This window comes from Schistocerca nitens, chromosome 8 (assembly GCF_023898315.1).
Source record: "Schistocerca nitens isolate TAMUIC-IGC-003100 chromosome 8, iqSchNite1.1, whole genome shotgun sequence".
Taxonomy (NCBI): Eukaryota; Metazoa; Arthropoda; class Insecta; order Orthoptera; family Acrididae; genus Schistocerca; species Schistocerca nitens.
In genome coordinates, this window is record NC_064621.1 from 360,583,810 (window position 1) to 360,655,898 (window position 72,089).

Genomic DNA, 72,089 nt, shown 5'->3' on the forward strand with positions numbered 1-72,089 from the left:
TCATTATTACCCTTGTTTGTCACATCACTTACCTTTATCTCATCATCACTTTTCAATTCTACAAATACTTTTATTTCCTCCTCCACACTCATCAATAACATCACTTGATTTAGGATCATTATTTAAATGTCCCTCTATTACTTCTTCCTCCTCCTCAACAACAACAACCCCATCTTCAGTTTCCCCCCTATGTATCTGAATCTCCGCAATTGAGTCTTTGGCTCCATTAAACACTTCGTCATCCCCCTTCTTATCAAATAAACCCCCCAAAATAGATTCTATTTGTGGTGTGTCTGACTTGTTATTAACACCAGTATCTTTTTCAGCCCAACTATGGAACTCTGCAATACCTTCAACTTCTGCACTTTCACTAACTACCTGTGCTTGAATACTGTTTTTATTAACTTGTAAGTAGGCTGTTTAGGTTTTTTTTATTGGTAACGCCACCTCTGTATGAAAATCACTGGCTGTGCTGTGTGCAGTCTGTGGCTGCTTTGCATTGTTGTAATACTCGCCATTGTAGTGTTAGGCAGCTGGCTGTGAACAGCACGTAGCGTTGCGCAGTTGGAGGTGAGCCGCCAGCAGTGGTGGATGTGGGGAGAGAGATGGTGGAGTTTTGAAATTTGTCATGAACTGCTATATATATTATGACTATTAAGGTAAATACATTGTTTGTTCTCTATTAAAATCTTTCATTTGCTAACTAAGCCTATCAGTAGTTAGTACCTTCAGTAGTTTGAATCTTTTATTTAGCTGGCAGTAGTGGCGCTCGCTGTATTGCAGTAGCTTGAGTAACGAAGATTTTTGTGAAGTAAGTGATTTGTGAAAGGTATAGGTTAATGTTAGTCAGGGACATTCTTTTGTAGGGATTATTGAAAGTCAGATTGCGTTGCGCTAAAAATATTGTGTGTCAGGTTAAGCACAGTCCTGTATAATTGTTCAAAGGGGACGCTTCATATGGCGACCCTGTCAGGATACCTCACTGGAATCTTCTGATTTTTTCTTGTAGTCTGTGTAATTAGTGTAGCTTTTGTTTATTGCTAGCATGTAATTGTAGAGAAAATCTCCTTTGTAGTTGCAGTCTTCCATTGTTGTACAGTAAAACAGTTGTGGCATGCATGTAGATTTGCACCAAGTATTTCGCAGCTGCAATTAACTAGATATTATTTTCAGTGTTATGTTAATGTGTTCTCTTATTTTTGCTCTTCAAATTGTGCTTTTCTGTGTTGTCGTGTGAAATATTGTGACAATAATGGCGTGTGAAAACGTAACACTAGGCTCCAAAGTAAACTGAGAAATAATAGTGACGACGAGCGTAGCTTGCCAGCACCACTGTGTAATGAATTAACAGACGTTCAAAGTATTAATTTGGTAACTGTGCATAGGGAAATGGAGCGGGCTGCAAACAATGGCGTGGACAGTGAAACAATTAGCGAAGAGGGAAGCATTATCGATCGATCGGTCGGCAACAGCTCGCCTCAGGAATCCGAAATGACAGGACACAATTTTGCAAATACTGTAGATTCAGGTTTTGCGTCCTCACCGTTTTCTAAAATGAGTCAAGACACATTTTCCGCTTGTCAAAATGTGAATGTTGCCGGTGCAAATTCACTGTCGAAAAGCACTGAGGAACATGTTTCAGACACCAGTGCATTGTTATTACAATTAATGCAACAAATGGGACAAAAGCTTGAAAAGTTAGACACAATGGAACAAAATCAGAGACAAACACAGCAACAGTTAGACACAATGGAACAAAATCAGAGACAAACACAGCAAAAGCTTCAAAAGTTAGACACAGTGGAACAAAATCTTAAAAAGTTAGACACAATGGAACAAAATCTTCAAAAGTTAGACACGACGCTTGAACAAACACGTGAAGATTTAACTACTGAGTTACATAACATCGAATCGAAATGTCAAAAAGTCTGTAATGACGTAAAAACACAAATTTGTAAGCATTTCCAACCTATTTTTTCGCGTCATGAAAATGCATTACAGAATCACGAAGCAGCCATAAAAGAACTGCAGACTATTGTTCATGAAAATCACGACACCTTGCAAGCTAAAATTGACTCAGTTGCATCTACCGATTCGGTTACGCAACTTGCAAAAACTCAGGAAAACTTAAAGGACACAGTAGATACGATTTCAACACAAATGGACACTCTGAAACTTGGTTCAGAAAAACACACTGAGGAAATAAGTACACTATCGGAGAAAGTAGCCGAACTTTCGGATCAGTTCACTAACTTATCTGCAAAGGTAGATGATGATCTGAATGACACAAGACCTGTAGCCATCACTGACACAGAAGAGTATGAACAAATTAAGAAATTCAAACAAAATCAGAATAAAATTAATACGCAATACAAAAGAGAAATCCGGGAAGTACAAGATCAGTTGGCACAAGGAATACAAAAATTTCGTATTTCAGAGGACACTCGCGCTCCAACACGGGAAGAGGGACTTAGAAATATGGAACACCCACAAGATAATAACACAGGACACTTCGGAAATTATGAAAGAAATTGGCAAAGTGCACCGAATTTTGAGATGGAACCGCCGACACGACGTAACAATGACCGATATGCTACTCGCCGACACGATGATTTTGACTATAAGCTGTTCATTACTACACGTAAATTCAAAACATTTAAGAATTCCGGCAACGACATTCATCCACAAGCGTGGCTCCATCAATTCTCTCATTGTTTTCCTCCCAACTGGTCATTGGAGCACAGGTTAGAATTTATGTGTGGCTACTTGGAGAATGAACCAGCTGTAAGAATGCGATCGGTCATTCACGATTGCCACAATGAAGGAGATTTTTATCATGCCTTCCTCTCAGCATATTGGTCTCAAGCCACACAAGACCGAGTAAAACATAGCATCATAATGATGAAACATTTCGAACAATCTGAATTTTCCAGTCTTGTGAAATATTTTGAAGACATGTTGCACAAGAATCAGTACCTGTCAAACCCATACAGCCCCTCAGAACTCATCCGCATTTGCTTAATCAAACTGCCTGAACATTTACGATACATTATTTTGGCAGGACGTTGCAAAGACGACATTGAAGCTTTTCAGGGACTCCAACAAGAATTAGAAATTGACACAGACAGTCGCTGGATGCGAAAACAGGAAAACAATCACTACAGGTCACATCCATCACAATTCCGCGATGAAAGAAATAATAACTGGACGCGACAAGGCTATTCTCACAACACAAATCGTGACCGAAATAGACACCACCTGTATGACAACCGTTGGCAGAGTAGTAATAATTACAGGGAAAGATCACCTCTCCACGGTAATGACTATCACAGAGACAATCAGAGAAACAGACAATATGGGAACCAAAACAATTATTATTACGGGAGACAGAATAACTTTAGATGCAACGGTCCACCGTGCAGTGATAATTCAGGGAGAAATTCTCCACCACTTAACCGACAAGAAAGAAACTATGTTCTACCGACATGACGACAGACGGTATGATCGTAACGACAGACCTGATCTGCATCAGAACTGGCGGGATTTAAACAGGGCAGGGCCCTCTCGGCAAGGCGAATTTGTAGAAGTTAGGTCTCCTAATCCCAATAACGATGCGCGCCAACAAAGAGGCAGACAATGACTCGCACTGCAGGCAGCCACCTGCGCTGGCTGGCTCAGGGAAAAATAACATAGACGCTAACCTTGAGAAAAATTCCAGTATTCTTTACCGACGCATACTGCATGATAATTGCATTCAAGTTCAAACTCTGAGTACTATGAAGAGTAAAGGATTGCACCACATGTCACATGTAAAACCGCTTACTGAGAGATAATCTGTTTTTTAACTTAGTCTTTGCCATAAAATTTTTCACTTCATGTTACTAGTACACTTTTTCAATCTTAGAAACTGTTAACATGCAACTATGTTTTAGAGTTAACTATCCAGTCAAGAACCAAGAGAACTTATTTCAACAGAAATTATGAATGCATTGTTATAGTGAACAGACGACACAATGTTGTTATTTGTACATTCTTGCTTGTTAGTTGCACGATTACGTAACGACTATAAGGCTCACATACTTAGAACATTTACCAGTACTGCTAATGAGATTTAGTTTATGTGACAGCTACACGATTTTATCATGACGCTACTAATGAGTGACAATTTACAATGTTGTTTTTGCGGTGTATCTGTTTTATATCTGCACAGTTTTTCTGAATTCTTCTGTAAAGTAAAACATGTTTTAGTAGTAACTTTTGTGGTATAGCAACAATGAGACAGCCTTTTTCGTGGCACAACAATACGTTACTGTACAGTACTTTCTTCATGACGCCAATAAGCATAATAACTACGATATCTATACGCAAAGCATTTCACTTTTGTTTATCATGAGGTAAGTACATTGACTTCTGCAGAACTTAGTTTTCGGAGGACGATAACTACGACACTTCCACAGAGATTATGTTGCAACAAGACGCACATTTAGCGCTACAGGACACGTATTTGAGTGATTAATTTTGTACTTAAAACATTTATTTTTTTAAGATACTTCAAGTACAATGATACAAGGGTTTTCCGTGATATATTTCATTCCATTGCTGTAATCTGTACAACCTGAGGGTATAATTAGATTAATCCTCAGGGGGATACACGCTTACTTTGTGTACCATGTGTTTGGCAAGCACAAGGAGCCCTAGCTAATATGGTATTTGCTTATACAACTTAACACATCGGTACCATATTTCTCTAACACACAAATTACACAGCTATCTGATCATGTAACTGAGAGATAAACATTTTTTTTACTACATCAGTGACAGATGTTTACGTAATTACACAGTTGGATAACTTCACACTTATGAAATTGTATTTTGTCTGTACTTTGTGAAATGCTCATATTTTTTTGGAACCATTGTGATACTATGAGAGCTTTGAATGATGTATTTGGTAAGGGAGCATGATCTTTAAAGTACGTTTCAGGTAGATGACACTTTTGAAATGAGCAGAGAATTTTTTTTAGGTTTTGAAATTATTGGAGGAAGCTACGACGATTTTGAGATTTGACTGAGGTGTTATGATGTTATTTTTACGACGACGATGTTTATTATGCTGTTGAGGTATGTTTATGATCAATAAGCTGATGCTATATGAGGAATGTTTATTATGATATCCATTTATTATGATGAAATACTGAAGAAGTGTCGACGAATATGTATATGTGTAATAAGGTAAGAAATAATGAGTAGTGGTTAGGGACGCTGATTTGTGAAAAAGGTTGTTGGAACCCAAGAATCGTACTTTAAGAGTTATGAAATGTGTGGAAATGCATGAATGTATCACAATGCCGACGAAAACGTTTTGAACACTGTTATATTCATAGGATTTTGTTTCTACAGATTTGTAACCCAAATTCTTGACCTGTGAAATATTTTTATATGAGACTGTCACTGTAGCGGAAACTGGTGTCGTAAATATTTTGGTAAGAAAGTTAAGTGACCACCTGCACGTAATGCGTCGTGGGCACCCAGCTGGGCGACAGTCCCCCGAGAAAAAAAAAGCCATTAGCGTGTGCCTTTCAGCGGCACAGCTAGAAAAAAAAAGGGAGGCCATTATCCTCGCTATTGACGTTCCTTTGTAGAAAGCATCGCAAAAACGACACGGTCGAACTTGAAAACATATGATTATACTGTGGAGATCTTAATTTATGATATTTACTAAAATGCCTAATGAAACGATGAGAAACATTTCACAGCTATTGTCGTGCTAGTTGAGAGAAATGCCATATGGCTTGCTTTATGTATTTATTAACTCATTTTGGTTAATATCTAGTTTCTAGCTGCACTGCAGCATTGGTAAAAATAAAATTTTATAGAAGTATTAATATAAATATTTTCTGTCTACAGATCAAGTAAATAATAATTTTTTTCAAAAAAATGAGGGAGCACAAAAAGACATTTACCTTCACAGGAACTGCATTCATAATTTTCTTTTCAAGTACTTGGTAATTTCTTTTCTAGAATAAATTGTGATGCATCACTCTAGTGTTAAGATGTGACATAGGTATTAGACATGGCCATTTTTAGTGTAATATTTTTTTCTGCTTGAGGTCTAGGTTTACATTTTATTTGCTGCTGCTGTTTGCCAGGCATAGTGTTACTGAATTTAACTTTGTATTACTCTGTTAAGCTAGTTTTACTACTGATTTATTTTTCTTGTTGCTGCACATTGGCTCATATTAGTTGTAACGTTGCATTGCTTGGTAATTTAGATTTCCTGTAGCTTGCTTTGCAATTTTCCATTTTTTTTTGTCATTGCTGTTTATATTAATAGTTTTGTTCTGCTGCATTGCCTCGTCCCTTAGTTTAGCATCTGAGCTCAGTAGATTTAAGTTAGCTTAAGAGGGGGTAGACTATATAAGAGAATGAGTTGCGATGAATTGGAAGAAATGCATTGAGAAGTCATACGAAAAAAGTACAGATAGCAGGTATAGATAGGACTTTTTGGAAATAATGAAGAATGAAGGGAGATCTCCAAGAAGTAAAAAAAGTTTTGTTTGCAAAATACTGCAGTAAAACAAACCCTGTCCTTTTCCCCTGTGTTATTCTGGTATGTGTTTGTGTACTCTTGTATATTTGTGTTTTTCCAGTCTTTATGTGTTTAGCTAATCAGATTTATGTTGTAGAATTTTTCAAATACTATGTTATTTTCTTTGTAAATATGTTTAGACATTATTTATTCTGTTTTTTTAATGCTCATGTGTGAAGTTGATGTTTCGAAAGTTATTCTGATCTTTTATGTATGTACTCATGTCATAATTCCTGTAACACTGACGTATATGTTATTTCGATTCTTTTGTAAAGCCTGTATTACAAATGTTCTCTGTATTATTATGTTCTTTAATGATGTATTTTGTACCTTTGTAATTGTATTCTTATGTTATAAAATTGTAATTGACACCAGGTCATCAAATTAAGTAACTTGTAAGTTCCATTTCACTGCACACATTTCTGTTGGTCATAGTATATGGACAATATGTGAGCAGTAGGGACTGTTAGTGTTTGCATGTGTGTTAATAATTCAGCAAGGGACTGGATAACAGCATTGCTGGTTCTAAGGACAATTAAAAAAACTTTGTGAGTGCACAAGTGGTGGTTTATGGACTTGCTATATTGTCCGCAAGACTCTTCGATGGTGATTGTGCACCTGCACATTTGCAACAGATGGCTGCTGGCCATCTCTACAAGGACTACAGTGGGTCTGCGTCTTTGCTGACTCACTAGTACCATTATTTCTGCAAGGACTGCAGTGGGTCTGCGCCTCTGGTGGCCCACCAATACCGTAATCTCTACCAGGACTGCAGTGGGTCTGCTCTGTGATGACCTACCAAACGATATTCTTCGAAACTTCGATTGACTCCGCTGTGGGTTTGCTCTGTTGTGGCCCATTACCTGTCAGCATGTCAAGAGTCAGCACTGTATTTCCGTTGGAAGGACAACACTACTTCTTCAAGACTGCATGGAAATCCACTACTTCTGTGTGCAATTTCTTTTACTAATGAGACTTTGTGAAAAAAAACTATAATTACTATTATGATGAATGATCAGGACTATCTTTATGGACTGTGAGAAAATTTTAGCTTTTGACCAACATTGTACCAATAAGTGTGTGCATTTGATTTCTTTGTTATTGTAATTACGATTATGAAAAATTTTAACAAATGTGTATTGCCCAGTGCCCAAAACAATTTGTAAAATTTTTTGTGGGGAACATGGGGGCTATGTAAGTAGGCTGTTTAGGTTTTTTATTGGTAACGCTACCTCTGTATGAAAATCACTGGCTGTGCTGTGTGCAGTCTGTGGCTGCTTTGCATTGTTGTAATACTCGCCATTGTAGTGTTAGGCAGCTGGCTGTGAACAGCGCGTAGCATTGCGCAGTTGGAGGTGAGCCGCCAGCAGTGGTGGATGTGGGGAGAGAGATGGCGGAGTTTTGAAATTTGTCATGAACTGCTATATATATTATGACTATTAAGGTAAATACATTGTTTGTTCTCTATTAAAATCTTTCATTTGCTAACTAAGCCTATCAGTAGTTAGTACCTTCAGTAGTTTGAATCTTTTATTTAGCTGGCAGTAGTGGCGCTCGCTGTATTGCAGTAGCTTGAGTAACGAAGATTTTTGTGAGGTAAGTGATTTGTGAAAGGTATAGGTTAATGTTAGTCAGGGCCATTCTTTTGTAGGAATTATTGAAAGTCAGATTGCGTTGCGCTAAAAATATTGTGTGTCAGGTTAAGCACAGTCCTGTATAATTGTTCAAAGGGGACGCTTCAAACTGTATCACTTTTACTCATAGTATCCCAAAACCTTTTATTAAATTCTAATTTATTCATTCTAACAACATCAGTATTTTCATGGTATTTACTCTTTACATTGTATCCTCTCCTTTTCCAGTTTCGGTTATGTGTTGTCCTGTCATAATATTGTCTAGCCCCAAAACTACGGACATCTAGTGGGACTGCCCACCGTTTCCCGGCTGGTTCCCTCGGTCTGTCCGTTTGTAGTTGTCATTTTGTTCACTAGTTTCGACAAACCCTCTGCTATCTTGTTCTCTTCTCCAATACCTATTTCTATCATTCCTGTTATCTCTCCTCCATCCTCCCTCCTGTGTATTGTTTCTGAAATCATTTTCATATCTCCTATCTCCCCTATTTGGAGCATTATTTCCAGAATTTTCAAAGTCTCTCCTCCCATAATAATCTCTATTTCATTCCTGTTCCACCCCCCCCCATACTGGTTATTGCCAGAGCCAAAACTTTGGTTATTTTCTCTTTCCAAGACCCTATCTAATCTATCTACAAATTTCAGGAACTCTTCCATTGAATTGTCTGGTCCATGGACCAATTCCCACTGCAGTTTCTCTGGTAACCTTCTTTTTAAAACATCAATTTGTGTCATAATATCAAAAGAGTTATTCAAATGAGCCAGTTTTTTCAATTGATCTCTGCAAAATTTTTGAATTCCCCCTACTTTCCCTCTGTACACTGGTCCATTTAGAAATTCTGACTTTAATCTGGCTTGTATGGATTGTGACCAAAATTAACAAATAAATTTAGCTTCAAACTCTCCAAAAGTATTCCAAGAATCATTATTCTCATTTGCCCAGGATAGGGCCTCCCCTTCTAGAAACCGTTTTACCAACTTAATTTTTATGTTATCTTACATTCCTACAACAAACATATCCTTACATTGGTGAATAAAGTCAATAGGGTGCAGATTTTCACCAGGAAAGCATTTCACTTGGATGTGCCCATACATTGTATTTTGATTGTAAAACATTTGTTTTGACAACAATGCATCTTCCAATTGTGTATATTTAGTGTGTATATTTTCTACTTTTGTGTCTACATTAGTGGTATACAGGTTGTATTCTTGTTTAAGGTTTTCTGATGTTTTGTCTATTCTCTGATCTAATCTTTCAACTTCAGTATCTACTCTGTTGTAGATGACAGCAATGCTGTCTGTGTTAGCTTGTATGTTTTCATTTAAACTTTCAACTTTAACTTGAAATTCTTTTCTGAAGTGTATCAACTGTTCTCTAGTGTCCTTACTGAGGGTAGTTTTAATTTCCTCACATTTCTCATTGAGATGAGTACTTAATAGATCAAAATTCAAACTTAACTTATCCAGTCTGTCTGTGTTTTCTTTAAGTTTCAAACTTACTTGTTCACTCGATTGTTTAAGTTGCGAGCTTATTTGAGTTGCAAACTCTGCTAGCCACTCTGTTAAGTTTAATTGTTCACCACCCCCTGGTTGAATTTTTACATTTCCTACGATCTCATCACTCTCAGGTAGAGACATGTTCACTATTAATTTTGTAAATGACAACATAGCTTTATGTAGCTATGCTATGATGTCGTGGTCGGTGTTCTTGTTGGCTTTCTTCACTTTTATTCGGTTTTATCGAAGCTGAAGTCTTGATTGATGAACTCCATTGACATAATCCAGACGTTAATCTTCCGAGCGGTGTGATGATAGTTTTTCGTAGTCGCACATACACACGTTTTTTTGTTTTCACTTTGACATATTTTCACTGTTGCCACACTGCATAAATAAACTTTTTTGGAGTGCTAAGCACTTACGAAATTTATCGCTGCACTATTATCATCGATGCACTTTAAGATCCTGGACGAGCCCCCACTTTTGTAATGGTCGCCTAGTCGTAGATATTGCTAATTGCTATAATCGCGCTATTTCACTCCAATTTACGGAGCTTGTTAGCACTTGATGTTAGGTTGGCGCCATTAAAATGCATTCTAGTAATCGCTGCTGCTTGCTGGATCGCTGCTGTGTCTCGATGCTGATGCTGGCTCTAAATCTGGTTGTCTAGGGTAAAAACATGAGGTACCGTGTTTTTTATGTGCTTCTGATGATAAAGAACGAGCGAAACCAACACATATGTAATCATCAAATATTTATTACTCTGGTGGCCATCTTAATTCCACTGTCCACCAAACACCATAACACAACACAAAGTTGTGTTTACATGTTCTTTGCATTGTTTATCCATCTCAAACAATAACACAGAAACACACTTTACCAAAGTGACATTCCGACTGCCTCCCCGACCCTTCTTGCTGCTTGTATTTATAACATTGTCAAAGAACTACTAAAAAGAGATATAGTTTATAAGTCACATGTACATCTGTTATCATAATTTGTGCAGAAAAGTTATTAATTTGCATCGAGTGACATAATTTAACATGTTATTAAAATGACAGACAGATTTGTTGACTTGACAGAATAATTCTTTGTTACAAAAAGGCCGTTTTTTAGAAGTTTGTCAATTGACTTCTCTAATTTGCATAAATAAGTAAGTAACATGAATTATTACGAATTACATTGGTTTTCGTCTAAAATAGGATTGATTACGTGAATACTGAGTGAAAACGCTCCTAGTGAACAAATAGATTTCACTGGGTGATTTTTGTTTAAGGAGATCCAAAATACCTAAGTTGGCCACTATTTTTCGTACTTCATATTAATTATTTAAGATGAACTTAGCGTTTTTACATGATGACATTTGCTGTATCAGTGATCAAGTGATATTAACTTTTGTGTGGGTCAGTTATTCAGTGTAATTTAATGGGTTGACTGTTTATGGAGACATGTTATGCAATCATTGTTAACATACACAATAACTTTTCTATAATCATAAATACTCGTTAAACTGGTTGAATTTGGAGGGTATCGTATACTTCGGTAAAGTAAAGCCTTTAATATGTTCCGTTACAACCTGGACACTCAAGACGGAGAAAAACTTAAAAATTATTCTCTGGCTGCATTCAGTTTTAACCCTACCCCTCCTTCTGTAAACTACATAGGTTTTCGTAACATACTTCAGCAAAGGCGACATGAGTATTACACAGAGGTGCTATATTAAAGTAGGCAAAACATATATATCCCAATCCATAACTGTGTTCTCACACGTGCAGTCGAATATAGATATTACCGAATTACAGTTGTTTCTTACAAACAATGTTATACCTTAAGTATTAAAGAAAAGAATCAATGCTTTTATCGGACTTAAGCCATTTCCTAGAGTTCTCCGTGGGTGAGTGGTAGGTGAATGGACTGATGCCGTACATATCACCTTTAATAGTTTGAGAGGGTGGGGGGGATGTAATCGAGAGTCATGGTGTTAGGACGAAATTGATGTATTATCCTACACATGAGCATAATTACCTAACATCAGGCCAGGACTCCTTTGTGCAAGGGGAATGCTGCGAGAGCTGTGGTGATGCAATAAGACTGTTGCATCTACTTAGGCAATTTATCACTGTGCTTACTCCTTTGTAAGAGGTTGCTGCTTCTTCGCGTGCATTTTCGAGCAGCAGGGTGTGGTGGTACCTCAGTGTATTAGCTACAGAAAATATTCTTGTCGGTTTTTCCTTGCTCTATTTCCTAGTGAGACATACACTATGTGATCTAAAGTATCCGGACGCCCCCCCCCCCCCAAAACAGACGTTTTTCATATCACGTGCATTGTGCTGCCACCTATTGCCAGCTACTCCATATCAGCGACCTCAGTACTCATTAGACATCGTGAGAGAGCAGAATGGGTCGCTCCGGGGAACTCACGGACTTCGATCGTGGTCAGGTGATTGGGTGTCACTTGTGTTATACGTCTGTACGCCAGATGTCCACGCTCCTAAACATCCCTAGGTCCACTGTTTCCGACTTACCTCGTCTGTTGACTGACAGAGACCGCCGACAGTTGGAGAGGGTCGTAATGTGTAATAGGCAAACATCTATCCAGACCGTCACACAGGAATTCCAGACTGCATCAGGATCCACTGCAAGTATTATGACAGTTAGGTGGGAGGTGAGAAACCTTAAATCTCATGGTCGAGCGGCTGCTCATAAGCCACACATCACGCCGGTAAATGCCAAACGACGCCTCAAATGGTGTAAGGAGCGTAAACATTGGACGATTGAACAGTGTAAAAACGTTGTGTGGTGTGACGAATCACGGCACACATTGTGGCGATCCGATGGCGGGATCTGGGTATGGCAAATGCCCGGTGAACGCCATCTGCCAGCGTGTGTAGTGGCAACAGTAAAATTCGGAGGTGGTGGTGTTATGGTGTGGTCGTGTTTTTCATGGAGGGGGCTTGCACCCCTTGTTGTTTTGCGTGGCACTATAACAGCAGAGGCCTACATTGATGTTTTAAGCACCTTCTTGCTTCCCTCTGTTGAAGAGCAATTCGGAGATGTCGATTACATCTTTCAACACGATCGAGCACCTGTTCATAATGCACGGCCTGTGGCGCAGTAGTTGCACGACAATAACATCCCTGTAATGGACTGGCCTGCACAGAGTCCTGAACTGACTCCTGTAGAACACCTCTGGGATGTTTTGCAACGCCGTCTTCGTGCCAGGCCTCACTGACCGACATCGATACCTCTCCTCAGTGCAGCACTCCGTGAAGAATGGGCTGCAATTCCGCAAGAAACCTTCCAGCACCAGATTGAATGTATGCCTGCGAGAGTGGAAGCTGTCATCAAGGCTAAGGCAGGGCCAACACCATACTGAATTCCAGCTATAGCGATGGAGGACGCCACGAACTTGTAAGTCATTTTCAGCCAGGTGTCCGGATACTTTTGATCATATAGTGTAGCTGCATCTGTCAAATCCGATACTGCTACTACTAATGATAAGCACGACCCATGCGCGAAGTGTGATTTCCGACGTAAAAAGACAGATAAAATCCATTAATTTCCTAAGAGACAGAACAGTAGTCTCCTGACTTCGTTCTAGTTGCTTTATAAGGAGCTCGGGCGGCGGATATACACTGACGATGACTCCCTAGGATGCCATAATAGGTTAGAAGCAAGTAGCTTTATCACTTAAAGTTTTTCACCATAGTGATTGGAGTATGAAACTTGCGAGGTGGACAAATATATCTTGCATTAGAGTATTAAGAGCGTTGCAATCTGCATGACTAATACTTCGAAAACCACATGGCTTTAACAATAAGCATTTTAGGTGCAGAACTGTTTAACCATAGGAGTTTGTATTTATGCTCCACGATAAAAAAATGGTTCAAATGGCTCTGAGCACTATGCGACTTAACTTCTGAGGTTATCAGTCGCCTAGAACTTAGAACTAATTAAACCTAACCAACCTAAGGACATCACACACATCCATGCCCGAGGCAGGATTCGAACCTGAGACCGTAGCGGTCGCTCGGTTCCAGACTTAAGCGCCTAGAACCGCACGGCCACACCTGCCGGAAACTCCACGATCATTTCTCTCATGCCGGTACCTTCCTGGTACTGACTATAGACGGTGGAATAATGTTTCAGAATTGATAGCACTTTTGAATTTCGTGAAATGTTTCAAACACCATCCATCTGGAGCTCCATAATGCATAAACAGCTAGTTTCTTGTTATCCATGTGTTATATTACCGTGCAACATTCTCATGTCTACTATACAGAGATAAGAGGTGCCACCCTCCTCGACATGCAAGCATCTGAATAGATCTTGTGCATTTCGGAGGGCGCCATGGGTAAGATTGTTGTTGCAGCGAGGATTGGTCAAGGTCTCTGACTCTATCCTACGAAAGTGGGAATACTCTGTGGTGCTCATCCACAAAGGTAAATATGGCCAGTCATAATCAGAAATTCTGAACTATGGAAATATGTAGACAACTTAATTGCGTCGGCATAGGACGCTCTCTGGTATACTTTGGTGTATACGGCCAAACTGACGTACTACACAGTCATCTATCTGCATTTGCAATCTAGTACATGATACTTGCAAAGCGGTGGAGGGTTGATTTAGCTATGAGCGGAAATTGGGAATAATCATCTGTGTCACTGGCTGTCATTGAAATTACGGAACAACTGGTAAAACTATTAAAATTGATCGCTTTATCAGCTGCGGTGCATATTAGAGTACATTGTCCAACATCGTTGGTATCTTTCTCCCCACCCGTCCACTGGTTTTCTGTTGATTACCACATAATGATTGACTGATGTTGAGATGGAGAGAGCCTTGGCGGAACACTGGATGTCTGCTACTTGTCACTGTGGAGCGTGGGATTAAATGTAGACAGTTGTCTGGAAGCATTCCTTAATGCTGCAAACTCGTCCTATTTCCATATGCTGCATGTTCTCCACATGCTTTTTTCACCAACAAGATAACAGTACCTTTTTTTCATATTTCTGCTACCACATGCATGTTGTGAACACCTAGTTCCATCGATAGTCAACACCGAAACAGTAATCATGTACATGACTGCAAAATTAGGAAACAGTGCTCTTCAAAATAGAACACTGAGACATCCCGTTCCCTGTCACTGTGGAAGATGAGATTATGTATAGATCATCACCTTTAGATAGTCGTTGGAAACGCTCTACAATGCTGAAAACTCTTCCAATTTCCATATATTGCGATATCTTCCACATTTTTGTCAATGAGAAACATTACCTCTGTGTGTCAGTTCTACCATCCTGAGTGTCGTGGGAGCTGCATAGCTTACACTATGCGATGTTGAGCTTTTAGTGACAGGCAATGGATCACAAAGTGTTAATGTCAGTTTAGCACCTGACACCGACCTCTAAGTCATGGTAGAAAAACAAAGTGTATGGCGGTGTACAAAGCAGTGTATTAAACTGCTTATGAAGGAACAGTAGAGGAACCCTCTCTTGTGATTAATAGTCTGCTGGATATGGTCTTCTTTCAGTACAGTCAACAATACTTTACGCAGGTCTGTGCAATCAATGTTGAGAGCTGGTCATCTGCTCCAATGGAGTGATACATATATGTGTAACATGCTCGATGTCAACATGCAGTCGGTGTGTGTTTTCGGTATATAAGAAGAGAGGGAGATGTGGTAAAATCTTATAGGAATGTCTATTACAAGGAGAGGTATAACTGGTTAAGATTTGGATGTAGATAGTTCTCCTAAAACTACTTCGATTTTCCCATACAGCAAACAGTAATCGGCTGTATCTATTTTCATGGAATCATGCCTTTTCATTATTATCGTCACGTTTGTGTGTTCAGAAACAGCTGTTACCGCGAGTCCTGATTTATATCATACTTCATAACCTCTAATTAGACAGTAGACACCACTTGAAGTATAGCTCATTGTGGAACCTAGAAATAATAGTGATTTTTCCCAACATGTGATAAACTGTGTAAACGTGCTGTGATAATCAAATAGCTTACAAAACTAGAACACAGGACTCTACTGCTATTGCGAATAATCGTCTGTTGAATGATATAAATTTTACACGCAGGTCAGTGGAGGGGAATTATGGAGCAAAAATGTCAAATGTAAGCACACTGACTGTATTTGGTTTCGGTGTAACAGAAGTGAGAGAGATGTGGTGAAATCTTCTAGGGGGTTCTATTACAAGTCAGGCTCTCACGATTTGTTTAGTAAACGCAGGTATTATAGAGCTTTGCATTGGTAAAATTGGATCTGTCATAGTCTACAAAAGAGCAACATCCTCCTGAATTATAGCTTGTTACTGTGGAACACTACGGAATTGTGTTTTTTTCCGACATGTAACCAAATGCTGTGAAAGATTGTATTCTCTAATATTATTTCACGAGTCTGAAATGTCTGTAATACATACATGTATGACAGTTTATTTACAGACACTGATTTGAATGTGAGAGACACTCGTGGGTCGTGTAATTTGTCCGTCAAGCTGAAAGAAATTGCTTAAAATAGATGTTTGTTCTTTGGAGTTTAAATTCTGGCTTGTTCTTTACACTGATGATGGTTGCTATATAGCAAGGACATTCTGTGGTGATTCGTAGCTTTTTCAGAAAAATAGGTGAAGTTTATTTGCCCGACCTCTGAATTTTGGTCATCTGTAATTGGCGGCAGTGCACTTCATTGGATGTCGCAAAATAATGAGATGCGAATTATGTCCTGCAGTCGGACGCAAAAACTATACCGATTTTGCTCATAAAACTAAAAGAAAATGGACTGCGCCTATTTTCATGGCAAGTCAACATTTATTATTGTCATGACTGTATTTTCCATTTTTAAAAGATGCACGATTGTAGGAACTGCATTGACATTAAACTCAATTGTTACAGTGCAGTGTTTTCACATTCAGAACAGCGGGCAATAGCGGGGGTGGTGTGGTGACGGTCGTGTGTGTGTGTGTGTGTGTGTGTGTGTGTGTGTGTGTGTACGGGTATGTGTGATCGCCCTAGGAAGCTGTGCCTTGACCAGGACGCTGTGTGTGGGATGGAGCAGCCTTCATTTACCTCATATTGTTTAGTGGGCTTTACATCCTTTTGTGTTGGCGAAGCACTGTCGCCTCGAGGTGGATTGGGTGCAGTCAGCGACCACAGCTAGTCTGCCGGTGGGATGGCGGTATGCCGCAGATAAATGTTCTACACGCGGTAGCCGTTGACCATCTGAAAAAGCCTTTGTTCCCCGTTGCTGGAGTGAAGGGGAGGGAGGGGAAAGGACGAGAGGAGGTAAGAGGGCCTCTAATTTCGACACTTAATGACCGTACATCGAGGACAACGCATATCAACTACTGCCTCCTCATCAGTCTTTTGGGATGACGATTTTTCCCAGTGTATGTGTGTTGCATTAGACCCTTTCATTATGAGGTCTGGTTTTTTATCAACAATTTCGATGTGTAATTAGAGCAGTGAAGCTTTTTCCATCAGTTGCGGTAGCGTGTGTTGCCTTAGATTACCTGGTCTGCAGGGTGATTGCCGAGCAGGCATCTGTAGTGAACTCTGACATCAAAGAGCGATCGATACAGTCCTCAGCTGTGTGTTTACAGGACCAGCACCAGCATCTCGTCAGTTGAATATATTTTCCACCAAAAAAAAAAAAAAAGAAATGGTAGTACCTCACTCTCCAGCTTCTTTTCCCTCTAGCTTGTAGGCGAAGGGTAGAGTTTGAGTGCGTCTGCCACTAGTTTCGAGTAGTAATGTGAATATTTTTTCCAGCAAGATAACACTAGTTGCATGACATCATCAATTTTTGGGCTGTATTGTGATTTTAGGCAGTAGCGCTATGCATATAGTTGTGTAATTAGGACTAACCTTTACAGTTAATTACGTAATTAGCACCGATCTTTACTTCAACTTCCCAACCAAAATAAATAAAGTACACTAACATTACCTTCCTCTCCTGCATCTGGACAGTTTCTATTTACTGGGGCTGTGCTTAGGCTTTCCCTCCATAAGGACCTTGATTCGAGTCCAACAAAAAGAAGGGCACCTCCATTTTTACTTTCCTGTCAATTCCCGGGTGTGTGTGTGTGGGGGGGGGGGGGGGACGTCAGCACAGCCCTAATTCGAAATTCTCGGAAAAATTCGATACTACCGCCAGTGGGGTATAGGGGACGGGAAGGGAAGGGGTGGTGAAAGGGTGATGGACGGAGGACTCATGTGCTGGCTGAGGAAAACACATGATGTCATCTGGGGAGGGGGGGGCCGTTAGTGCAGGTGGTAATTAATTGATCAGTTTAATTAATTTGTGTGGTGTCACCGCTAGACACCACACTTACTAGGTGGTAACTTAAATCGGCCGCGGTCCTGTAGTACATGTCGGACCCGCGTGTCGCCACTGTGTGATCGCAAACCTAGCGCCACCACATGGCAGGTCTCGAGAGACTGAGGAGACCTCGTCCCAGTTGTACGGACAACATAGCTAGCGATTGGACGTGCTAAGCCTTGCTCTCATGTGCCGAGAGATAGACAGTAGAATAGCCCTCTGCTAAGTTAACTGGCGACCACCTAGCAAGGCGCCATTTGTATCAGTGCCTATAGCTTACTAATATTCAAGAGAGATGTATTCCAAGGACTAATTAAAAGTTAAGTAACAAGCATCTACGTACTTTTCTTCTTATTCATTTATAAGTCTCATGTTCCAGACTTCACGCCCGTCTGCGTTAGCATTGCGTGCCCTATCGGCTACAGCATTGTGTCTAGGCTGTATGGTCTAGACACAACATTATTGGCGACGAGAAAAAGAGTTTATATTAATTCGTTTGTGTCATGGCTTCGCCACATTCTCCGGATGTACTGTCCGAATTTTATCGCTTGCAGAATCAGCAGACGCAGGCGTTATTGGATGCACTTGGACAGCTCGTCCAGGGTCAACGTGCGCTGCAACCCGATGCGGCAGCCGCCGCTTCATCGCTACCGCTGCCACAAAACGCTGTTGCACCGCAATTTAGACCATTCGTGGCGGCCGAAGAAACATGGCAAGAATGGTCCCGCCAGTTCCAGTTTCATCTAACAGCCTACAGAATTCAAGGTAATGAGCGGCAGCCGTTTTTGCTTTCTTGTGTTGGTGTATCTACCTACCGTGTGATAGTGAAATTGTTTCCCCGACGCGACGTAGCAACTCTGACCTACGAAGAAATTTTGTCTGCTTTAGATGCCTATTTCAAGGAAACAGTTAATGTAGTTGCAAAAAGGTATACGTTCTTTCGTACAAAACGTACGGCCGGTCAGACTTATAGGGAGTGGGTTGCGACATTGCAAGGACTTACTAGGGAGTGTGCGTTTGAATGTGAATGTGGCCTCCCTTATTCAGATACTATGGTGCGTGATGCAATTGCACAGAACGTTTCTGATGTTCGCATACGGGAACAGATTTTGAAACTAGTAAATCCCTCCCTTCAACAAGTGATAGACATATTGGATAGGCAAGACACACTTGACTTTGCTCAGGCATCGTTTGAAACTTCGCCAGCAGTGTGTCACATTAACGGGCCCGCCGGGCCCGCTGCACGGGACGTTAGGCGGCGCTCGCGCCCGTCGCAGCAGCGGCAGCCTACCTTGCAAACACGTGCGCCGCGTAAGCAAGCAAATGCAGTGAAATCATGCCCGCGGTGTGCAACTAGACATTCGCGTGCAAATTGCCCGTCACGCCAAGCTATTTGCTTTTACTGTCACAAGAAGGGACATGTTCAAAGTGTTTGCCAGAAAAAGCTTAGATCAGACAATCACACAAATTCCAGGCCTTTTGCTTCGCGCCGGAATCGAACCCAGGACAATCGGGCTCGTGGACCTTCGCCCATGGACATTCATGTAGTTCATTCCCACCCGTCCAGTGACACTTTAGCTAACAGTGACTGTGTTCGTCCCACCAAAAGTGTGCGTCGACGTCGCCGGAATTCCCGTAAAGTCGCAAGTGCTTCTGTACCTGTATCAGTTCAAATTGCACGTGACGGTCGCTCTTGTCGTCAGCAGGACAATAAACTTTTTGTGGACTTAGACTTTGAAGGCAAAGTGATACCATTCCAGCTCGATACCGGAGCTGCAGTTTCATTGCTCAATCACGACACGTACAAACAACTGGGCAAACCGCCATTGCGTGCCGCAAATGTTAAGTTACATAGTTACTCAGGACAGCATATCCCTGTGTTAGGACAGTGCAGCCTTCTTGCAACATACAAGGGACAAACGAAACTTGTTTCATTTTACGTTCTTCGTTCTTCTACAGCAGTGAACTTGTTTGGTTTAGATTTATTTCAATTGTTTAATATGTCTATAGTAAATCAGGTCCTATCAGTGAATCAGACTGTGCCTTCCGCCAGTGTTTCTAGTATTTGTGAAGAATTTGCAGACATTTTTGCACCGGGCCTTGGTTGCGCTAAGAACTATGAAGCGCGTTTGGAACTGCAAGAAAACGCGCGACCGAAATTTTTCAGAGCGCGCAATGTTCCCCACGCATTGCGTGATGAGGTCGCCAGAACATTAGCCGATTTAGAATCTCAAGGTGTAATTGAACGTGTGCAGGCTTCTCTCTGGGCCTCACCCTTAGTCATTTTGCCAAAACCTTCCGGTAAACTGAGACTTTGTGTGGACTTCAAGGCAACAGTGAATCCACAACTTGTGACTGCCACTTTTCCTTTGCCCCGCCCGGAAGATCTTTTTGACAAACTGTGCCCGGGAAAATATTTTTCAAAATTGGACCTAGCAGATGCGTACTTGCAAATACCTGTGGACGAAGAATCCCAGCGCGTCTTAGTGGTTAACACGCATCTTGGCTTGTATCGCTTCAAAAGACTGCCATTCGGGTGTGCATCCGCCCCTGCTTTGTTTCAGCAATATTTACAAACTGTTTGTGCGTCGGTCCCTACTGCTGCGAACTATCTGGACGATATTGTGATCTCAGGAAAGACAGAAGCCGAACATTTGCAAAATCTCCGAACATTATTTCAGGTCTTGCGTCAGAATGGTCTTCGCTTGAGGAAGGACAAATGTGTGTTTTTTGCTCGGGACTTACCCTACCTGGGGCATGTCATAAATGCCCAAGGTATACATCCGAGTCGAGAGCACCTCCGTGCCATACAGGAGTTGCCTTCGCCACGGGATGTTAAACGACTACAGAGTGTGCTGGGTAAAATTAATTATTATGCAAAGTTTGTGCGCAATGCTTCTTCCATTTCAGCTCCGCTTCATCGCTTACGCCGTAAAGGTGTTCCGTTCGTCTGAACGACGGAATGCGAACGCGCCTTTCGCCAGTTGAAATCGGCGTTACTTTCAAATACGTGCCTTACGCCATTCGATCCCCAGAAACCCCTTTTGTTGATGGTAGATGCATCGGATTTCGGGATCGGTGCTGTGCTTGCGCACAAGGATGGCTCGCATGATCGCCCTATTGCCTTTGCGTCCAAATTGCTCTCATCTGCGCAAAGAAATTATTCACAGATAGAGAAAGAAGCTTTAGCTCTCGTGTTTGGTGTTACAAAGTTTCATGATTTCTTGTATGGTCGTCACTTTACCATCATCACGGACCACAAACCTTTGACATCGCTTTTTCATCCGAACAAGCCTGTACCTCCACGTACAGCGCAGAAATTCATTCGCTGGTCTCTTTTTCTCTCGCAGTACCGCTACGATATCTTGTATCGGTCCACTGCTAAGCACGGAAACGCTGATGCGTTGTCCCGTTTGCCTGTTGCTGAGGATAAAGCATTCGATTCTTCCGAACTTGCTTGCATGTTCATTGATTCGGAAACCGATGACGTGGTCGAATCGTTTCCGATTGATTTTCGTCGTGTAGCTACAGCCACAGCTGCTGACCCTGTCCTTGCTACTGTTTTGCGTTTTGTTGCTACGCAATGGCCCTTGTCCAAGTCACGGATCGAGGATCCTTTGGTTCGTCGTTTTTTTGCTCACAAGGAGAGACTTTTTGTCCGACGTGGTGTTTTGTTGTTGCGTTCCGATAATGATCAGTCCAGAGTCGTGGTCCCACGTTCGTTACAGTCCTCTGTCTTAAAGCTTCTTCACCAAGGACATTGGGGTATAGTGCGTACGAAACAACTTGCTCGTCAGCACTGTACTTGGTTCGGAATCGATGCGGCGATTACGAATATGTGCTCTTCTTGCGTGGCGTGTGCCGAACAACAATCCGCACCGCCGCGGAAATTCTTTGCATGGCCGAAAGCCACTTCCCCTTGGCAACGCTTGCACATCGATTTTGCTGGTCCATTCTGGAATGCTCGATGGTTGGTTGTGGTCGATGCTTTCAGTAATTTTCCTTTTGTTGTCCGGATGTCTTCCACGACGTCTTCTGCCACAATCCAAGCCTTGTCTGCTATCTTTTGCATTGAAGGTCTTCCGCAGACTATTGTTTCCGACAATGGCCCACAATTCATGTCCGCTGAATTTCAGTCATTCTGCAAGGCCAATGGTATCCAACATCTGACATCCGCGCCGTTTTCGCCTCAGTCAAACGGTGCCGCGGAACGATTGGTCCGGACTTTCAAGTCACAGATGTTGAAGTTGAAAGAGTCGCATTCTCGGGAGGACGCTTTGTTGCTCTTTTTGTCTTCGTATCGCTCTCAGCCCCGCGATGGTCGCTCGCCGGCTGAATTGCTCCATGGTCGTTCTCATCGCACCTTGATGTCTTTGCTGCATCCGCCACATTAGGTTCCTGTGCAGCGGCAGACTCCTGCTTTTGCTCCTGGCGACGTTGTCTATTATCGCACCTATCGCGGTTCACAGCGTTGGCTCGCAGGGCGCATTCTTCGCTGCCTCGGCCGCGCGATGTATTTGGTTTTGGGGGCCTCTGGTGAGGTGCGACGGCATCTCAATCAGCTGCGCCTCTGTCGTCGCCTGGGTTCTGCCGCTCCCCGTCTGCTTTCAGCGACGGAGCCGTCCGGTCAGCGCCTTGGGGACCCATCTACTGGCTCATCTCATCCCCAGGTGTTACCGACGCTGCCTTCCCTTTTGCCTCATGGCGTCGCGCCACCGCCGCAGCCGCCGCCGGCGCCGCCCGCAGTGGACGCTTCGCTGCAACCGCCCGGCGCCTCCCAGGGTCACGCGCCGCCGCTCGCTTCCCGTGACCAGCCGTCCTCCGCCATGGACCTCTTGCCCGCTCCGGACCAGATGTCGTCATCGCGCGTCGGATTCCCCGACGCAATGGAGGTCGACCCTTCGGCCCCTCCTGTCTCATTACGTGCGCATACACCGCATGTTGACGTGCACCCTGGACTAGGTTTTCAGGCGTTTCCTAGCTCCCCTCGGACCGAATGGCCGGGTGCGGGTGGCACAGCCTCGCCTGTTGTTAGGCTCCCCACCTCATCGCATACGTCGACATGCGGTCCTCCCCACGGCGGGAGGAAGCCTTATCTCACGACCGTTCGCCGATTTGCGGGGGAGGAATGTGGTGTCACCGCTAGACACCACACTTACTAGGTGGTAACTTAAATCGGCCGCGGTCCTGTAGTACATGTCGGACCCGCGTGTCGCCACTGTGTGATCGCAAACCTAGCGCCACCACATGGCAGGTCTCGAGAGACTGAGGAGACCTCGTCCCAGTTGTACGGACAACATAGCTAGCGATTGGACGTGCTAAGCCTTGCTCTCATGTGCCGAGAGATAGACAGTAGAATAGCCCTCTGCTAAGTTAACTGGCGACCACCTAGCAAGGCGCCATTTGTATCAGTGCCTATAGCTTACTAATGTTCAAGAGAGATGTATTCCAAGGACTAATTAAAAGTTAAGTAACAAGCATCTACGTACTTTTCTTCTTATTCATTTATAAGTCTCATGTTCCAGACTTCACGCCCGTCTGCGTTAGCATTGCGTGCCCTATCGGCTACAGCATTGTGTCTAGGCTGTATGGTCTAGACACAACAATTTGCATATCAATTTGATATCAAAATTGCACCAGGAGTCCCAGTACTGAACTACTTACCTCTACTGGGGCGTCTTAGGGACTAATAGATTCTGTAATTTGGATGTGTACCAAACGACAGATGGCCGGTTAAAATGTACACCTATAATCCGAAGGGCTCTTCAACGTGAAGTAAGAGAGTGTGCAAATGCAAACATGCACACACACTTGACTCACAAGGGGAAGGCCTCAGACACGGCCAACCAATTCGGCTCAAATTCGGCAGGTCGCTTGGGTGCAACCTAAAACGGAGGATTCTAAGATATTTTGGGTCAACACCCCCGCTTTTTTGAGAAAATCACCCCTAAATGTTATGACGAGCAATCGACTCAAAATTGGCAGGATCGATAGATAATTGTAAATAGAGCATTTTTCATCATCAGGTATGGGGTTCGAAAATGCGTACTTTTCCAGAAATCGAGGCAAGAAACTTTTACAACCTACGCTTCTGTACCCACATGGTAAACGCCTTTCGCCGGCAGCACCGATAGCGCTACGGCCAAGGTAACTGGCTGGGAATCGGAGAACCTGGGTCCGAATCTCGAAGAAACCTATGGGATGTTCTTTTTTTCGTTTTTATTTTTCCATATCTCAATTGATAAAGATAGGAGGGATAATAAGGTAAGTAAATCAATAAGGAATGATAATAATAAGGTAGGCAAATAATCCTCTTATCCCTATCAATTGAGATACGGAAAAACACAATCGAAAAGAATAACATCCGCTAGGTTTCTTCGAGATTCGAACCCAGGTTTTCCGATTCCGAGACAGTTACTTTTTCTTTCTTTTTCTTTTTTTTCCATTTTGTTCGTTGTTGATCGTTGGGTTTGGTCTTGCGGAAGTCACATGACATCCGTTCAAGTTCGTTTGTCGATCCTTCCACTCAGTTTTTTTTTTTATTACAGAGGCCAACCAGCTCTCTGACCGAACACACTGAGCTGCCGTGCCGGCTTTACCTTGGCCGTGGCGCTGTCGGCGAAAAGCTTTCACTATGTGGCTACAGAAGTGGCAGTTGTAAAAGTTTCTTTCCTCGATTTCTGGAAAAGTTTGCGTTTGCGGACCCCATACTTGATGATGAAAAATGCTCTATTTACAATTATCTATCGATCCCTCCAATTTTGAGTCGATTGACCGTCGTAACATTCAGGGGCGATTTTCTCAAAATCTTAGAGTCTTTCGTTTTAGGTTTTACACAAGCGACCTGCCAAATTTGAGCCGAATCGGTTGGCCGTGTCTGAGGCCTTCCCCTTGTCAGATGTGTGTACATTTGAGCTGAGCGCACGCAACTTTAGTTACAGGCTAAATCCAATAACTCGCCTCAGGATGGGCCGTAAGGTCTACAAAAAACAGAAATTACAATCAGCAGTATCAAATACTCAATGATAACTAACAGTGATTTCAAGTATCAGACTAAAAATTGCAAAATACTACCTTGCGCTTACAGAAACCTCCAGATTGACACACAGCCTCAAAAGGGATCACAGAAAGGTATAAAGGAACGGATTTCTGACCAGCTCACACAGGGCAGAATTAACGATCTTTCAGTACTTACTGAACGGTCTTCATACATAATTTCAAATAAATTCCAAGGAGGCAAATAGCTTCAGATCTCCAGCTAGGCGGTGGATAACATTGCCCTCCTGCTCGTAGCTGCTAACAAGTTGTCATGTAGATCTCGACGCATTTAGCACACCACAATTGACTGATGTACTTCGTAACCAAGTTGCACCCGACGTGAGTCTCTCCTGGCCCGCTTGAGTCGCCGGTAGCAACAGTCAACGCTGCAGGAAAATGCGGGCCCCCATAGCCCAACCATCAACGGTTTCAACTCGCTGCAGTCGCCAAGACGCCAAGTACTGTGGCACACCCGTCCAGCTCCGTGTCCCACACACCACTCGCCACCACACATCCCGAGAGGGAACACACAACCAAGCAAAGATGATACGACGAAGGCCGGAGTCGATGGAACGCGCACAAAATGGGTCAAACGGTTCTGAGCACTATGGGACTTAACATCTGTGGTCATCATTCCCCTAGAACTTAGAACTACTTAAACCTAACTAACCTGAGGACATCACACACGTCCATGCCCGAGGCAGGATTCGAACCTGCAACCGTAGCAGTCGCGCGGTTCCGGACTGAGCGCCTAGAACCGCTAGACCACCGCGGCCGGCAAACGCGCACAAGTGGCGCCAGTACGATCGCGCGCGTGCGCTCATAGAGGCCCCCACGGTATAATGGGGTGATGAGAACAGACGGAATGTAATGCCATGCAACCGAATGCGAACAATCTGTCGTGGAGCTTATCGTGAAACTGGCTATCCTTTAAGGCGTAGCTGCAGATAGTGTGATAATATGTTTTAGAGACACGGAAAAACAAACATACAGAGCCTGAATTTGTCCAGTGATTCCAGGTAGTATGCATTGCAGTTACACACTTTTGAAGGGAGATAGTTTTCTCTAAGGGAATATGGTTTTTATATGCAGACCAGGAACCAAGCGAAAGCAAGTTACTATGACCAGGTACAGGGCAAAATCAGTGCTCATACCATAGTTGTCCTTATCTTACGTCCATTTTCTCACTTTTTCTTGCTGTGATGTAAATAGTCCCTACTGCTCTTGCAAGATCACGTACACGACAAAGAATCGTAGGGGTAGACCACCTCCAACTTCTTGCAGCACAATAAACAACTTTCCAGAAAATTCACCATCGAGATTAACAGTCGGCATAGTTATATACGAATGTGTTAAGGCTTTGATGTTACAACTCTCTTAGCACCTCTAATTTCCAGGGTTATTTTGATGTTGGTTCTAAGCGCTACAGTCTGGAGCCGAGCAACCGTTACGGTCGCAGGTTCGAATCCTTCCTCGGGCAAGTATGTGTGTGATGTCCTTAGGATAGTTAGGTTTAATTAGTTCTAAGTTCTAGGCGACTGATGACCTCAGAAGTTAAGTCGCCTATTGCTCAGATCCATTTGAACCTTTTTTTTAATATTCATTTTCTTTTCAAATTCACGTTGATCGGAGGTGAAAACAAATTCCTCACTGAACGATGGGATAAGTTTTTTCATCTTATCTGCAAATTTTCGGGACGATTCCGCAGTTCGCTGTACATTGTCAAATTGACGCTTTGTTTGAAATTTCGTTATCTTACGTATTCCAGTTGTGTTTGAAGTAAGGCAACCATCCACTGATTTCCTTGAAATCATTGTAATCTATGATGAGCGCAATTTGACGTGCATAACGTATTAGGTCACTATCATGAACATCGCGTAAATTGCAAAAACTAGTTTTCGAATCAAGTGCGCCTTGTACACTCCTGGAAATTGAAATAAGAACACCGTGAATTCATTGTCCCAGGAAGGGGAAACTTTATTGACACATTCCTGGGGTCAGATACATCACATGATCACACTGACAGAACCACAGGCACATAGACACAGGCAACAGAGCATGCACAATGTCGGCACTAGTACAGTGTATATCCACCTTTCGCAGCAATGCAGGCTGCTATTCTCCCATGGAGACGATCGTAGAGATGCTGGATGTAGTCCTGTGGAACGGCTTGCCATGCCATTTCCACCTGGCGCCTCAGTTGGACCAGCGTTCGTGCTGGACGTGCAGACCGCGTGAGACGACGCTTCATCCAGTCCCAAACATGCTCAATGGGGGACAGATCCGGAGATCTTGCTGGCCAGGGTAGTTGACTTACACCTTCTAGAGCACGTTGGGTGGCACGGGATACATGCGGACGTGCATTGTCCTGTTGAAACAGCAAGTTCCCTTGCCGGTCTAGGAATGGTAGAACGATGGGTTCGATGACGGTTTGGATGTACCATGCACTATTCAGTGTCCCCTCGACGATCACCAGTGGTGTACGGCCAGTGTAGGAGATCGCTCCCCACACCATGATGCCGGGTGTTGGCCCTGTGTGCCTCGGTCGTATGCAGTCCTGATTGTGGCGCTCACCTGCACGGCGCCAAACACGCATACGACCATCATTGGCACCAAGGCAGAAGCGACTCTCATCGCTGAAGACGACACGTCTCCATTCGTCCCTCCATTCACGCCTGTCGCGACACCACTGGAGGCGGGCTGCACGATGTTGGGGCGTGAGCGGAAGACGGCCTAACGGTGTGCGGGACCGTAGCCCAGCTTCATGGAGACGGTTGCGAATGGTCCTCGCCGATACCCCAGGAGCAACAGTGTCCCTAATTTGCTGGGAAGTGGCGGTGCGGTCCCCTACGGCACTGCGTAGGATCCTACGGTCTTGGCGTGCATCCGTGCGTCGCTGCGGTCCGGTCCCAGGTCGACGGGCACGTGCACCTTCCGCCGACCACTGGCGACAACATCGATGTACTGTGGAGACCTCACGCCCCACGTGTTGAGCAATTCGGCGGTACGTCCACCCGGCCTCCCGCATGCCCACTATACGCCCTCGCTCAAAGTCCGTCAACTGCACATACGGTTCACGTCCACGCTGTCGCGGCATGCTACCAGTGTTAAAGACTGCGATGGAGCTCCGTATGCCACGGCAAACTGGCTGACACTGACGGCGGCGGTGCACAAATGCTGCGCAGCTAGCGCCATTCGACGGCCAACACCGCGGTTCCTGGTGTGTCCGCTGTGCCGTGCGTGTGATCATTGCTTGTACAGCCCTCTCGCAGTGTCCGGAGCAAGTATGGTGGGTCTGACACACCGGTGTCAATGTGTTCTTTTTTCCATTTCCAGGAGTGTCTTACCATGAGTATCCGTAGTTTATCTTATGTACTACACGGTTGCATTGCAGCGGACTTATTCTAAATCTGTTCATAATTGTTTTTTTACCGTGCTGCGGATGATTTTTCATGTACGTAATTGCCCGTATCTCGTGGTCGTGCGGTAGCGTTCTCGCTTCCCACGCCCGGGTTCCCGGGTTCGATTCCCGGCGGGGTCAGGGATTTTCTCTGCCTCGTGATGGCTGGGTGTTGTGTGCTTTCCTTAGGTTAGTTAGGTTTAAGTAGTTCTAAGTTCTAGGGGACTTATGACCACAGCAGTTGAGTCCCATAGTGCTCAGAGCCATTCGAATTTTTTTCATGTACGTAATTATGTTTAGTACCCGCTCACCAGTTCTAAGCAAAGAAGGGAAGGCAGAAAGGTGGAAGGAGTATATAGAGGGTTTATACAAGGGCGATGTACTTGAGGACAATATTATGGAAATGGAAGAGGATGTAGATGAAGATGAAATGGGAGATACGATACTGCGCGAAGAGTTTGACAGAGCACTGAAAGACCTGAGTCGAAACAAGGCCCCGGGAGTAAACAACATTCCATTAGAACTACTGATGGCCTTGGGAGAGCCAGTCCTGACAAAACTCTACCATCTGGTGAGCAAGATGTATGAGACAGGCGAAATACCCTCAGACTTCAAGAAGAATAAAATAATTCCAATCCCAAAGAAAGCAGGTGTTGACAGATGTGAAAATTACCGAACAATCAGTTTAATAAGTCACAGCTGCAAAATACTAACGTGAATTCTTTACAGACGAATGGAAAAACTGGTAGAAGTGGACCTCGGGGAAGATCAGTTTGGATTCCGTAGAAATGTTGGAACACGTAAGGAATACTAACCTTACGACTTATCTTAGAAGAAAGATTAAGAAAAGGAAAACCTACGTTTCTAGCATTTGTAGACTTAGAGAAAGCTTTTGACAATGTTGACTGGAATACTCTCTTTCACATTCTAAAGGTGGCAGGGGTAAAATACAGGGAACGAAAGGCTATTTACAATTTGTACAGAAACCAGATGGCAGTTATAAGAGTCGAGGGACATGAAAGGGAAGCAGTGGTTGGGAAGGGAGTGAGACAGGGTTGTAGCCTCTCCCCGATGTTATTCAATCTGTATATTGAGCAAGCAGTAAAGGAAACAAAAGAAAAATTCGGAGTAGGTATTAAAATTCATGGAGAAGAAGTAAAAACTTTGAGGTTCGCCGATGACATTGTAATTCTGTCAGAGACAGCAAAGGACTTGCAAGAGCAGTTGAACGGAATTGACAGTGTCTTGAAAGGAGGATACAAGATGAACATCAACAAAAGCAAAACGAGGATAATGGAATGTAGTCAAATTAAATCGGGTGATGCTGAGGGAATTCGATTAGGAAATGGACACTTAAAGTAGTAAAGGAGTTTTGCTATTTAGGGAGTAAAATAACTGATGATGGTCGAAGTAGAGAGGATATAAAATGTAGACTGGCAATGACAAGGAAATCGTTTCTGAAGAAGAGAAATTTGTTAACATCGAGTATAGATTTAAGTGTCAGGAAGTCGTTTCTGAAAGTATTTGTATGGAGTGTAGCCATGTATGGAAGTGAAACATGGACGATAACTAGTATGGACAAGAAGAGAATAGAAGCTTTCGAAATGTGGTGCTACAGAAGAATGCTGAAGATAAGGTGGGTAGATCACGTAACTAATGAGGAGGTATTGAATAGGATTGGGGAGAAGAGAAGTTTGTGGCACAACTTGACTAGAAGAAGGCATCGGTTGGTAGGACATGTTTTGAGGCATCAAGGGATCACAAATTTAGCATTGGAGGGCAGCGTGGAGGGTAAAAATCGTAGAGGGAGACCAAGAGATGAATACACTAAGCAGATTCAGAAGGATGTGGGTTGCAGTAGGTACTGGGAGATGAAGAAGCTTGCACAGGATAGAGTACCATGGAGAGCTGCATCAAACCAGTCTCAGGACTGAAGACCACAGCAGCAGCCCTAGACAGCGATTGCCCTTTACTACGTTTCACTGGAGACGTGGTTTGTGGCTCCCTGTCCGACAAGAATAATGAACTACTTGGCTCGACAACAGCTTGAATATTACTTTCACTTGTTAAGCACGTATCGTCATCAGTGTACTCCTCACGTTCATTGTGCTCATAGGCGAGCTTCTACGACACTACGTATCCCACTGACTCCTCTTTCAGAAACGCTAATATTTCATCTGCCACGTCTTTCTAACTCCGCGAAATATCTTGGGTACCTTTCTGACGGAATGTCAACTTCGGCAATTGTTGTTGTAGATATAATGCAGTGTTTGCTTTGTTTATCGTTGCCGTTGCTATGCTTTGCATATCCAACACTAGCGCTGTAGCACTGACCAAGCATTTCAACTATGCTCCGTAGCCCCATGCTGTGCTTAGCATTGGATATCCCCAGTCCACCCCTGTTGCCTTTTAGCAGCCAATGTTGTGGTTGCCTTGTAGTCAATATGTGGGGATCTAATACGGTAAACATCATTAACCTTTTGCGACCTCGCACTCAAGGGGTTCCTTTTTGCTGTTTTTGCTGCATCGAGAACATCTGCCAAGCCAGCAACCCAAGAAATTAGTAGTCATCTCCAACCCATCACTGCAGATTCAGGTGAGACAGATGGGAATCACAGTTGTACCCGGTGCCGCTACTCACAGAGGTCCAGTTCACCCACCAGGTTAGCCGAGAGCGCTAATCCGCTGCTTCCTGGACTCGGGTAGGCGCGCCGGCCCCGGATCGAATCCGCCTGGCCTATTAATGACGAGGGCCGGTGTGCCAGCCAGCCTGGATGTGGTTTTTAGGCGGTTTTCCACATCCCACTAGGTGAGTACCGGACTGGTCCCTATGTCCCACCTCAGTTACACGACTTGCAGACATTCGCACTATTCCATGGTTTACACTCACTAGACACTGGCAGCTGGGGTACACTGATTTCATCCCTGGGGGGGGGGGGGGGGGTACTTGGTGGTGGCAGGAAGGACATCCGGCTATCACTTTAATTAACCATGCCACATCCGATCATAACCACGCTGACCCTGCGAATCTAAACTGCAGGACAAAGGCGCGAGCAAAAGAAGAAGACTCACAGAGGTCCAGTTTACGACGAAATTAGTCCAGTTTACGACGAAATTAGTGTATTAATGCGGAGCAGATTTACGCTGAAAAAATTAATTCCAATTTTGCGATCAGGAGCAAATCTGGCGCCGTGAATGCAGGAAAGAAGTATAGAAATGTTTCCACATATAACGGATTAGAATCGGGACGTGTAAAGAAAAGATAAAACAAATAAGAAAGGCATAATGTTGATTTTATTAGTAATCGCCGATTGCACAGTTCGTTCAACATGACTGCAGGAGAGCATGAAGAGATGCTGCATCTGTAAAACGACGTGATCAACAGTTGCTCGCAGCAGTTCCGGTGGAATCTGAGTAAAGTGTTACTGCACTGGCCTTCAGATCAGGCAGAGACCGAACGTGAACCTGGCAAAATCGTTCTTGTAGATATCTCCACAACCAAAAGTCACATGGATTCAGATCAGGTGATCTTGCAGGCCACGCATCTGGAAAGCCTCTAGAGACGACACGTTCGTGGAAGGTTGTATTAAGGGGCTCCGGAAAGGCTCAAAATCATGAAAAGTTCAATTTTTACTTCTTTGCGTTTTCTGAATCTGCAGACTATTACCTTTTAATAGATATATAATTTATTCAATTCCGAAGACTACAACTATTTTTAAATTTATTTTGAAAAGTGTTCTACATGGGCGTGACCCACTGTGGCGCTGTTAAACTGCTGTCAAATGGTGTTATTATTAACGTCGGTGTTCATCAGGTACATTTTAGTGATGTGAGATAAAGTATAAAACCTATTTTCAGAGACTTAGCAGCACCTGAACTGTTGAAAAAGTGTATTCACGGAAAAACTCAAAACCCCAATGAAAGTGTAAATAGTGTAATATGGTCGAGAATCCCCAAGACTGTATATGTTGGAATAGAAACACTTCACTTTGGTGTGTATGATACTGTTGCGACTTTCAATGATGGCAACATTGTAAGGTGCAAGGTATTTAGAAATATGGGAATGAAGATAGGTTCTAACATGGTACGAGCGATGCTTGCTTTAGACAAGGAACGCCTTCGGGCTGCAGACAGGGCTGTAAAGAGTCTAGAAATACAAGCAAGAGTAAACAGGAGGAGGAACAAGAGGAAGCTGGAGGAGGAGTTTGCAGAGGATGAAGATAATCCATCCTATGGACCTGGAATGCACTAAAAAGTTAATCCAATCTTTGTCGCTCGATTCCCAAAACTTTTATTTTCTCATACTAATTACATGTTTTCTAAGGATCTTCCAAACATATTTGTTTCAAACTTTCAGTAAATGTTACACAGTACCTTCTGCATAATTTAACACAGCCTTTTTCCAAAAAACTGTATATTTTTGAATATATAAATAAAAAATTGCAAAAAAATGTTGTGAATTTTCATTACAATTGAAAAAAAATCATCTTTAATAACTGAACTAAAATTTTGTAAAATCCCTGTGTTAAGTTGTAGCCCATATTCCAATAAATAATCTGTAAAAAGTTCAACTTCCTACCTCAAATACTTTGTGAGGAAAGATGTAATTTATAAGCGTTATTTTAACATTGCAAGTATAGGGCGTTCCGGAGCCCCTTAAGCAGATCATTCACTGGGCAAGCGACATGAGGTGTTGCCCCATATTGTATGAAAAGAGTGGCTTCCACACAGTTGCGCTCGTTCAAAACACGAATGTTACACAGTACAAGGAGGTCTCGATAATGTGCAGACGTCACAGTACACCTGACAGGCCTTCTGGGTTTATTTTGTTCAAGGAAGAACCGACCGGGAATACAGGTGTTTATGAATCCACACCACACAGTCACATATGGCGCGTGAAATGGCTCTTCGTGCACAATTCGGCAGTTCTATTGATTTTATCAGCAATTGCCGCTTACAGAGCTTGTCAGGTAGAGATCGAACGTGTCCCTCTCAAACGCTTTCTTTTAGATATCCCCACAGCCAAAAGTCACTGTAGTGTAACATGTGCCCCGTCACTCCATAGAATAGTGCCTGGCCACTTGTCTTCAACTTCAGTCTGTGCAAAAAACCAAAGAGCAAATTCAGAAACGTTGCTGCGGATCATGAGGTTTCGGTTGCTGAACCGTCTCGACCTTCTATGGGTACCAGTGAAAGCGCACAACTTTCCACAGTGTTGGCCATGGATGGACAATCCTAGGGACGTCGCACGAGCTCTAACATTATCCAGGGCACTTGCTACACGGTCAGTTACAGCAACAGCAACCACGTCAATAAGTCCCACCGAGATAGGACGTTTTCCTCTTGCAGGTACCACACGAAGTTCACGCATGTTTTAGAATTCCATTATCATTTTCTTTAAATCATTTAAAGACATTCTTCCTCTCCTCAGGCCTTTGAGTAGGTGATAATTTCTCAATTCAGCACTGTAGTTGTTGCCAGTCACGTAAAACAGTTTCACTGACAGCGCACGGTCTCTCTTGTCTATAGCCATATTGTTTACTCGCATTACTGCTTGCCAAATGACAGCGTGGATGTCTTACCGTCAGACAATCAGTGCACAGCGCCAGATTTACACCTGGTGGCCAAAACTGGAACTAGTTTTTTCCAGCGTAAATCACTTCCGCATTAAAAGATTAGCAATATACCAAGTTTCGGTGCATTCCGTAATTAAAGCCCACACTGGCCCTCCATGAATAACTGCACTTTAATTAGAACCACCCGGTACGTCTTTGGAGGCAGCCATTTTTTCACCCTCATATTGAACAATACGCTAAGGACATTTTTAGAGAGTTTATGTATTTTAACTAAGTCTGTCATTAAATTTCTGGTGTAACGTAACTGATGTCCAGCATTCATCTAGATGTATGACGCAAATCTCCTAATTCGATACTACAACTGATGTGTAGAAACAACTGTTCAACAACCTACAGTTACCGTATCCTCAGCTGTTGTGCAGTCATACCACTGGTGTGTAGCAGTTAAAATTTTTTCTTACCAGAAGTGTTTCCGTCGGATAGAATGTTGCATCCTCTTTCGGGCTTGCAACCAAAGCAATAGTTCTTTTCAATTAAACAACTTTACACAATATTACAGGGAGAACATTAATACAACCGACAAACTGCACGGATGGGTTCCTAACTGGATACGGAGGAAAAACGGTCCAATTAACCTGTGTCCGAAAATGCATCGTTGCCACGGTAGATGGCGCTGACGAATGACAGTTCCTCTGACCACATGCCGTGTGTTCCTTGGGTCTTGCAGGATGTGTGATTGACGCAGCGTGCTGTAAGCAGAAAAAATGGTTCAAATGGCTCTGAGCACTATGGGACTTAACATCTATGGTCATCAGTCCCCTAGAACTTAGAACTATTTAAACCTAACTAACCTAAGGACATCACACAACACCCAGTCATCACGAGGCAGAGAAAATCCCTGACCCCGCCGGGAATCGAACCCGGGAACCCGGGCGCGGGAAGCGAGAACGCTACCGCACGACCACGAGCTGCGGACACGTAAGCAACAGAATGGTAAAGTATTCGTGTGGGGAACAAGCTTGATGATGTTTGTGTGAGGCCAAGTAGTTGGAAACGGTCGAGAGGCAGCACTGCTATCTCAAAACAAGCACCCTCACAGACATCAACCACATCACACAACATTTCAATCTCTTTTTGGGCGTTTGTTTAATCACGGGTCCTTTCAGACAGACGAATGTGCAGAGAGGCGACGGACTGTGGGTACACAAGATTTGGAAGACCAGATTCCACAGGATATTGAGACGAACCACAGTACAGGCTCCAGGCGAGTGGCCCGCCATCATGATGTAAGCCAAAGTACGATTATGTGTATCCTGCATGACAGCCGCTACTGTCCCCATCACCTGCAGTTCGATGGAGGCAGCTTTGAAGATCTGTTGTGACATGGATACGATGCAGCTCTGTGCTGTGTTCCGGAACTATTTGTGGTCCATTTCCGGACACATGTTCATAGCACCTTTTTCATCCGTTTCCAGTCAGGAATCCGTCGCTGTAGTTTGTCGGTTTTATTAATGTTCATCCTGTCTATTATGGTTTCGATTCAGTCGCCGACTCCCCTCGAAGATGGCCGTGCGATTAACAGTCGAAATATCCGAAGAGGGAATATTGCTGACATTGGTTCTTACTCGAAACATAGTTACAATTACCGAACGGTGTAATCACGTTGTCGAGTTCGAGAATGAGACAAAGAAAATTTCTTGCTATTCTTTTCCATTATCACTTTCATTAGAGCAGTTGGTATGTTATATTTCTGACTGATACATGAGTGCCCTTAGATGAGGCATGGTAGAATACACATTCTGTGTAATGTGGTCACGTTCCTCTTGGTTTTCTAGAGTTACCGTGCCAGGTCATTCGTGAATGGAGTGTCAGAAAACGGACACAGATCTGGTGTGTGCACAAGAGTACCTGTTATATGGCTCTTAATTTATTTTTTACATCACTCCTCTGGTTAACCCTCCCCCCTGCCCCAATAGTTTGGTTCCACTCCACATAAAGATTACGTACTTGAAATTTTACGTCAGTAGGTTAAGGGAAGGCTACCCGTGGACCTTCAGATCCGGAAAATCGGAATATCTAGAAAATAAAAGAAAACTATAAAATTTAAAAAATGATTCTATATCACAAACTGATTAATTTCTAATGAAGAAAGAGTATTCATTTCACAGATCGCTTTGGTGGGGTGATGTGCAGGTGATGCTAAGATAGACTGAGAGAGGCCAAAGCATGCAGCAGAGCCATTCCTTCTTGCCACCCAATGTGCATCGCTAGAATTGTGTTTCAAAGGAAGAGAAAAAGTACAATGCAAGTATTCGTACAATGCCTTCGGCTTCTGTTCATTCACGGGAGAAAATTTGTTTGCTCGGATACTACTCGCATGAAACGACTGAAGGCAAACTACCTACGGTCAAATAAACGTTCATGGTTTTCTTTCACAACTTACTGGTGGGTTAAGTTGATGGCGCGTCAAAGTGCGTCACAATAGCTGCACGTTCTAGCCGAAGCAACCGTCTGGTGGAGTACCTGGAGTACCTTTTCCTGCCCCAGTAGGTAGCCTTCATTCAAGGTTTGGGACAAAAAGTACTTATTGTTGAAAATGTTTATATTTTGTGATGACTGAATTATCGTGACTAGAAGAGAACACCAATTGTGATATTTGTGTTTTTCATGTCAGTATTTATATCGAAACGAGATTCTTACCCCTTCTGCAGACAAAGGATCTGGATTTAAATATCAGTTTACACTTATATCTCTCGTGTGGCCTTTCAAGAACTAAAAATTCATGCATTATACTTGCCTTATGCCTATGGAGGCTTGGTGGTCTTTGATTCTAATCTGCCTTTTGAAGAAAAACTAAAAGTGGTCAATGCACTAAATCGTAAAATATTTTAAAATGATTCAAGTAAAAATACATCAAATACCAGAAATTATCACAAATGTGATTGAACACTTATTTTTATTAGAAAAGGACTATTTATATCAGAATTAACTTGAGCGACGTGTCTTTTAGTACAGATCCTTTACAGTGGCGTAAGAACGTAGATTTTTGTCAGCGCTCTACAGCTAGTTAATAATTTGAGAGTTGTAAATGATCCGGAAGGCACTGACAATGGCAGGTCACAATTTCCGCTCAGAATGGACCATACCTAACATTATGACGTGACTTTAGTAATTGTAGTCATCGTAAACAGTGCTCCTCAGCTAATGTACTTATTTGCATTGTGTGCTACGGTTGACACATGCTGTGCTGTACCGAAAGTCACGTGACGAAGTGTCATATGCGATGCCAATGGAAATGTAACAGACATTACGCGTAAGAGCAAGGAAACCAGTGTGATAGTGACACTTGTCTGAATTGCACCAACCTCGACAGTTAATCCGTCCGTTTGTGGTGTCACCGATTTCGTAGCGCGTAACGTTATTCTGTCAGCATATTCGTGTTATAATCAATTCTGCAAATACAGTGAGCATGATTGTTAGCCATCACAAACACAAAAGAAGATCCACAGAAAGGAGAGAAATGCAGCTGCATTCATAATCAATGTGATAGATGTAACAGTGACAACCAATAGTAACAATATATATCATGAAAATGAAATAGACTATACCGAAGAATATGAATACGCAGAAGAAGATGTGTCTGATTGTGAAAAACTTATTGATGATCCAGAACCTGATAGTAACGAAGAGTTGCTACGAAATGATGGAAGCCAGTCGCCTGCTAATCTGCCAAGCCTACCAAAGAGAAAGAAGTGGGGTGATATGTCTTTTGAAAAGGCAAAAGAAGTAATTGCGTTCCATGAATCTGGTAAAACTAACAGATTAATATTCAGTACAGTACAGACGCGATATCGTGTGGTGCAAGACATACATCATCTACGATATTTACGTCATGTGGTAGAGAAAGGGGAGAAAGGCCATCGCTCAAAACTTCTCGTGCTTGACGACTATGTAGCTGAAAAATTAAGATTTGCGAAAACTGTTCTAGGCATATTCGTGGTTGGGGTTTGGAAAAGGCCTGACGAATAGGACTGTCTCGATTCACATGATATATCCATGGATAGATTGCAAAGTTTAATCGGAGGCACCATCTTGGCTCACGGGCAATAACAAAATGTGTAACCACTAAATCCTCGAATACAGATAGTGACGTGAATGAAAGATGTGACAAGTTTCAAAATGAGGTCCTTAATGAACACCATGGATCGTAGACAAACTGATATACCGATCAAAGTGGTGCACGGAAAGAACTTCTCATCGCGAACTCTACATTTCAAGGGAGAGAAGTCGGTAAGTAGTTTAGTGTGGAATGATCAAGCAACAACTGATTCTTACACTATCCAACCCCTTGCGTCGGCAAGTGAATACGTATTTCCAAAGATGCTGGTAATTTACTAGAAACAAAATGGCTCTGAGCACTATGGGACTTAACTTCTGAGGTCATCAGTCCCCTAGAACTTAGAACTACTTAAACCTAACTAACCTAAGGACATCACACACATCTATGCCCGAGGCAGGCGCTACAGTCTGGAACCGCGCAAGAAAGAAAGTTATTGCTTTAACCGCTACTCTACACATTTGTGTAGGGATAAAAATATTAGATTTTCATGCAATATTTCAGATCTTTTTCAGACTTGGGGCAAGGAAGCACACCCGTTCCACTTTTTTTCTATTGAGCCGAAGTTACAAACTTATTTTTTTCGTATGCTGGAAATTAATTAGGGGGTAGCAATAAGAAAAAATCAAACTTGATAAGTAAGAGCCACCATAGTGTCCACAGACGAATTATATGCTATTGTGGCGATTAAACTGCGCATCTGTTGTGATGGTGTTGGTTGGGGGAGGGGATCCATCTGGGGACTGACGAATCTCGTGCGCGAGGCATACCGAAGCTCTTTTATATCGTGCTGGTGAGGACTAAATGAAGTGACACTCGTCCAAGGGAAGCGACAGATAAAGATTTGGGGGTTCTCTTTTGGCACTGTTCTGCCAAGCTCCGCATCCACGTCTTTCTGGGGTGGCGACAAAATAACATGTCATACGAAAATGCATATTTTACTATGGATGGCATCAAAACCAAACAACTTTAAATTGCGTAGCGCTTGCTGTAACGCAGTATTTTCGATTAAGATCGCCAACGTATTGTCAGAACAGGCTAAACCTTTCGATTATTAGAACTACAGTCATTTCTAAAAAGGCATGAGAATTACTTTGCAGTGAGTTAGAATTCTTTACTTCTCAGTTACATCTAAACTGCGCAAACCATCTGATAGTGTGTGTTTTGGATAATATTTTCTGTTCCACTGTCACTTTCCCCCTAACCTGTTCCAGTCCCAAATGACCGATCGTCGGTGAGCCTCCGTGTGAGCTCTTAAAGTCTCTAATTTTACTTTTAGGCTCTTTCCGCGAGTTATACGTAGGAGAAAGCGATATATTTGTTGACTCTTCTACGAACGTGCGCTTTCGGTGCTTTAATAGTAAACCACACCATTTTGCACAACACCTCTCTTGTAATGACTAGCAATGGAGTTGGAAGAGGATCTCCGAGATGCATTCCCACCTATTAAACGAATCTGTGACGAAATGGATCTTCTGTATTTTCTATCTTAGTCGTGTCTGACATGGATCACAGATGGTGGAGTAAAATTCAAGTATCGGTGGAACGGGGGTTTTGTTGGTTCGTTGGATTAAAAGAGGGGGAAAGGGGCGAAACTACGAGGTCATCAGTTTCTTGTTCAGAATAAAACACTGCCACAAGTGTGAGAATAAAGGAAACGTGGCTGACAACTCAGAACAGAATGAAAGGAAAAATAACAAGGACGATGAAGGGCAACAAACATGTAAATAGACAAAAGGGGACAAGAAAACCACAGAAATGCAATAAACGGAATGAAGAGATTAAAACAAAGCAGATTACCATGGCTGACTGACCATGAGAATAAAAAAAGGAGAAGCCAACCACTATGCAACACATTAAAATCTCCACCCTAGAAGCACTAGGGTAGAGGACACAGAGGGACAAAGGGCATGCGCTAAAATTAGATCAAATGATAAAACCTACCCCCACACATAAAATGTGAAACTAATTCAACCGATGAGGCGTCGTCAGATAAAATTAGCGGCAACGAGCCCGGTAACCCAAGATTTCGTCACTGGGCAGTCAATGTGGGACAGAGCACCAGAATATGGGAGACTGTCAACCGGGCGCCGCACCGACACTCAGGCGGGTCTTAACGGCGCAGGAGATAACCATGGGTCGCCCAGGCGTGGCTAATGAGGAGCCGGCAAAGGACAACTGATTCCCTGCGAGAGGCCCGCATAGAAGACTTACACACATTCGTAGTCTCCTTAATGACACGCAGTTTGATGTGCGTACTGTTATGTCATTCCGTCTCCCAAAGCTGTAAAACACTACGGCGTAAGTCAGAACGCAGGTCAGGCTCAGAGATGCCCATCTCCAGAAGCGGTTTCCCCGTAGCCTGTTTGGCCAGCCTGTCGGCAAGTTCGTTGCCTGGGATGCTGACGTGTCCTGGGGTCCACACAAACACCACTGTACGACGGGACCGGACCAGAGCATAGATGGACTCCTGGATGAACGCTACCAAAGGATGGCAAGGGTAGCACTGGTCCATAGCTTGTAGGCCGCTCAAGGAGTCAGTAGACAGAAGAAACGATTCCCTGGAGCATGAACGGATATACTGAAGTGCACGAAAGATGGCCACCAGCTCTGCAGTGAATACACTGCAGCCATCGGGCAAGGAATGCTGTTCAAAATGACCTCTGTAGACGTAGGTGAAGCCAACATTACCAACAGCCATCGAGCCGTCGGTGCAAACCACTTCAGAGCCCAGGAACACGTCAAGAATCGAGACGAAGTGACAGCAGAGAGCGGCAGGGAGTAACTGAGTTCTTAGGGACATGCGAAAGGTCCAGACGAATCTGCAGCGTAGGTGTACACCATGGAGGTGTATGCGGACGGACCTGTATGGGAGGTGGTAAAGGGAAGGACTCCAGTTCAGACAGAAGGAATCGCACGCGAACCACAATCGTTAGCCCTGACCTGGGCCGCCGATGCGGGAGATGAACTGCATCGGGTAATTCGGATGCTCAGGAGAACTACGAATGTGTGCAACGTAAGTGGCGAGCAGTTGTGCACGCCAGATCTGCAATGGAGGGACTCCGGCCTCCACAAGGGCGCTGGCCACCGGACTCATCCTACAAGCTTCTGTCGCTAGGCGAACGCCACAGTGGTGCACTGGGTCGAGTACACGCAACGCTGAGAGCGCCGCCGAACCATAGTCAAGGCGGGATTGAACAAGGGCTCTGTAGAGCTGCAGCAGCGAAGAGCGATGTGCACCCCAGTAGGTGTTACTCAGGCAGCGGACGGCATTGAGGTGCTGCCAGCACTTCCACCTAAGCCGCCGAAGGTCAATCGGGCGTCGAAAACCAGTCCTAAGAATCAATATGTCTCCACTACAGTGAGTGGATCATTACAATAATACATTACATCCAAAAAGTTGGGTAGTGCAGTATGATAAAGTGCTACCAGAATTGGGGCCACGGAAAGACAAGCTAGAATTTATCTGCAGATTTTTAGAAGGATAAAAAAAATGGTTCAAACGGTTTTAAGCAGTAAAAGTTAACAACGGGTATTAAAGAGCGAAAAGTTTTGGATGTTGCAGAAGGTATTCTACTTGCATTTTCGGTGTTACACGTTCTCTAAGCTAAAAAAAGCCCCATGTGCACGTCACACGTACTTCGATACCATAGTTGCCGCTTCCTGTGAGTAGTGCACGCCAGACCTATTGAGGAGAACACTAAAATTCTGCACCCGATAGCGGAGGTCAAGAAATTAGCACTCGACACCGCCGCAGGGCGATGCACTTGAAGACAATATTATGGAAATGGAAGAGGATGTAGATGAAGATGGAATGGGAGATAAGATACTGCGTGAAGAGTTTGACAGAGCACTGAAAGACCTCAGTCGAAACAAGGCCCCGGGAGTAGACAACATTCCATTAGAACTACTGATGGCCTTGGGAGAGCCAGTCATGACAAAACTCTACCATCTGGTGAGCAAGAAGAATATAATAATTCCAATCCCAAAGAAAGCAGGTGTTGACAGATGTGAAAATTACCGAACTATCAGTTTAATAAGTCACAGCTGCAAAATACTAACGCGAATTCTTTACAGACGAATGGAAAAACTGGTAGAAGCGGACCTCGGGGAAGATCAGTTTGGATTCCGTAGAAATGTTGGAACACGTGAGGCAATACTAACCTTACGACTTATCTTAGAAGAAAGATTAAGAAAAGGCAAACCTACGTTTCTAGCATTTGTAGACTTAGAGAAAGCTTTTGACAACGTTAACTGGAATACTCTCTTTCAAATTCTGAAGTTGACAGGGGTAAAATACAGGGAGCGAAAGGCTATTTACAATTTGTACAGAAACCAGATGGCAGTTATAAGAGTCGAGGGACATGAAAGGGAAGCAGTGGTTGGGAAAGGAGTGAGACAGGGTTTTAGTCTCTCCCCGATGTTATTCAATCTGTATATTGAGCAAGTAGTAAAGGAAACAAAAGAAAAATTCGGAGTAGGTATTAAAATTCATGGTGAAGAAGTAAAAATTTTGAGGTCCGCCGATGACATTGTAATTCTGTCAGAGACAGCAAAGGACTTGGAAGAGCAGTTGAATGGAATGGACAGTGTCTTGAAAGGAGGTTATAAGATGAACATCAACAAAAGCAAAACGAGGATAATGGAATGTAGTCAAATTAAATCGGATGATGCTGAGGGGATTAGATTAGGAAATGAGACACTTAAAGTAGTAAAGGAGTTTTGCTATTTAGGGAGTAAAATAACTGATGATGGTCGAAGTAGAGAGGATATAAAATGTAGACTGGCAACGGCAAGGAAATCGTTTCTGAAGAAGAGAAATTTGTTAACATCGAGTATAGATTTAAGTGTCAGGAAGGCGTTTCTGAAAGTATTTGTATGGAGTGTAGCCATGTATGGAAGTGAAACATGGACGATAACCAGTTTGGACAAGAAGAGAATAGAAGCTTTCGAAATGTGGTGCTACAGAAGAATGCTGAAGATAAGGTGGGTAGATCACATAACTAATGAGGAGGTATTGAATAGGATTGGGGAGAAGAGAAGTTTGTAGCAGAACTTGACTAGAAGAAGGGATCGGTTGGTTGGACATGTTTTGAGGCATCAAGGGATCACCAATTTAGTATTGGAGGGCAGCGTGGAGGGTAAAAATCGTAGAGGGAGACCAAGAGATGAATACACTAAGCAGATTCAGAAGGATGTAGGCTGCAGTAGGTACTGGGAGATGAAGAAGCTTGCGCAGGATAGAGTAGGATGGAGAGCTGCATCAAACCAGTCTCAGGACTGACGACCACAACAACAACAACAACCGCCGCAGGGACATCAGCATAATTTTAAGCGGTATGGCGTAGGCTATATACGAAGAAACGAAAAGGAAAGCAGACAGAAGTGTGGAATGAAGTACTGATACTAATTAACTGAGGAGTGAACATTAAATAGAGAACAGAATACAAGAGACAAAAGAAATCATAAGAATCAGTGCTAATATACACATATCAAAAAAAGTTTTGCTTCACCTCGATTCCGAGAGTTCCGGAACCTGTACATAAAATGGGAATAGAGATCAACATAAACATTATTTCCGCCCTTTTTATTGCTCATGAAAACCACACACTGCATGTTGTACCACCATACAGTGAGACCTTAAGCGGTTGTGATCCAGATTGCCGTAACGCTGGTACCTCTAATACACAGTAGCACGACCTCTTGCATTGATGCATGCCTGTATTCGTCATGGCATACTATATACATGTTCATCAAGGCACTGTTGGTCCATATTGTCCCACTCCTCAACGGCGATTCGGCGTAGAGCCCTCAGAGTGGTTGGTGGAAATTGGAAATTTGTGGTAAGTTCTTATGGGACCAAACTGTTGAGATCATCGGTTCGTAAGCTTGGACACTACTTAATCTAACTTAAACTAAATTACGTTAAGGACAACACGCACACACACACACACCAATGCCCGAGCCGAACGGTTCTACGCTCTTCAGTCTGGAACCTCGCGACCGCTACGGTCGCAGGTTTGAATCCTGACTCGGGCATGGATGTGTGTTCTACGTTCTAGGGGACTGATGACCTCAGATGTTAAGCCCCATAGTGCTCAGACCCATTTGAACCATTTTGAACCCATACCCGAGAGAGGACTCGAACATCCGACGGGGTTAGCCGTGCGGACCGTGACAAGGCGCCTGCGACCGCCCGGGTACACCGCGCGGCAGTGGTTGGTGGGTCACTCCATAAACAGCCATTTCAATCAGTCCCAGGCATGTTCGATAGGGTTCTTGTCTGGATGTCTGGAAAACATGCTGGCCACTCAAGTCGAGCGATGTCGTTACCCTGAAGGAAGTCATTCACAAGATGTGCACGACGAGGACGCGAATTGTCGTCGATGAAGACGAATACCTCGCCAATGTTGTTGTTGTGGTCTTCAGTCCTGAGACCGGTTTGATGCAGCTCTCCATGCTACTCTATCCTGTGCAAGCTTCTTCATCTCCCAGTACCTACTGCAACCTACATCCTTCTGAATCTGCTTAGTGTATTCATCTCTTGGTCTCCCCCTACGATTTTTACCCTCCACGCTGCCCTCCAATACTAAATTGGTGATCCCTTGATGCCTCAGAACATGTCCTACCAACCGATCCCTTCTTCTGGTCAAGTTGTGCCACAAACTCATCTTCTCCCCAATCCTATTCAGTACCTCCTCATTAGTTATGTGATCTACCCACCTTATCTTCAGCATTCTTCTGTAGCACCACATTTCGAAAGCTTCTATTCTCTTCTTGTCCAAACTGGTTATCGTCCATGTTTCACTTCCATACATGGCTACACTTCATACAAATACTTTCAGAAACGACTTCCTGACACTTAAATCTATACTCGATGTTAACAAATTTCTCTTCTTCAGAAACGCTTTCCTTGCCATTGCCAGTCTACATTTTATATCCTCTCTACTTCGACCATCATCAGTTATTTTGCTCCCCAAATAGCAAAACTCCTTTACTACTTTAAGTGTCTCATTTCCTAATCTAATACCCTCAACATCACCTGACTTAATTCGACTACATTCCATTATCCTCGTTTTGCTATTGTTGATGTTCATCTTATATCCTCCTTTCAAGACACTGTCCATTCCATTCAACTGCTCTTCCAAGTCCTTTGCTGTCTCTGACAGAATTACAATGTCATCGGCGAACCTCAAAGTTTTTATTTCTTCTCCATGGATTTTAATACCCACTCCGAATTTTTCTTTTGTTTCCTTTACTGCTTGCTCAATATACAGATTGAATAACGTCTGGGAGAGGCTACAACCCTGTCTTACTGCCTTCCCAACCACTGCTTCCCTTTCATGTCCCTCGACTCTTATAACTGCCATCTGGTTTCTGTACAAATTGTAAATAGCCTTTCGCTCCCTGTATTTTACCCCTGCCACCTTTAGAATTTGAAAGAGAGTATTCCAGTCAACATTGTCAAAAGCTTTCTCTAAGTCTACAAATGCTAGAAACGTAGGTTTGCCTTTCCTTAATCTTTCTTCTAAGATAAGTCGTAAGGTCAGTATTGCCTCACGTGTTCCAGTGTTTCTACGGAATCCAAACTGATCTTCCCCGAGGTCGGCGTGAAGAGTTTGACAGAGCACTGAAAGACCTGAGTCGAAACAAGGCACCCGGAGTAGACAACATTCCATTGGAACTACTGACGGCCTTGGGAGAACCAGTCCTGACAAAACTCTACCATTTGGTGAGCAAGATCTATGAAACAGGCGAAATACCCTCAGACTTCAAGAAGAATATAATAATTCCAATCCCAAAGAAAGCAGGTGTTGACAGATGTGAGAATTACCGAACAATCAGTTTAATAAGCCACAGCTGCAAAATACTAACACGAATTCTTTACAGACGAATGGAAAAACCTCGCCAATATGCTGCCGATACTGTTGCACTATCGGTCGGAGGGTGGCATTCACGTATCGTACAGCCGCTACGGCGCCTTCCATGACCACCAGCGATGTACGTCGGCGCCATATAATGCCACTCCGAAACAGCAGGGAACCTCCGCCTTGCTGCACTCGCTGGACACTGTGTCTAAGGCGTTCAGCCTGACCGGGTTGCCTCCAAACACGTCTCTGACGATTGTACGGTTGAAGTTGAAGGCATATGCGATGCTCATTGGTGAAGAGAACGTGATGCCAATCCTGAGCGGTCCATTGGGCCTATCTGTACCACGCTACCTGGTGTCGTGGTTGCAAAGATGGACCTCGCCATGGACGTCCGGAGTGAAGTTGCGCATCATGCAGCCTATTTCGCACAGTTTGAATCGCAACACGACTTTCTGTGGCTGCACGAAAAGCATTATTCAACATGGTGGCGTGGCTGGTCTCGGCGGAGGTTCGAATCCTCCCTCAGGCATGTGTGTGTGTGTTTGTCCTTAGGATAATTTAGTTTAAGTAGTGTGTAAGTTTAGCGACTTATGACCTAAGCAGTTAAGTCCCATAAGATTTCACACACATTTGAACATTTTGAACATGGTGGCATTGCTGTCAGGGTTCCTCCGAACCATAATCAGTAGGTAGCGGTCATCCACTGCAGTAGTAGCCCTCGGACGGCCTGAGCAAGGCATTTCATCGACAGTTCCTGTCTCTCTGTATCTCCTCCATGTCCGAACAACATCGCTTTGGTTCACTCCGAGACGCCTGGACACTTCCCTTGTTGAGAGCCCTTCCTGGCACAAAGTAACAGTGTGGACGCGATCGAACCGCAGTATTGACCGTCTAGGCATGTTTTAACCACAGACAACACGAGCCGTGTACCTCCTTCCTAGTGAAATGATTGGAACTGATCGGCTGTCGGACCCCCTCCGTCTAATGGGCGCTGCTCATGCATGGTTGCTTACATCTTTGGGCGGGTTTAGTGTCATCTCTGAACAGTGAAATGGACTGTCTCTGTGATACAATATCCACAGTCAACGTCTATCTTCAGGACTTCTGGGGACTGGGGTGATGCAAAACTTTTTGTGATGTGTGTACTAAACTTCCAGGAAAAGTACACTGACATAACATTTCCAGTAATTAACAAGTATTGCCGCATTTAACCTTAGACAGAATAAACAAATCTGAAAATGTAATTGCAGCTGAAAAAGAACCCCTCATTTTGGAAGTACTGATCTGTTACGTAGCTGTGTTCAAAAGCGTTACTGTAAAGCTTTGAATCAGAAATGTTTAAGGTGCTTGTCGCATGAAAACTTATTTGTCTTCTCACGCTCGTTAGTACTATCGATTTAATCTAAGTGCGCTGTCGACAAGTTCCTTCATTGTTCGTCTACGTTTTTTTTTTAGAACTCCTACAAGAATTAAAAGTAACTGGTATGTGGAACTGAGACAAAGTGCCATCATTTGGATTCACAGGAAAATCCGTGGAAGCCGGCTTCGTCGTTATGCGGTTGGTTACGTCCGGACAGTGGATAAGCTTGACATCTGTACTATGTTTGGTCATCTATTATGTGGTTCAGCACCCTAGTCCGTATCTAAACAAGTCGGGTGTACAGATGTTCACCTATTTCAACAGTCCTGTCAACATCTGACAGCGTCGTAAAACAGTATTAGCTGACTGAAAGACCTTGCAGACCATTATTTTACATAACATTTCTGTTGTGAAAGTCACTGTTTGATGTGCAGTAGACGCTATGAATTACGAATGACGTATGACTGTCCAGCTGCTACGTACCGATTTTTTTTTTTTTTTAAAAAAAGAGGTGGAGCTCTTTCACGCCCACATTGGCATGATGGCCAACACAAAAGGTCTACTGTCATTTCTGGTCCCGCAGGATTTGGGTAGTGCGATGTTTGTGTAAGTCTGGTTATGATTAACCATTATTACACGCTAATCTGGAGATATATTGGGTCGAAATTTGAACGAAGGGTAGCAGTTTGAAGGGCAGAGGAAAAAAAAGTGCCAAGGCAATAATAAAGGGGCAATAACAAGGGACTGCTTGCTATCTGCGACAGATCATGCAAGGGTTGGGTAAGTAAGTGTTGTGTATCATGCAAGCGGATACCTTTGATGTTGTGAGGCGTTGTTACTCGGCGGCTGTAGCTGGGTAGCGGCGTCGACTTCTCGACCAGCATCAGCATACCTGTAACAGTTGGGTTCATCATCGGTTAGTGTCATATACCGGATTGACAGTGTAGGGTAGTGTTGGCGGTTTGTCTGTACGTTAGTGTGCGAGCTTGTCGGCTTCCCTGCTGTTGCCTGTTGGTCGGCTTTGATAACAGCTGTCAAATCCAGTCAGTATTGCTAATGTCCAGGGGCTTGCTGACGTTATCGCTTGTGAGTGTGTCTTGCCTCGCCATAGATGGTTATGCCCTAGCTAGCAGTGTCTTTGGCCGCTTATGCTTCCACCTATGGTTGCGATCATACTTCCCCAGAGTGAGGATGACAGGATTGTTGGAGTGGGAGGCACTGTCTACATCTACATCAATATTCTGGGAAGCACTGTGAAGTACATGGCAGACGGTACTTAGCATTGTACTACATATTAGTGTTTTTTGTCATTCCAATCAAATATGGAGTGCGAGATGAATGACTCCTTAAATGTTTCTTTGCGCGCTAAAATTAATATAATCTTGTCTTCGGGGAAAAATACGTATGACATTGTAGAATATTTACAAATTCCTCTTTTATTCCTGGTTTGTGAAACTCTGAAATTAGACTTACGTGGGATACTTGGTGTCTACTTAAAAGCGTCTGTCTGATAGATCAGTTTTTTCGGAATCTCCGTGATGCTCTCCTATAGGCCAGACAAACCGTTGACCAAGCCTTCCTCTCTACTTTATATACATTTTCTAGCCTTTTACAGACCTGTATGGTGCAGGCTTCAGGCCCTTGAACAATATTCTAGGATGATTACTCGAGTCATCTGGAAGTAATATCCATGACAGACGGACTGCATTTTCCTAGTATCCTACCAATGAGTCGAACAGTACCATCAGCTTTACATATAACTGAGGGTATATGCTCATCCCTTTTCATTTCCCTGCAAACTGTTATAGCCAGTTATTTAAAGGATTTGACTGATCCGACGGATACTAATTCGTACTGTAAACATAGGATAGTACGCTTTTCTCATTTTGTGAATCGCACAGTTTTACATTTCTGAACATTTAAAGCGAATTGCCTGTCTTTGTACAACGTTGAAATTCTGCTAAAGCAATAATTCTTCATATACTACCTAGTTTTTTCATACTTTATTGCGAAAATAACGAACGCATACCTATTTTGTGCAGAGAGATTCAAAGTGAAACTGTTCAGTTTGTTAGAGATTATAGTATTCCGCACGAGAGCATGACAGATAGGCTATGTAACCTGCAAGGCGAAAGTCCACGCGAAGGACATTGTAACTAAATGAAAGAGTGCTCTCAAACTTCCAAGAGCAGAATTCCCAACACAAGTCAAGAACGTTAATTCCTCCTACATACTTCTCGTATAATGACTAATACGGTAAAATCAGAGAAATTTGGACTTGTTTTGAGGAAACGATGTAATCGTTCTTCCAGGACACAAACCACAAACGAAATTATAATGGTGTAACGTGATACAAGCGTACATTGTACTAAAGTCAATACTCTGCTTTGCGGATTATACTATTTTAAAACACGCACTGGTGGTAGAACGTATTGTACTCGTAGCTCTCACCTAGACGATAACGGGGCCTATATCGGTTACGATAATTAAATCGAAACCCTTCGCTGCCGACAGGAGTTGTTGATATACATCAATGGGGACAGCTGAAAATGTGTGCCCCGACTGGGACTCGAACCTTGGATCTCCTGCTTACATGGCTCTATCCATCTGAGCCGCCGAGGGCAAAGAGGATAATGCGACTGCAGGGACTTACCCTTGCACGTTTCCCGTGAGACCCACATTCCCAACTGTCCACAACCTACATTCGTAGTGTTTCTAAAAGATATTTGCCCATTCACTCATTACTCGCGCCAGACTAAGCTGACGAGTCCCGTAAGAATTCGGGCAAAGCATGCGCATTCTTACAGAAGAAAGTCAATGGCCGGGTAGCCTTTAACTACAAGATGGTATCTGTTCCCGAAAGAACAGATAAAATTGATGAGCGTGCAGCTTCTCTAGAATGAAATGATAATTAAATCGAAACCCCTAGCTGCCGACAGGTGTTGTTGATATACATCAATGGGGACAGCTGAAAATGTGTGCCCCGACCTGGCGTCAGCTCAGGGTTTCGATTTAATTATCATTTCATTCTAGGGAAGCTGCACGCTCATCAATGGTATCTGTTCTTTCGGGAACAGATACCATCTTCATATATAATATCGATAACAGTTCATATTATTCCTTAACAAGGGACAGGGTTTCTGAAATCTAAACAGTTTGTACGGTACTGCCGTTATTACTCAGATTAATGCTCATTGTTGATACGCTTGCACACAGTACAACTTCATCATAGTTCTCATTTAGGTACGAGAAAGCTACGTCACTGAAGCGAAATTTCCGAAAAGATGTCAGGTTATAGTTTCGCTGGCATGACAGGAACAGTATTTAATGATTTATTGTCTGTATTCCAATACCATAATGGAATACACTACTCCTACCTTGACGCCTTTCCTTAGAAAAATAATACTTTCTGTAATTCATATTCGGTACCATACATTTTCACCTGTAGCCATTAATCTTCACTTTATAATAGCTATTATTCCAATACTTGACATAACTTGACATAACAGAAGGCTTACGCAATTTCTCCCGCCTGCATACTTGACAGGCGACCTTTCACGACGACGTGCGACCCTCTCTCATGATAAAGCACAACTGCGCAGTGCCGAACACGTGCAACAATGCCCCATTAAAAGACACGACGAGCAACGTACGCAAGAACTTGCCGAAAAGGCTTAGGCACTGAAGTAGCCAATTTACCCAAACGAGAGTCGCCGCAGGTAGCCAGTATGACTCAAGGGTGATAGTGCAATCGAAACAGATCGTTGACCAAAGCCACACTGCAGCTTCTTTGGAGCCACGTCTTCCTGCTTCAGATACTTACCTACTTTTCCAATGTTTATCGTCCTTGTAGAACAAGTGCCGACTTCATAATCAGCCTCCACCGAATGCGCCATTTAGTTGTTTGCATTGAGTTCTGACGAAGCGAGGTGGTCCAGTAGTTAGCACACTGGACTCGCATTCAGGAGGACGACGGTGGAAACCCGCGTCCGGCCCTCCTGATTTAGGTTTACCGTGATTTCCGTAAGTCGCTTCAGGCAAATGGTTCCTTTGAAGGGCACGGCCGAATCCTTCCATAATCCTATTGGACCAATGACCTCGCTGTTTGTTCGCCTCCCCCCCCCCCCCCCCCCCGAATAGCCAACCACTGAATTCGATTCAACCACGAGTTTACGATATAATTCTGGCATCCCACAGCGAGGTCGACATCATGCGATGTCCATTGTCAACGACTCCGCCGGCGGCCAGCAAGAGGAGCCAGAGGCCTGTCAAATGCGCCTGGCCGATGATGCCAATCCGAAGTTTTAGCCCGATCGCGGCTCTCCTGCAAGACACCTCGAATCGTACTGCGATACTTCTGTGACTAGGATATTTACTGGATTTCTATTGGAGTACGTTTGTTGAGTGCCGCCCTAAGCGCTATTTATGGATTTGCTGGAAGCGGACTGTCTGGATTATTCTTTTGGTGTGTTCTACAATTTACGACGACGACGTGCCACGGACTGGCGTTGACAACTATCAAGTAATTACAGCGTACCTATATCTTCTGTGTAACAAAAAGGGTGTTGAACCATAGCAGGTGCAGTATTAGCGACAAGGACTCGAACGTAACGTGTATGTGAGGACAACAGACTAAATTCAGTGGTCGAAGATATGAAATTCATGAAACTAAGGCAGCAACAGTTGCAGCTTCCATTGTGGCACAGCAAGAAGGACACCGACAGAAACAGATTCAGCTTCAAATGCAGTATCAGGCACAACGAGAACAATAAATGCAATTATATAAGTTCGTAGGCTTCCACGGCCGGTGTGATTTTGAATATAATAATTTTGGCTGCTGGGCAGCGTCATAGTAAACTACTAACGCAACTAATTGCCCCACTTTTCGGCTGACTTACTGCGGCCTCTTCAGTGAACCGTCCTGAAGAGAACCGCAGCAAGTCGGTCGAAACGTCGACAATTAGTTGCTTTAGTAATTTGCAATGGCACGGCCCATTACCCAAAATTACTATATTCAATACAAATTCAGTTACTTTCACAACGACCAAGCGTGGACTTTCATTGTGAATTATCAAGTAATTACAGTGTATCCATATTTTCTATGTAATGGCATGTACAAACGAGTACTTTATGATACTACATTTATGTCATTAGGGAATTAAGTAAATAAAATTAAAATAAATTAGTGTTGTCTCCAGATTTCTATACGTTCCCGTTGCGAGAGAGAGATGGAAATTCCATATCGTCACTACCTCTGTACAGAAGTAATTTTGGGCCAGGTTAATTTTAATGCAACTTCTTTCGAATCGTAATTGTTGCGGTCACCAAGATGGTGATGAGCGTTAAAGAACTTCCTTCACGTGAAAAAGAAGGCCTTCCTGGAAGATAGTTGGTGTTTAGGGCAGCCAGGTAGTGACACCCTAAACATATCTGGAGAGTACTTCACAACTCACACCAAGTGTCTCTTCAACGACCTTTCAGCAAGCGTTGCTGCTTAAGCGTATGGGCTTCCACAACAGGCTTCCGGTTCATGCACCAGTGCTGACTGCTGTTCATCGGTGACGAAGGCGTAGCTGTGGCGACAGGTGGCCTTTTCAGATGAATCACGTTTTATGCTCCATCGGACTGAAAGCAAATACCCTGCAACAATAGTCGGAAGGGTCTAGGCCAGAAGAGGGAACATTATGGTCTGGGGCATGTTTTCGTGGTGTTTCCTGGGTGATTTCGCCATTCTGAGGACGTAATGGATCAACACAATGATGGATATATCCGTTGGGAACATGCCCACCCCTATATGCAGTTTTTTTTTCCCTCGGCACGATGACCGTTACCAGCAGGACTATGCAACTTGTCACAGATCACGCAGTCCACGTGCTTGGTTCAAAGAGCATCAGCTTGAGTTAACTCCTCTCCCCTGGCCAACAAACTCCACAGATTTAAATCCAATCAAGAATATGTAGGACCACCTCGATTGAGCTGTTAGCGCCACAGAACTTCAGCCGATAAATGTAGCTAAGCTGGCCACGCACCCCTCTCCGACCTTCCAGAACCTGACCGACGCATTTTATACTCGTCTCACAGCGATCCACGGTGCGTAAGGTAGTTATTCAGGTTTTGGGCAGGTGCTTACATTTATTTGACTGGACACTGTAGATTCGAAACAGGCCTTATATAAAAAGTTACTGTTAAAAATAAAGTAGCAGAAGGTACCCTAATATAGATTTCAGGGTGACGGGTAGGGGGGGGGGGTGAGGGGGGGGGGAGATATAGGAAATCGTAGCTTAATGAGGCAATATTAGTAGTATACTGTAAATCAGAAAATGTGAGTAGTCCATCATTAAAAGGAATGAAACGTATAATCATCAAGAACTCTGTTCCTCCTAGTCGCCGGCCGGTGAGGCCGTGGGTTCTAGGCGCTTCAGTCTGGAACCGCGTGACCGCTACGGTCGCAGGTTCGAATCCTGCCTCGGTCATGGATGTGTGTGATGTCCTTAGGTTAGTTAGGTTTAAGTAGTTCTAAGTTCTAGGGGACTGATGACCACAGATGTTAAGTCCCATAGTGCTCAGAGCCATTTGAACCATTTGAACCTCCTAGTCAGGCAACTGTTTAACACTTTCGTAACTGTTAGATTTAAATATCGAGCTCCAGACTTTAAGTGTGTTCGTCCACCATGACGGTACAGAACGGCTTGCCCACGGGCACTGCGTGACTTGTTACGTTGCCAACTCACTCTTTTCCACATATTGATGTTCGTAGACGCCACTACACGTGTCATGGCCGAGCACACTCACATCTGACCATGGCAAAGTGGACTGTGCTGTTAACGTAATTGCCAAAGTACTACACAAAAGGGATGGGAGTCCCGTCCTACAGTAATGTATTTTGTTTACTTTATGATATTGTTACAGATGAGAGACATCCGCTCATCTGAGTTCCGTTTAAGTACAGAAAAGTCAAAGTTTAAAGGCTATCATTCCTCTCCGTAACAATATTTTTCTATTGCAGTTTGTAAGGACCAAAAAAACTTGCTCATCGGTTTCAGTGTATTTACAGAAATGTGTTTCTTCAACATATTATTTTTAAAGAATTTCATTTATATGTCAATTCAAATGGCTCTAAGCACTATGTGACTTAACATCTCAGGTCATCAGTCCCCTACACTTAGAACTACTCAAACCTAACTAACCTAAGGACATCACACATATCCATGCCCAATGCAGGATTCGAACCTGCGACCGTAGCAGCAGCGCGGTTCCGGACTGAAGCACCTAGAAGCACTCGGCCACAGCGGCCGGCTTGTATGTTAGTCTTCACGTCAAGAAAGATCACTGGATGATGTAAAATTTATGAGTGACAATGTAAATTTTAACTTCTGCATAATTATTTCTACAATAATTGACAGCACAAGGAGATATCAGTGCAAATAGCTAGAAATACTGTACCTGAATTAGTTATTCCGGGGCATCCTTCTGTAGAAGACTGACGAGATCATTAGTCAGCAAAGTGCACTCCAGCTTTGATTTTAGTTTCTTGGGTTATCATTTAGGTTGATAAGCATTCATAAAAAAATTATGAAACAAATAATTCATCCGACTCACACATCTGGTGACACAAAATTGCGCGGTTCCCCCGCACAGAAATTCAGAATATTATTCAAAGACCATATTAATATTTTGGTAGAATAAAATATTATGGTTCAAATGGCTCTGAGCACTATGGGACTTAATATCTATGGTTATCAGTCCCCTAGAACTGAGAACTACTTAAACCTAACTAACCTAAGGACATCACACAACACCCAGCCATCACGAGGCAGAGAAAATCCCTGACCCCGCCGGGAATCGAACCCGGGAACCCGGGCGTGGGAAGCGAGAACGCTACCACACGACCACGAGATGCGGGCAAATATTATGGATCACTGCATTATCAATATGAGGGAAGTACTTGCGAACATCGTGGTTGACAGAAATTTTCAATTTCCAATATTTCATTACTTTGGGCGAAATGAAAGTGTCAGATTGAATCATGAAGCGCAGTTTCCACAGTTTCTCGTCGGTATTTCATGTCAAGTATGTCCGTGTTTTCACTTTGAAAAACATGGCGTTTGCTGTAAATTTTGTCTTTTTGTTACATTCTGGTATTTTCCGCGTTCCTGTTTACCAGAAGTGCAAGATCTCAATTATCCCTGTCAGTGAATTTTCAGAAACAGATCACTAATTTTAAGTGAGTCTTTTGATCCAAGCAACCTGGTCCCAAAGGCATCATACTTTTTTAAAGTTTTATACCAAGTTTTAATACATCCCTCTACAGTTGCTACAGTGTGTTATGCAGGTGCTTGTTGTTTCATTACAACATGTCTTCCTCGCGCTTTTATTCGGAGTCGGACTTTGCACCAACGCTGTGATTACTTTCGATCGGAAATAATTACGTTGGTCAGAGATAGGCTTACAGTCGGCCCCACGTGACGTATGGTGCTGCCCTCTACGAGCTCTGTATAAGTGGGGCCTCCACGACCTGGAAGCTGTAGTGTAATAAATGTAATGTACTGAATCGACTGTGAGAAAGCTAAGTGTCAAAGATGTTATCTGAGAGACTCTATGATAATTATATCGTTGACTCGGAATATTACTTTCTCTGTGGTTTACTCGTAACTAAGGGTAACTAGAGTTTTCTGTTCGCTTCTTTTGATGTTATGTGGAGAATTGTACAAGAGACACAATAAACCGTTATTATTTCATGAGAACAAAGGTGAGCGTCACGACCTTTATTAGTATGTTTGGAAGTATTGAAATAGCAGAATTGTTTCAGATTGAATGCAACGTGTACGGGAAGAGACGTGGACAACAGCACTCGAACCTGCAATCTCATGTATGAATAGTTGCTAAAAATATCCAGCCGTCTCTCCCAAGACTTCATACGCGCAACAAACAGTAATTCTTTTAACAGCACTATCAGAGACAATTTTATCACGTTGTTACGACCTTTTACTGGATCATAACACATCGACAACAGAAAAAAAAACAGCCAAACCCATAAAAGAATCTACACCAAAGCCAGTCGTAGACTCACCTCGGAAGGTGTTGCCCTCAGTTGGCAACGAAACTTCAGGAAGAAGAAGTTTAACAGATCGACCACGGCCTCTCAACCCCGGAAGTCTTAACTAATGAAGACGCCAGCCGTGAAAGCGTACACGTTATGATTAGACGCCTCTACGGGGAGGATATGTCGGTTATGGTACAACAACTGGAGGGTCTACGTAAGAAGAAAGCTCAACAACTTTGTACGCTCACTTTTTTGCTACGTTGTCGTGACACCGAAGTTTTTGATGGTGAGAAGACTGTTCCACTCTGCGCAAGATAACCGTATCTACTCACGCATGGAAATGGCGATGCTACGGGAGTGGATTCATCAAACACGTCGAGGACTGGCGGTAACTAGCAGTCAACTGTTAAATCTCCATTTATTTATTAGCAAGGCAATGCAGTTTTGTTATTGGAATAAGGTGGACAGGCCAACAATTAGATGTATGGAACTAAGTTCAGAAGTACCTTCTAATAGGCAGAAGAAGAAGAAGTTCGAGAATTTATAGAAGGGCAGACAGGAAACGCCAGTTACAGATGATTCCCGTGTGGTTATTAATCTGTCGGGAAGGGAATTACCCTAGGAAAAATTTCTGTTCTCTCAAAAGGAGAAAACTGCAATTACTCTATCAAAGTTTCCTACGGAGGATATTATGGCTAATATAGAGGCGAGGATTCTGCAGTTATCACCACATTCTGCTGATGAAATCAGGATGGAAACAGCCACGATACTACATAATGCTAAGCCACCTAACAATAATTTATCTGAAGGAGAAAGGAAGTCGTTACGGGAGATAAATGCGGACAGGAATATTATTGTAACGCTACCGTTATGATGAAGATTGAAAACTAGCATAGGAAGGTCAGTGACCTTTAGGATTCTAACATTTATAAGGATCCTACAACGAAAGAGTTAGGAGCTACCAATCGATTAATAAAAAAAGTCGTCCATTCCTATAGGGGATAAAAAACAAATTTACCGGGTGATCAAAAAAGTCAGTATAAATTTGAAAACTGAATAATCCACGGAATAATGTAGATAGAGAGGTAAAAATTGACACACATGCTTGGAATGACATGGGTTTTTATTAAAACAAAAAAACAACAAAGTATTGCTAGACGCGTGAAAGATTTCTTGCGCGCGTCGTTTTGTGATGATCGTGTGTTCAGCCGCCACTTTCGTCATGCTCGGACTCCCAGGTCCCCAGACCTCAGTCCGTGCGATTACTGGCTTTGGGGTTACCTGAAGTCGCAAGTGTATCGTGATCGACCGACATCTCCAGGTATGCTGAAAGACAACATCCGACGCCAATGCCTCACCATAACTCCGGACATTCTTTACAGTGCTGTTCACAACATTATTCCCCGACTATAGCTATTGTTGAGGAATGATGGTGGTCATATTGAGCATTTCCTGTAAAGAACATCATCCTTGCTTTGTCTTACTTTGTTATGCTAATTATTGCTATTCTGATCAAATGAAGCACCATCTGTCGGACATTTTTTGAACGTCTGTATTTTTTTTTTTTTTTTGTTCTAATAGAACCCCAAGTCATTCCAAGCATGTGTGTCAATTTGTACCTCTCTATCTACATTATTCCGTGATTTATTCAGTTTTCAAATTTATACTGGCTTTTTGATGTCCCGGTATATAAAACGGAAGCTTACCTTCCTAGATTATATGGGCTACCGAAGATACATAAACCTAATGTCCCATCGAGACCGATAGTGAGCGCTATTGGATCGTCTACTCAAGAGTTGGCTGGTTGCTACAACCGCATATTGGTAAAACTGATTATCACATTAAAAATTCTGTACACTTTATTGAAAAATTGAAGGATATTACTGTCAGCCCAGGTGATATCGTTGTTAGTTTCGATGTGGTATCCCTGTTCACCATGGTTCCTGTTGACGAAGCTCTTTCATACATAGCTGATATGTTACCTACTGATATAGTAGCTCTGTTTCGACATTGCCTGTCCTCGACTTACTTCCAATATAATAATGAGTTTTACAAACAAACCGAAGGAGTGGCCATGGGCAGCCCCCTGACTCCACCGGTTACTAATCTATTCATGGAATCTTTTGAACAGCAGACGCTGCAGTCTGCCATTAAAAGCTCTTTGAAGTGGTGTCGGTATGTGGATGACACTATTGTGGTATGGAATCATGGTGAAGAGGAATTGCATGGTTTCTTGGTGCACCTAAATAGCATTAATCCAAAGCTAAAATTTACTATGGAGTAACTTACTGTCGTATCGGCCGCCGCACAGCAGCCGTCAGCTCGGCGCGGCGTGCTACAACACGCGCGGCACACAGCGAGTACCGCTGGCGCCGCACACGATGTCAACAACTGGCGCCAGTGAACGCGTCGTCGCGGGGTTAGCGGCAGCGTACACACCACTATCGATACGGATCACCCTGGCGGCGCTGCCCTTGCCACCAGAGTGAGCAACCGTATAAGGGCGCCATCTACCGACACTCTTATTGGCCGGACCTGCGGATTTAAGCGAGCTCCCTAAGCCCGTTGAACCAGTTCAATCTTCGCCGATGACTGTGTTACTACCCGACTGCTGGATTCACGACGACCGAACCGTACTGTGGCCTCCCTGGCTGGAAACTTGCGACGCGTCGGTATCGACTGGTTGGCAGTGGTTTGGACTTGTATTCTCTACTAGTGACTCTGATTTCTCCTTGTCGCTACAGCCAGCGAGGTGTTGTGTAGTCGAACTTAAGTTTTGGTTTGAGTGAGAGAAGGTCAAATAAATTTGGTTATCACGGAATATTTGTTGTGTTATAGTGCGGACATAACACTTACTATGACTAATAACATTCAGTAACAACTGCCAGGTGGAAGACTTTTCTTCCATTTATTCGCAATATTACGGACCGTTTAGGGGAAAGTTCTGGCCAAGAATATTAGTGAGTGTTTAAGATCGGCGAAAGACGCACGACACCCCTTAGCAACTCCTGGGGTGTATAAAATTCCGTGTAGCTGTGGAAAGGGTTATATTGGAACAACGAAAAGTGTCAATATCCGCTTAACCGAACACAACAGGAAATGTCGACTAGGACATACCGACAAATCAGCTGTAGCGAACATTTTTCTAAGAGGGTGATCATGAAATAAAACTTAGTGAAACGAGCGTGCTAGCCAAGACATCGCATTATTATGCACATATGTATAGGGACGCTATAGAGATTCAGAAACACCACAATAATTTTAATAGAAAAGAGGAAGACTTAAAGTTAGACAAGATATGGCGGTCGACTTCGCACCAACGATGCGACAATCGATTACCTTCGACCGAGAATAATGACGTTAGTCAGAGATACACCTACAGTCCACCCCATGTGGAAGTGGTGCCATCTACGTGCTCTATATAAACGGGACCTCCACGGCCTGGAAGCCAGTCGTCGACTCACCTCGGAAGATGGTGCCACCGACTCTGCATACGCCCCCAAGAGTCGGGATGCACTGGCGGTCCCCGCGAAGTGACGACGCGGCCGTCAGCTTCCAAACCACGCGTAGGTGTCAGTTCGGGTCGCGCAAGGATGAGGCGACGGCATCTCTTTCACACATGACACCCGAGAAATACCTGTCGAAACACGTGTTCGCCTAGACACCGTTGCTGGCGCGATGACGCATGTCTGCGGTGCGGGTCCAGCGCCGAGAGAGATGCTGCATTGCTTCCCGGAATAGCACAGGGTGCATTCTTCCTAGCAATTTTAGAACAGGGAACGAGAGGTGATGTCATGATCGCATGGGCAGCAGTGACATAAAAAATCGATAGAATTGCGAAAAATGACGGAAAATACGTATAAATTGCTAGAAAGTATACTGAAATGTGGGAAAATTGAGGAATCACTTGCGTGTCTTCTGATTGGCGCAGAAGAATTCTTGTACTTGGGAATGTGTATGCGACAGCAAGAGTAATAAGAGAAAACGTTGGCATGGAAGCATCGGGAACCAGGGAAACAGTCACTTTTTCCTAGTGAGGCAACATTCTACTGTATGTCTGTTGAGGTAATAGTGATACACCTGAGTTGACAGCTGTCTTCGATGCTTTCCTGAAAAAACAGAGAACCATCTGCCTCTAAACTTACTTGCATCTGTGTTAAAGGATGACATAGAATAGATGGGATCGTCAGTTGAGATGGAGTTGTCATGACGTAAGATTTAATGGTAGACTTATGATGCACTCTATAGAGAGAGAGGGTGAACTTGCTGCAGGTCAATTTTTCTGCTGTTCTGTCAGGATGCAATGGGTGCATGACGTGGATTGCATTTGATTCATATACAACCACGTGTTCTGTGTGGGTCTTAGAGCAGCGTCTACTTTCGATCGTTAACAGTAAACTTATCGGTCATCAGAGGACTTACATCTCATGTGTGATGAAACGTGACACATTCATCTAAACGAATGAAGATTTATGCAATGTGCTCCATTCCCCTATCGCATCTTGGGTATAAAATAACGACTTCAGTTTCATAACTAAGATGATTTTAAGTTAGTGATAGGTGTTTGTGAGGCACTGCAATCCCTGTGTGTACATTTGCCTGACAGATGTCGTGTTTACAGAGTTAGTGTAATTTCACATGTCAAGCGCCGCCGCTATGTGTTTATCTGTTTCCTTCTAATAGATATTCTCCTTTACTAATGATCATTTTATATAGGACTGATGCGGGCGTAGCATCGTTTCTGAACTGTGATCGGATGTGAACAGTGGACGCTATACATCTCTGGAAAGCTGTATTGTGCACATATCACACAGAAACGACATTTCAAGGAAGTAGTTTTTTTCATTTTACGGTTTGTTACCATAGTTTATCGATGAGAAACCGGCAAGAAGGATGTATGTCGTACGCTGGAAATATATTTCTTACATTGGAATATTAATAGCGTTACAATCCATATGTCTAATAGGTCGGAAACAGCAGCGATCTAACATTATAGCCTGTTTTAAGTGCGGAACCTTGCAGCCTTAGGGGTGTGTTTGTTTATGTTCTTTCTTACCAATATCTTCCAGGTACTGATCCCAGACTATAAGACAATACTTTAGAGCTGACAGCATGGTTGATCTGCGTAAAAATGCACAAAATCCAGTCGTTTTTCTTCTTAACTGTCTGCTATTACATCACAACACTTTCAAATCTGTTACTATACACCAATAAGGGGTGCTAACCTCCTCAACAAGGGCATATCTGGAAAAATCTAGTGTACTTGAATGGGCGAGGATTCGGCTAGCACCATTCATTCACGAGACGCGGAATATAACGGTCTACTTCTGGTCAGCTGCAGATTAAATCGGTAACAGTGCTGCAGGGCAGCCTGGTCAAACACAGTGCGAGGGGGTCTAAGACTGCGAGAATGCTCTGTGACTTCCATCCACATAGAGGTAGATAGTAAATTAAGCACTATGCTCGAGGTGCTAGAAATATTATAGCATTGTCTGATATACTTTGATGATGTATGTGTTCGAGAATTAACAATCAGTGGACATACTGCACAGTCATGTATCTACATTCGCAATGATACTCTCAAAGTAGAGAAGGGGTGGCTTAGCTATGATACTGAAATTGGGAAACATGCTGACGCATCATTGATCGGTGCTGAAATTACTGTAAAATTGCCGAAATTGTTCGCACTATCAAATGTGATGCTTATTATTGCAGCAGATCCATGGTGCCTTTTCCATCCCATCCGTCCACTGGTATGCTGTTGGTTACCACACAATGATTCACTGACATCGCTTTTTGAGGTGGAGAAAGAGTTTTGGTGGAGGGGCAACACATTCTGGGGATGGCTAGCACCAAACCAGTGATTGCGTACATGAATGCAATATGAGGAATCAGTCAAAATGGAATGCAAAGCCATCAGCTATTCCCTCACTGTGGCAGATGAGTTTAAATGTAGAGGTCGTCAATCACCTTTGAAGAGCAGTTTGGAAACTCTCCATAATGCCGCCAAACTCTTCCAGTTCTTACGTTGACACTGTCTTTTATTTAAAACCATCCAGTGTGTTTGGTGTGTTATGGTAGCAGCGGTTACAATATGACTTATACCGTGCGACGTCTAGTTTTCTGGGTGAGGCAATGGATCAGAACGAGCTAATGTCAGTTTAGAACCTGACTTAGACCTCGAAGTCGTGGCGGAAAAACAAAACGTATGGCTGTGTATGAAGCATGTTACAGCAGAGAAAACAATGTTTCAACCAACGACACATGGTCACAGGGAGAGTCGCTTAGACTTATACTATACGAGTTTGTGAGATATGGTCATCCTCCTACGGTACAGGCGATGCAACTTTACACTGGTCCGTGCAATGGACCAATAGCTGTAAATTTAATAGGATCGTCACATGTGCTCGATGCCAACATGCAGATGGTATTTGTTTTCGGTATATGGGAGGAGAGAGATGCGGCAAATATCTTATCGAGTTCTCTATCCGATGTAGTAGAGCTTTTATAGTTCGTAGTTTTTCTTTGTTGGAGGTACAGAATAACGATGATAGCATGTATGGGTGATAGCTGTGAATGGCCCCTGAGGGACGCGGATCTGCTTCGGACAGCAGTACTTGTATGTAGTTTGGGGGTGAACTACAATGCAGTAGCAAAATCCTCATTCTTCCCCCGTCCCCCACCACTCCCCTCCACTTCCCATACTGTCTTTTATACTACTTCGTGTTGCAGGAGCAGGCTTCGTTTGGCGCTGATCTTACACTTCGTACATTGTTGGCAGAGCTACGACAATATGTTCCCATTTCCACCGGATGGTCGAAACATGGTCCTGTCACACTAACTCAGGTCACTGTTTCTACACAGGTTGCAGGAGGTGGTAGATACAGCTCTCTTCGAGTTCTGCTCAGTTCCTACTTAAACTGGAACGATCACATGTGCAAAGCTGCAAAAATGGCGGCAGTCGCAAGAGGCATAGGGACTGTCTAAAATTTTACTGTAGCTGATAGGTTCGAAAAAGGTGACTCGTTTCTGGATATGAGAGTGCCAGAAATATGATTCACTACTGGCTGTAATCATTAAAGGACTTTTCTATAGGATCCAACGCAGGATGTGGTTGAATAGAAAGACTTGATTCCAAATCATAGGCATCATTTCCACCGGAAAGCGCAGCACTAAAGATCCTGAAAGCTAGTGAACATTTCTTACGACCTCAATCAGCACACCATCTACTGTTTGTGATCCTTCTCAATCAATCATCGCCTATAATCCAGTCGATATATCACCGAACCTCTGACATGTCATCGAGACAGAATGCATTACAAATACTGGAGAAATATCTAGCGGTGGAGTGAGGGAGTTGCAAATACCGGTTTCATACCACGTTCCTTAGCCAAATCACTTTCTAAATTCGGTAATTCTATTACGAGGTTGCACCGTTGGCAACGGTGTAACCGCACTGTTGGTCTGACAATATACACTCTGGCGATTACCGTCTGTATTTAGTGTCGCTGTATTTGCCTGGAAAAACCACTTCATGTGGAGGTAATGCCAGTATAGCTTTTAACATGGATACTTGTGTGCACCAGTAGAACCAAGACAGCTTGTGATGGTAATATGGTTGTGTTTTTTAACATCTGGCGCTTTGTAAGACGATTATGCCTCTCTTTCTAAGACACAGTGATACCACTCATAAGAAAAATCTTATGACCCATCCTTGATTTTCGGACAGTATTATTTCGTATCATCAGCAATCAGCTATTGGCGTAGTATTATACGTAATAGCAGGGCTTGCGTGATAGGTTCGCCTTGAGCATCAGGCATATAAAGTATGTGTTTGTGTTCTGACATGTGCAAAGGAATTGACTGTTCCAGTCGTAAGGAAGGTATGGATTTGACGTGGAATATTGTGATAGCAAAGGGAAGAGTATATCAAGTCATAAGAATGGTACAGATATTTCTGTTTCCAGAGCCACAGCCGTCAGCAGGGTATATTTCCGATACTTCGCTCACTGTCGAATGTCATTCAACTGAGACCCCAATCATAGCATTTAATTGTAAGTATAGCGATCAAATATACACTCCTGGAAATTGAAATAAGAACACCGTGAATTCATTGTCCCAGGAAGGGGAAACTTTATTGACACATTCCTGGGGTCAGATACATCACATGATCACACTGACAGAACCACAGGCACATAGACACAGGCAACAGAGCATGCACAATGTCGGCACTAGTACAGTGTATATCCACCTTTCGCAGCAATGCAGGCTGCTATTCTCCCATGGAGACGATCGTAGAGATGCTGGATGTAGTCCTGTGGAACGGCTTGCCATGCCATTTCCACCTGGCGCCTCAGTTGGACCAGCGTTCGTGCTGGACGTGCAGACCGCGTGAGACGACGCTTCATCCAGTCCCAAACATGCTCAATGGGGGACAGATCCGGAGATCTTGCTGGCCAGGGTAGTTGACTTACACCTTCTAGAGCACGTTGGGTGGCACGGGATACATGCGGACGTGCATTGTCCTGTTGGAACAGCAAGTTCCCTTGCCGGTCTAGGAATGGTAGAACGATGGGTTCGATGACGGTTTGGATGTACCGTGCACTATTCAGTGTCCCCTCGACGATCACCAGTGGTGTACGGCCAGTGTAGGAGATCGCTCCCCACACCATGATGCCGGGTGTTGGCCCTGTGTGCCTCGGTCGTATGCAGTCCTGATTGTGGCGCTCACCTGCACGGCGCCAAACACGCATGCGACCATCATTGGCACCAAGGCAGAAGCGACTCTCATCGCTGAAGACGACACGTCTCCATTCGTCCCTCCATTCATGCCTGTCGCGACACCACTGGAGGCGGGCTGCACGATGTTGGGGCGTGAGCGGAAGACGGCCTAACGGTGTGCGGGACCGTAGCCCAGCTTCATGGAGACGGTTGCGAATGGTCCTCGCCGATACCCCAGGAGCAACAGTGTCCCTAATTTGCTGGGAAGTGGCGGTGCGGTCCCCTACGGCACTGCGTAGGATCCTACGGTCTTGGCGTGCATCCGTACGTCGCTGCGGTCCGGTCCTAGGTCGACGGGCACGTGCACCTTCCGCCGACCACTGGCGACAACATCGATGTACTGTGGAGACCTCACGCCCCACGTGTTGAGCAATTCGGCGGTACGTCCACCCGGCCTCCCGCATGCCTACTATACGCCCTCGCTCAAAGTCCGTCAACTGCACATACGGTTCACGTCCACGCTGTCGCGGCATGCTAACAGTGTTAAAGACTGCGATGGAGCTCCGTATGCCACGGCAAACTGGCTGACACTGACGGCGGCGGTGCACAAATGCTGCGCAGCTAGCGCCATTCGACGGCCAACACCGCGGTTCCTGGTGTGTCCGCTGTGCCGTGCGTGTGATCATTGCTTGTACAGCCCTCTCGCAGTGTCCGGAGCAAGTATGGTGGGTCTGACACACCGGTGTCAATGTGTTCTTTTTTCCATTTCCAGGAGTGCTCCTGGAAATTGAAATAAGAACACCGTGAATTCATTGTCCCAGGAAGGGGAAACTTTATTGACACATTCCCGGGGTCAGATACATCACATGATCACACTGACAGAACCACAGGCACATAGACACAGGCAACAGAGCATGCACAATGTCGGCACTAGTACAGTGTATATCCACCTTTCGCAGCAATGCAGGCTGCTATTCTCCCATGGAGACGATCGTAGAGATGCTGGATGTAGTCCTGTGGAACGGCTTGCCATGCCATTTCCACCTGGCGCCTCAGTTGGACCAGCGTTCGTGCTGGACGTGCAGACCGCGTGAGACGACGCTTCATCCAGTCCCAAACATGCTCAATGGGGGACAGATCCGAAGATCTTGCTGGCCAGGGTAGTTGACTTACACCTTCTAGAGCACGTTGGGTGGCACGGGATACATGCGGACGTGCATTGTCCTGTTGGAACAGCAAGTTCCCTTGCCGGTCTAGGAATGGTAGAACGATGGGTTCGATGACGGTTTGGATGTACCGTGCACTATTCAGTGTCCCCTCGACGATCACCAGTGGTGTACGGCCAGTGTAGGAGATCGCTCCCCACACCATGATGCCAGGTGTTGGCCCTGTGTGCCTCGGTCGTATGCAGTCCTGATTGTGGCGCTCACCTGCACGGCGCCAAACACGCATACGACCATCATTGGCACCAAGGCAGAAGCGACTCTCATCGCTGAAGACGACACGTCTCCATTCGTCCCTCCATTCACGCCTGTCGCGACACCACTGGAGGCGGGCTGCACGATGTTGGGGCGTGAGCGGAAGACGGCCTAACGGTGTGCGGGACCGTAGCCCAGCTTCATGGAGACGGTTGCGAATGGTCCTCGCCGATACCCCAGGAGCAACAGTGTCCCTAATTTGCTGGGAAGTGGCGGTGCGGTCCCCTACGGCACTGCGTAGGATCCTACGGTCTTGGCGTGCATCCGTGCGTCGCTGCGGTCCGGTCCCAGGTCGACGGGCACGTGCACCTTCCGCCGACCACTGGCGACAACATCGATGTACTGTGGAGACCTCACGCCCCACGTGTTGAGCAATTCGGCGGTACGTCCACCCGGCCTCCCGCATGCCCACTATACGCCCTCGCTCAAAGTCCGTCAACTGCACATACGGTTCACGTCCACGCTGTCGCGGCATGCTACCAGTGTTAAAGACTGCGATGGAGCTCCGTATGCCACGACAAACTGGCTGACACTGACGGCGGCGGTGCACAAATGCTGCGCAGCTAGCGCCATTCGACGGCCAACACCGCGGGTCCTGGTGTGTCCGCTGTGCCGTGCGTGTGATCATTGCTTGTACAGCCCTCTCGCAGTGTCCGGAGCAAGTATGGTGGGTCTGACACACCGGTGTCAATGTGTTCTTTTTTCCATTTCCAGGAGTGTAAGAGCTACAGAATATCAGACCAGCTGTGTGGCTGGATTGAAGAGTTGTTAGCAAACAGAACACAGCATGTTGTTCTCAATGGAGAGACGTCTACAGACGTTAAAGTAACCTCTGGCGTGCCACAGGGGGGTGTTGTGGGACCATTGCTTTTCACAATATATATAAATGACCTAGTAGATAGTGTCGGAAGTTCCATGAGGCTTTTCGCGGATGATGCTGTAGTATACAGAGAAGTTGCAGCATTAGAAAATTGCAACGAAATGCAGGAAGATCTGCAGCGGATAGGCACTTGGTGCAGGGAGTGGCAACTGACCCTTAACATAGATAAATGTAATGTATTGCGAATACATAGGAAGAAGAATCCTTTATTGTATGATTATATGATAGCGGAACAAACACTGGTAGCAGTTACTTCTGTAAAATATCTGGGAGTATGCGTACGGAACTATTTGAAGTGAAATGATCATATAAAATTAATTGTTGGTAAGGCGGGTACCAGGTTGAGATTCATTGGGAGAGTCCTTAGAAAATGTACTCCGTCAACAAAGGAGGTGGCTTACAAAACACTCGTTCGACCTATACTTGAGTATTGCTCTTCAGTGTGGGATCCGTACCAGATCGGGTTGACAGAGGAGATAGAGAAGATCCAAGAAAGAGCGGCGCGTTTCATCACAGGGTTATTTGGTAAGCGTGATAGCGTTACGGAGATGTTTAGCAAACTCAAGTGGCAGACTCTGCAGGAGAGGCGCTCTGCATCGCGGTGTAGCTTGCTCGCCAGGTTTCGAGAGGGTACGTTTCTGGATGAGGTATCGAATATATTGCTTCCCCCCACTTATACCTCCAGAGGAGACCATGAATGTAAAATTAGAGAGATTCGAGCGCGCACGGAGGCTTTCCGGCAGTCGTTCTTCCCATGAACCATACGCGACTGGAACAGGAATGGGAGGTAATGACAGTGGCACGTGAAGTGCCCTCCGCCACACACCGTTGCGTGGCTTGCGGAGTATAAATGTAGAATGTAGATGTAGATGCACATTTCCGAGTTTTTCTGCAGACCAGGGGTGCGAGAAGAGGGCATTCTGTGCTTCGTCAGCGAACAGCCAGCTACTCAGAGAGCGACCGCAAGCATCGCAGGCCAGTCTGGGCGACAGAAGCCACACGAGCAGCACGCAATTCAGCCGCAGTCCGCCGGCGGAAGAGTAGCGAGCCACTTCCTGTCCGGAGGTTCTGGGTTTTGGCCGTGAACGCGAGCAGCACCAGGATCCTGCTCGACACCCTGCAGCATTCTCTGGAGCTGTTGCAGTGGAACTGAACTTGGTGAGCGACTTTGGAACGTTTGCGTCGTGGTGTAAGTGCGCCACCGGCATCTTTTGCTAGAAAAGGTTTGCCCCGGTTGTTGACAACTGGAAGTGACTGGTGGGATTTCGTACTTACAGTCTGGTGTGTTACGGGGAGCCAATATTTATTAGGGGTGTTAGATGAGTTTACGTCCCCACAGCCTGTGTTCAAGGCATCCTTAAATGGCGGGACTGCGAAGGACTAAATCCAACAACCGTAACGGTCAACTAGTCTTACGAAGCACCCTGTTGTGTGTTTTACTTACTGATTGAAATGTACGTTTTTAATCTGTTGGTGCAGTTGGTTGTTCTAGTTTATGAAAGAGTTTCGACATTGGCAACTGCTTTTGCTCGTGTGGTTATAAGTTTGTTTGCTCGCACTGTTGTCTGAACCGCTTTCGTGCGCAAGGATTAGTCAGTCTGAGTTTGTAGTACCAGTTTCGCATCTTTTGATTAAGCTGTTTTCTTTTGGTATACACCTTGATTTTCATGCATTTATAAAGTCTTCTGACTGCATAAGCAGGCATTGTTGTTTTGTTAAGACTCTGTAAATGTTTGCAAATGTTTGTATCTTAGTTTAGACATTACTATCAAGTGCTTATAAGATTTAATTGCTACAAGTGAACGCATTCAGAAACTTATTAATCAGAGTTTTATTTTTTAAAAGATTAATTTTACCCTTGATGGTCTGATTCATTTTGTGTATATTTAATTAATTCAAGGTAAAAGTGCGCGCCTTCCTTCCTATGGAGGCCATTGTTATGTGTTTACAGAGTCTTGTGGTTCCATAAATTTTTCTTAACTACTCACTTCTGTTAAGATCGTAAAAAGGTTTATCTGTGTTTTACAGAAGTCTTGTCTACTGCATTATACTGGGCTGCTTCCCGTTACATGGCGTCCAGTTCCTGGAGTTACTGGGCGGGTTTAAGTCTTGTCCCACATGGGATTCACACGAAAACTAACCGGACCGTTATTGTTTGAAATACTGTCACCAAAGCAATGTTCAAGGGCGTTTCTATATTTTATTGTAATATTTGTGTAACGAAATTGTATTAAATGTGTGAGGTTTACAATGAGGTGACAAAAGTCATGGGACAACGACGTCCACGTTTATAGATGGCGGTAGTGCTGCACATACGCGGTGTAAAAGAGCAGTGCCTTGTCGAAGCTGTCATTGGTACTCAAGTGATTCATGCGAAAAGGTTTCTGACGTGATTATGGCAGCACGGCGGGAATTAACAGACTTTGAACTCGGAACGGTAGTTGGGGGAAAACACAAGGGACATTCCATTTTAGAAATCGTTACAGAATTCAATATTCCGATATCCACAGTCCAAGAATGTCTCGAGAGTACCGAATTTCAGCCATTAACTCTCACCACAGACAACGCAGTGACCGGCGGTCTTCAATTAACGACCAAGAGCAGCGGCATTTGCAAGTTGTCAGTGCTAACAGACAAGCAACACCGCGTGAAATATCACGATAGGACGTACGACGAACACTTCCATTAGGACAGTGCGGCGAAATTTGGCATTAATGCGCTATGACTGCATACGACCGTCGCTAGTGCCTTAGCTAACAGCAAGACATCGCCTGCAGCGCCTCTCCAGGGCTCGAGACTACATCGGTTGGACCCCTGGAAAACCGCGGGCTGGTCAGATGAGTCCCGATTTTAGTTGCTAAGAGGTGAGGTTCGAGTGTGGCACAGACCTCACGAAGCCATGGACCCAAATTTCGAACAAGAGAGTGTGCAAGCTGGTGGTGGCTCCACAAAGGTAAGAGCTGTGTTCACATGGAATGGACTGGATCCTCCGGTCCAACTGAACCGATCATTGACTGGAAATGGTTATGTCGGTTATCTGGAGACAATTTGCAGTTCATGGACTTCATATTCCCAAACAATGATGTCATTTCATGTGGCCACAACTGTCACGTTTGTCGTCCGCGATCTTCTTGCTCGTGAAGCCACACATTTATGGTCAGTACCTGCAAAAAAAAAAAAAAATATTTCGTTATGATCAGCTACTAAATATCATTTTGGTCACCCTCCGAAATGCAGTACAATAGCCGTTCTGCATGGTACGGATACGAAAAAGTAGTTGGTAGATATTGGACCAGACGTCTCCGTACAGATTACGCAAAGCCCGTTAATTACGATTGGTAGTCTATGGGCAGCATTCCTGGTTTCCTGGTAAGGAGAACACGGCAAACGTCATTACCCAGTTTTCTAGAAACTTAGGTCAGTGGAAGAGGTTGGTTGGTTGGTTGGTTGGTTGGTTTGGGGAAGGAGAGCAGATAGCGAGGTCATCGGTCTCATCGGATTAGGGAAGGACGGGGAAGGAAGTCGGCCGTGCCCTTTGAAAGAAACCATCCCGGCATTTGGCTGGAGCGATTTAGGGAAATCACGGAAAATCTAAATCAGGATGGCCGGACGCGGGATTGATCAGTGGAAGAGGGTTCAAAATTATTGAATACGTGTCTCGATTTATTCGTATATAAAGGACCGTTCCTGGGAAAACAACGGTCAAGGTTTTCGATGCAATTTAGATATCTTCTATCGGGCGATAAGTTTAACGGAAGCGTTGGGACAGTTGATAGCGTCAGGGCTTCACACTTTAGCGCCCCATGTTTGAAACCCGATTGTTGTTTTTTTTTCTTTCTCATTTATCTGTCCGTGTCCGTAGACTATTTCCTATCAAGTTGGGCTTTACAAGGGTGTAATAGTAAAGTAACAAATGGGTTTCACAATAAGTGTCATTCATTGATTATATATCTGTGTATGGTCCATTCTGAGAACTAATTCGGGAATTATGTGTTTCTCTTACTGATTCCCTCAAGAGGACACAACCAGCTGGTCGGATCAGAATCTATTGAATACGAGACACTCGTTTCAGCCGGCAGTAATTAACGGGTGTACTTGCTGGCCGACCGAAACCCACTTCTCGGGAACAAGTACGCAACACCACCAATATAATAAACAAGCAACACAACAGAGATTTGACCTAAAACAATTTCAAATTTTTCTCACTCATTTATTGTTTTACACATTCGTGTAGCAACCTTCTACGGACCTTGATAGATAAATAGAAAAAGAAAAGAAAAACCGCAATTGGGTTTTGAACACGGGGCGGAAAAGCATGAAGTCGCTACGCTACCCTCTGCGCCAAAGCTTCAGCTGAAGTGCTTATGTCCTGAAAGGCACACAAAGTACCTCAAGAAGTTTGACTGGTGCTTTATCAGAAACAGTCCAATGAGTGAAGTTACTGGGAAATAGGGTTAAGGCACCTGTTGTGTTCTCCTCGTGAGCGAGCAAGCCTCTGGTCCCCACTTTCTGAGCTTGGGCCTAGACGTCCAACACCTTGTCGCTCATTCGTGGTTCAC